General features: G+C 39.2%; 3 protein-coding genes across 3 annotated transcripts; 2 read left to right on the top strand and 1 right to left on the bottom strand.

Annotated features, from left to right (window-relative positions):
• The first annotated feature begins 2,604 nt into the window (after nt 1-2,604).
• SIRAL2 (SIR2 antiphage like 2) lies at nt 2,605-13,100 on the top strand. Its single transcript, XM_009980154.2, has 7 exons — nt 2,605-2,660; nt 3,878-4,130; nt 5,380-5,601; nt 6,221-6,349; nt 7,093-7,378; nt 11,508-11,540; nt 13,000-13,100. Exons 1-7 carry the CDS (start codon nt 2,614-2,616, stop codon nt 13,098-13,100), a joined length of 1,071 nt encoding a protein of 356 aa, XP_009978456.1. The 5' UTR covers nt 2,605-2,613.
• Nucleotides 13,101-17,078: 3,978 nt separating this feature from the next.
• SMC1B (structural maintenance of chromosomes 1B) lies at nt 17,079-54,155 on the bottom strand. The gene is given in 26 exon segments (XM_086610765.1): nt 17,079-17,189; nt 17,443-17,553; nt 20,947-21,016; nt 21,252-21,403; nt 23,931-24,085; nt 24,838-24,994; nt 25,914-26,012; nt 27,433-27,586; nt 28,838-28,983; nt 30,447-30,588; nt 32,266-32,372; nt 35,489-35,605; nt 36,111-36,248; nt 36,871-37,017; nt 38,036-38,215; nt 40,446-40,631; nt 43,510-43,717; nt 44,746-44,828; nt 46,868-47,008; nt 48,631-48,889; nt 49,432-49,670; nt 50,030-50,071; nt 50,073-50,234; nt 51,355-51,463; nt 52,030-52,222; nt 54,047-54,155. Coding segments are annotated over 26 exon segments (3,717 nt in total).
• A 364-nt stretch (nt 54,156-54,519) lies between these two features.
• Nucleotides 54,520-71,289, top strand: RIBC2 (RIB43A domain with coiled-coils 2). The gene is made up of 7 exons (XM_086610673.1): nt 54,520-54,636; nt 57,955-58,036; nt 59,948-60,292; nt 60,938-61,056; nt 68,302-68,529; nt 70,062-70,228; nt 71,208-71,289. The coding sequence occupies exons 1-7, from the start codon at nt 54,520-54,522 to the stop codon at nt 71,287-71,289; spliced, it is 1,140 nt and encodes a 379-aa protein (XP_086466799.1).
• Nucleotides 71,290-72,089: the final 800 nt, after the last annotated feature.

Raw genomic sequence — 72,089 nt, 5'->3', positions numbered from 1 at the left:
ACAGTGCAGCATCTTTGTAGGATACTGTCCATGAAGGAAGGGAACACAGAGAAAATAAATATTACAACAGGAAAAGTTTTTTCCACTTGAAATGACATCTTGGGTGCATTTGCAGAAGAGATCTGTGTGTTTTCCTCAGAAATGCTGATGTCCCTCTGTCACAGAGTGGGTGTTTTTTTGGTTTGGTTCTTTTCTTTAGGTTTCTTTTTTTGATCAAGTGATCTCCAGACTCAGCCCTCTTGCTTCCCAATTGGCTTTCAGCACGTGAACCTGAGAGCTGGCAAGAAGCCTTATGATCCACAGGGTCTGGCAGAATGCTTATTTGAGGGATTAGAGTCTGCAGTCTGCAATCTCCACAACCACAAACTAAGATGTGTTTCAAAGCCAAGCAAAAAATACGTTCTTATAAAAACAAACCCAAGAATTATTGTAATGAAACTTGGGGATTTCTCAGTGGTGATACTGTAGCCAAATTCTCTTGCCAAGATACAGTCCTTTTTGTGCTTTACATTTAAGTTGGCTTGAGAAAGTTGTTGGAGAGAGATCCTAAAAGAAAGTTTTCTATACTTTGGGATTGTTACAGAAGAATGATATTTTGGCTATTACCCCGAAGAAGGAACTTCTTACAAGGAGGAGGAGTTTTATAGCAGCTCACAAATCCAGTGCGGAGACAACAGAGACAGAGTAAAGCCAATAAAGATCCGTACAGTACAGATTTCAGGATGGGAAGAGAGCCAGGATTACCTGCATGAATTCTGTTGCGTTGTCAAATGAATGAGATCAGATTCCTGATTATTTAGGTACTGTTTTTCTGGTTTTATATGTTTGATATATCATGTTTACAATGTGGAGCCCTGGGCAGATTTTTCTGTGGTTTCATGGACTTCAGAGTACTAGACACAATCGTAATGTTGATTACAGTAAAAACCTAGAATAACTCCAGCGTATTGCTTCTGTATTTACAGTTGGCAGCTGAATTTTTTGTGATTTTAACCACACGTTTGAATTAATTGAGCTAATAGTTAGAACTTGCTTTGCCTTGTAAATGTTTTGCAGAGTTTCAATGGACTAGAAGGTGGAACTACAAATTTCATTTGAAGTCTGTGGTTTAAAGAGAGCTGGTTGTTCAGCTCCTCACTCACGATCCCGTTTCTCCTGGGTCCGTTAGCATGAGCAAGGCGTACGAGATGATAACTTACAGGGTTTTGCAGTGCGGATCCTGGCTGCTGCCTTAATGGTTGTTGCTTTCTTTAGGTACCTTGCTGTAGGAATAGGAGTCGCTAATCTGCTTTACAGTTGTAATTAGTCTCCTTCTGGTAAATGATGACCTTGGCTTTTAGAAAGAAGTGTGTTTATTCTATTTGTGTCATGTCTACAGTGTTAGAGCGTTTGGAATGAGTGATGTAGTTTATTTTAGGTAATAAAACCATAGTACTTGTTTTAGGCTGAACTGACTTCTTCAGAACACACAAATGCTTTAAAATCTCTGTGTGTAGCTGCTGTTCTAGAAGTGTCAGGTAGCTCAAAGTGGATTTCTTTCAGATTCTTGTGCAAAATTGGTTTTGTAAGGGAAATTTTTTTCTGAGGAAATGTTAAATTTAATGTTTTATTTTGTATATCGGCTTGATTTTGAGAAAAGATATTTTTCTCTCAAGAATGTAAATGTTTTTAATCTCTTTGCTATTAAGTAGGAAACAGCTGTAGACACACATTACCATTACAGAGGGATGCTGTAGTATTCTGCTCTTTAATGTAAGATTTGTATGATCTCTATGTTTTTTTAAAAGTATTCTTTTTACTTTTTGTTCTTTCTGTGGTTTATATTTTCTAAAAAGTGCAGCTGTCTGTCTCACATGTCAGAATCGGCTGAAATTGTGTGAAAGATGAATGAATTCCTGGCATTTTTTTGTTTCAATTTTTGAAATACAGAGGGCTATCTGTTGGCAAACAGTAACGACGCAAGTGTTAGAAGCTAAAAAAAAAAAAGACGACGACACATTCAGAAACGTCGTGCAACAATTCTAGGACAGTGACTTGAGCTAGACGAGATGTCAGTGCAAGTGACAACATAGATGATACAGAAATAAGTTTTTATTTGAAATACTTGCTGAGAATAAAAACTTTCATGTTACATGATCTGTTAGAGCAGCCAGGTGGCCAGCAGAAGGCCTCTTATGATCATTACGTGTTGCAGAAGTCCAGTTTCTACAAACTTGGTTGAATTAACTGGAAATTAACTTGGTTGAATTATTATGAAAAAAAGTAAATTCAAGGAATGTATTCGTTTACTTGAATTAACATTTTAGTGGGTGCGATAAATTTTATCTTGACTTCAGACACAAGTGTTTTTCCACGGCATGTGTGTTAGCTTCAAAATGTCGATCGACTGAGCTTAAATGGGCCTGTGGCAGGTTTACACACTCATACTTGGTCAGCTTTGCTTCTGTCAGTAAGTCTCTTAACTGGAATGTGACATACAGAGCCTTGGTTTTAAAATACTTGGTAAGAATAAACAGAAAATGCTAACAGTAATACATCTGGTATCAGTTTGGCCTTTTTTAAGGTAGAAGCATTAAGAATTATTTTACTTTTTGCTTTACTTAGGGCTCAGAGATGGATTCATCGGAACGATCAACAATTCGAAGTGAGCAGAAATCCAGGTAACTTGTGTTGCAAAGGCTTTACAAAACTGTCTCTAATGAAAATCTGAAAACACAGTGGAAATGCATTACTGAAAATTGGATACGAGAACAACATCCTGCTTGAAAACTTGAAACGATCCCAGAAGCTGGATTCTCCGCTGGCTGAGTGCTTCGTACTCAGTTAAGCTGTTTGTGAGGAGTAAACGTACTTGCTGAGAGGACACAACTTGTGCTGAATGTAGCAGGAAGGCATGGGGATTATCAGCAACATATTCTTCGTAGGCATTAGCTAGCAGCCTTGTCTACATGTTTATTAATTGCTTTGCCTGAGGCCATTTCAAGTTAAACATTACAGTTTTAGTTAGATAGCTTCAGGTGATTGTGAAATAAGGTGTTAAACATCCATATTGGCAGATTAACAGGAACTAAATATCTGTAAAGGACCTTCTGTGAAAGACAAGGGAATTGTAAGGTTCTGTATTACCGAAATCCTTGTCTGTATACAGTGATCTCACTGTATGGTTTAAATGCATTTTCACTTTTTTGCAAAGTAATCATGGAATCCGCACTTGTTCGACAGTTTCTTGTGCAGTGAATACTGACGTAGAACCAAATACGCCTTTGAGAGTAACCTGTGGTTAGTAACATCTGAACAGTGGGCTAGAGGAGCCCTTGATCTGAACAAGCAGGACTGTTCTTTTGCTCACGTATCCTAAAGTGAGAATAAACAAAAGATACTGCTTTTTTGCAGAAACACAGAAGCTTGTTTCTTTGGTATACTGTGAGTTGTCCCTTTGAAATAGTTCTACTTACTTGCTCACACGTGCATTATGTAAATCACCGGACAGACCTTTTGACTGCTTTTTTCAGAATTTCGTTTGAAATGGTGTTTGGCTAACCCACTGGACTGAAAATTGGTAATTGTCAGTTTGGGTCTCAAAGACATTAGTGATTTGAAGTTGTTGCTTGCTGTTTTTTGGTTTAAATTAATGATGCGCGTTTGTTTGTCTAAAATGACAAAAAGACTTAAAGTACATTGTCAGTCTGGGGAAGGCTGTGAGCTGCTGCCAATACCCTTCTGTGTAGAAATGGAGAAAATGGATCCTTTTGGTTGGTTAGTGTTTTTCACAGCATTAATAGTTCATACGGACTTCTTGGGTCAGTCATGAGATCTTCAGACAAGTTAGAAAAGGCACTGTAAAAAAATGAAGATTTTTTTGTTTTCCCTTTTAAAGAAAATTCTTAAAAAGTCTAATACGAAAGCAGCCTCGGGACCTTCTTCTTGTAATTGGAACTGGAGTAAGTGCTGCAGTGGCACCAGGAATCCCAGCGCTGTGCTCCTGGAGAAGCTGCATTGAGGCTGTCATTGAAGCAGCTGAACAGCTGGAGGTGCTTCATCCGGGAGATGTCGCTGAATTTCGTAAAAAAGTAGTCAAAGATAGAGACCTGCTTGTCGTTGCACATGATCTCATCAGGAAAATGTCACCAGTGAGTATGTTTATAACTCACGTTTGTTTCCAAAATTATTACATACTTCTATTTTGTTATCAACAAAAATTCTTTTCAGCTTTCTAAAACTTGACGTTTTTCTCATAAAAGTCGAAATTTGGATGGTAGTCTTATTGTGCGCTCTATGTTTTGGAGAGGCTAAAAAAATCCTTGTTTTTTAGTGTAAGTATGCTTTTGTTATAATTAATGCAAGCGAGAGTCCTGACTGTTAAATATTCTTCATAGTGTTTCTTGGAACTGAAAGAGGAATTTATAGCTCTGCTGGCTAAAACTAGGTGGTCCTTGACCCTGCTGATAGCCGCAGGTGACACACACTTACTCACCACTGAAGACAGTCTGTACATGCCCAGTTTCTCAGCAGTTCATTTTGAGGTTCCAGAGGTTTTCAGATTGTGTTAACAGGTTTGCCAAGTCCTGTATTTGAAACAATTAGGGTGACATACACTCTGCTAAGCTGTAGGATGTGTTCAGCGTTTTGCAACACGTCATGAGCTTCTCTACAGGCAAAGTGTAAGTAATAACCTCTCTCTTTTGGGAGGAGTCTGCATGTATGGTTAGGCTTTGATGCAGATTTAATGATTAATACATTTTCCTCAACCAGGAAGGGGGGAAAAAAACCCAAACCGCAACACCACCTGCTCCCCCCTTAATTGTATATCCCAGACTCTGAATCCATGGAGTGATAATTTTAGTACACTAACTGATTTGCAAAGCAGTACAAGCATACTGAGAAAGGTGAGGTTTCCATGTAGTTAGGCCAGTAACTATACTGGACTTACAAACAGACATTTGTTCTGTGTGTAATACGATTTATTGACTAGGAAGCCTGTATATTTCATAGGATTGTTACATGTTCCTGTCAGTCTCAGCAGATACTCCGGGCAAATGCAGCCTGTGCCTTTAGGAAAGTGTAGCTTCGTGTTTGTGTAGAAGCGACGAGTGAGGATTTACCTGTAGCAAAATAGTTTTATCATACCTGTACGATGAGCTTTCTTGAGGAAACCAGAGTGATCTTGAGTTATGCTAAGTGGAGGCAAGAGCACCTGAGTAATTTAGATGGGTTTTGATGGGTTCGTACATTCAGACCTTTATGCTTTGTGTACTATGCCAGCCCTCTTTCAAAGAAGTGCTGTAGCATTAAGTAGACAAATGATGTGGGTTTTCTGTTGAAGGCAATTGTAACGGTGCGCGTGGTCCTTACAAAGTGTTAATCTTTCTCTTTCTTCAGCGCACGGGGGATACGAAGCCCAACTTCTTCCAGGATTGCTTAATGGAGGTGTTTGATAATTTAGAACAACACATTCAGAATCCTGTTGTTCTGCAATCAATCCTGAGACTCATGGAGAGAGGCACAATGGTTCTGACGACAAACTATGATAATTTACTTGAAATATTTGGTCAGCAACAGGGTAAACCTATGGAATCTTTAGACTTGAAAGATAAGGATAAGGTATGATCAGAGCAGTAAAATTTTGGGACTTATAAGGCAAGGCAGCTTGTAAGCTTCATTGAAAGATGTTCTCCTGTTTAGAGAGTGTCAAGGCTGAAACTACTAAATTGGTAAAGCATGTCTATAAGCTAATAGCAGATGCAGAGACATTTATTTTACGTGTCTTTTTATTCTGAATGATCTGGTAACAGCTACCAAAGAGAATTTCAGTGACATGTTTATTAACCAATTACCCCCTACTCCCTGGAGAAAACCCCACAAACTTATTTACCTTCTCTGAAGTAATTGTTGCAATCACAAATATGATTTCACCTAGCTGGTAGTTAATTTGCTGTTTGTATCTTTTCTGTCAGCACTGCTGGAACTTGCTTCTTGGTTGAATGCTTGTTTAGACCAAAAATCCAGAGATCTCTTCAGTATCAGCAATCACCTCTTTATTATAATTTAAAGTAAGCTGCATAATTAGTAACTAAAATGATGTCTTGCTGCAGATAAGTGCAAAAGAAGTTATTTCTGCTTTAAGTGGTTTTACAAGTTAAGACAGCTATATGTTTTTGCAGAATCTTGGTCATTGTAGTATATTATGGTATAACAATGTAACTTGCATGATTTGCTTTAGGTTCTTCAGTGGGCAAGAGGCCATGTAAAATATGGAGTTCTTCATATTCACGGCTTATATACAGATCCCTGTGGAATGGTGCTAGATCCCTCGGGATATAAAGATGTTACTCAAGATCCTGAAGTCATGGTTCGTGTGATGATGGTTAAAATTTTTACTGCGTTTTGCAAACCGTTTCATTGTAATCACTGCGTACGCGTTACCTAAGGCTAGGGTTTCGTCAGATCCTGTAGATTAAATAACTGGGGCTCAGAAAAATGGCGGTATTTTTCAGAAAGCCAGATATGTTGCGAGGGCAATGTATGCTCTTGTGTACTGCTGCGTTGTAAATCACAATCAAAACCCTCAGCTGCATGCCATAATTTGAGAGTTCTTTGTATTTCTCTCATGAAAGAACATTAGCCCCAAAATACTAGACGCCAAGATTGGTCACCATCTGACTGCTTGGATCCATGTTTTAGGGGCTTTAGCTGCTACCAGCTCTGCATCCTGGACTTAATGTCATCTCTTCGATATTTTAAGAAGTCAAATGTTTGGTCACAAATATTAATTTTACTTATTTACAGACTGACCTAACGGGAGCCTAATATTGTGTCATCTTAATTCTTTCAATTTAAAATTCTCTTACTGGAAATATTTAGATGCGTGCTTAGTTTCGTATGGTAACTTTGATTTTGAATATAATTTTTTTCATAGAAACGGTGCTTATGAAATGTCGGTTTGCTCTGATCCTAAAACACATGCTTCATTCAGCTCAACAGTGATGTCTGCTCTGCTTCTCCTTTTAAGTCTGACATGTTTGAAAAGTTCTTACCTCGGCCTTCTGGCTGCTGAAGTAAATGTAGCTCTTCTGTGTTCGTATTTCTCAACAGGAAGTTCTTCAAAATCTGTATCGAACAAAGTCTTTTTTGTTTCTGGGCTGCGGAGAGACTCTGCGTGATCAGATATTCCAAGCTCTTTTTCTTTATACTGTAAAGAATAAAGTGGATTTAGAACATTATATGTTGGTGCTTAAAGAAAACGAAGACCACTTTTTTAAGCTCCAGGCAGATATGCTGCTGCACGGAATAAAAGTAGTGTCTTACGGGGACTGCTTTAAACAATTCCCAGAGTACGTACAAGATCTGACTGCTCAAATCTGCAAGCAGAGAAGTCCAGGTAATGTGTCCTCCTTAACAGGAAAATTGTGAGTAGCTCCGTAGCAGGATGCCACGTCTGAACCGCCCGAAGTTGGTCTGAGGCGCTGACCTCGTGCGTAGCTCGCGGTAGGCCTGTGCAGCATCTTTGTTCGTGAATGGCATGCGGAGGTGGAACGTGTGACAAACGGTCACCAAATTTCCTTCTGTAAGGTCTGTGGGTTCTTGCAAATTTAGTCTTGAGTTCTGAATGTCTTTTTGTTAGCATTTGGTTAAGATGTTTACTTTGTGTATTTTTTTTGGCGTCAACTACTCCAGTATATTGAGTATTACGTTATATGAAGTATGAGACGTCAGTAGAAGAGACTAAAAGAATTTGAAGGAATCGACTGGTGGGATAAGCTGGTTGAGCCCCAATACCTGGTTAAGCATAGAATGGGAAGTGAAATCAGTACACCCAATAGCATTTGGCTTAACACAGTTAGAGCGAATGGGGAGAAGACTTGAGCGTGAGGAAAATGTTTTGTGACAATAAAATAGAAGAGGCTGTGGAATAATACCCCATTTGTGACAGCAAACGGCATTCTGTAGAGGGTGTTCAATGCTAAAATGGGAAATTACTCAGTCCCTTTGCTGAGGGCAACAGTCCTGCATCGACAGGGCACTAAATTTTACTAACTGGGTCCACTCATCTGCTTCCCTCCCTCCCTGCTCCCTTCCATCCTGTTGTCTCTCAACATATAAAATTCCTTAGCCGTAACAATGAAGAGCCTTCAGTACAACACCAGGAAAAAACAACAAGTATGTGTTGAAGGAAAGAGATTTCTGTAATGTTTTCCAAACAAGGACAATTCTACTATGGCTTATCGTCGTGGTTTAACCTGGCTGGCTACTAAACACCATGCAGCCACTCACTTGTCCTCCCCCACCCCCAGGGGATGGGGAAAAAAAATCAAAGGGAAAAAGGGAAGGAGGCTTGTGGGTCAAGACAGGAACCATTTAATAACTGAAGTAAAATGATAAAAATAATAAAAAAGATAATAATATATGCTAATATATAAAAATGATGATCATATATACAAACGAGTGATGCGTCGTGTAATTGCTCACCACTCGCTGACCAATGCTTGTCCCATCCCAGCTAGTGATCCTGAAACAGAGAAATCCTGAAACTGCAATCCTGGAAGAGCAAGAGCTCCGAAGTGAGATCCAAAGAGCAAGAGAGAGCTTCCCAGCCAACCCTCATCTACCTACAGGGCATGATGCTGCATGATATGGAATATTCCATTGGCCAATTTGGGCCTCAATCCTAAACCCAAACTCAAATCTTAAGTTAGGAGTTATGAGCCCTTTGTCCTAGCCTTGCTCCCTGCCAGCCTGTTGTGCTCCTGCACGCTGGTAAAACATGGGAAGCTGAAAGGTCCTTGATGTCTTCACAAGAACTATAAATATCAGTGTGTTATCAACATTCTTCTTATAACAAATTCCATACTAAATCCAAAAAACAGCGCTATTCTAGCTACCAAGAAGAAAACTAACTCTATCCCAGCCAAAACCAGGCTACTTATCCAGAGAATTGAGGAAAATAACTAGAGCAAATGACCTTGGGATGCAAAGCGTTTCACGGCTCCTTTATTTATCATGTCAGTGAAACTGTTTTGTCTAAAATTATTCCCAAGTGGTGGATAGCAGGAACCTTCCCCTTGCCCTCCCTAAAAGAAAATGGCAGGTGTATTCCCAAGTTATGTAATGTTTTTTGTAACTGGATGAGTGTTACATTTAGACTGGATTAGATTTTTCTTCCTACGAAGGCTAGCAAAAGTACTTCGCAGGGCATCAACGTTTCAGGGAGTTTGTCTGCAGTGCAGATGCCTAAAAGTACCTTCAGACACTCAGCGAGCCTCAGCCTGGTAGTTTGTTCCTTGACCTACTGCTGTTGATGGATGTGATGGAGATGGACATACTTTTCATAGTCTGAGCAGCATCTGGAGCCTGCTGAGTCTGGAGTATCCAGGTCATTGCAAAGCAGCCACATCCCAGCAGGGTGGGAGATACGTTTATGTAGGCTCTAAATGGAAATGACTGCAAAATCAGACTATAGTGGTCCCCTTTTGGTTCAGTGGAATTACTGGTTGGCACAATGCTTGTAAGAAGAGGGACCTTACTCTGACTTGATAATCTTGTTGATCTCATTTACAAGTCAAGATCCCGGACAAAACTGTTCTCTGATGTGCGTAATGGCTCTTTACGTTACCAAACTGTCAGGTTTCATTTTTTGTATGCTTATTTACAAAACTCTCTTTTACAAAATAGCAGAAGGAGTTTGTTAAAAAGGTTATATGAAAAAAAATGAGAAGTGCAGGCCCTGATCCTGATAGGGGACTTCAGCCACCCGGACATCTGCTGGAAAAGCAGCACAGCGAACAGCAAGTAGCCCAGGAAACTACTGGAGTGCATTGAGGACAACGTTCTAGTGCAGACAATGGAGAGCCTGACCAGAGGAGAGGCACTGCTGCACCTATTGCTCACTATTGGAGAGGTCAAGATTGGAGGTAGCCTGTGCTGCAGCAATCATGCCCTGGTAGAATTTTCCATCTACAGATGAAGTTCCTAAGCCATTACCCATCATATTTGAAAAGTTGTGGCAGACTGGGGAAGTTCCAACCAACTGGAAAAGGGGAAACATACCCCTCATTTCTAAAAAGGAAAAAAAGGAAGACCCAGGGAACTATGGGTCAATCAGTGTCACCTCTGTGCCCAGAAAGATCATGGAGCAGATCCTCCTGGAAATTATGCTGAGGCACATGGAAAACAGGCAATTTGTGACAGCCAGTATGGCTTCATGAAGGGCAAATTGTGCCTGACAAATTTGGTGGCCTTCTACGATGGGATTACAGCGTAGGTGGATAAGGAAAGAGCAACTGACATCATCTACCTGGACCTGTGTAGATTTGACACTGTCCTGCACGACATCCTTGTCTCTAAATTGGAGAGACATGAATTTGATAGGCGGACCACTCGGTGTATAAGGAATCAGCTGGATGGTTGCACTTGGAGAGTTGTGGTCAATGGCTCCATGTCCAAGTGGAAACCAGTGATAAGTGGCATTCCTCAGGTCAGTACTGTGGCCAGCACTGTTTACTGGGGCCATCTTTGTTGGTGACATGGATGGTGGGATCGAGTGCACCCTCAGCAAGTTTGCAGATGACACCAAGCTGTGTGGTGTTGTGGACACACTGGAGGGAAGGGATGCCATCCAGAGGGACCTTGACAGGCTGGAGAGGTGGGCCTGTGAGAACCTCATGAAGTTCAACAAGGCCAAGTGCAAGGTCCTGGACGTGGGCCGGGGCAATCCCAAGCACAAGTACAGGCTGGGCGGAGAATGGATCGAGAGCAGCCCTGAGGAAAAGGACTTGGGGGTGCTGGTGGATGAGAAGCTCAACATGAGCCGGCAATGTGTGCCGGCAGCCCAGAAAGCCGACCGTATCCTGGGCTGCATCCAAAGAAGTGTGGCCAGCAGGTCGAGGGAGGGGATTCTGCCCCTCTGCTCTGCTCTCGTGAGACCCCACCTGGAATACTGTGTTCAGCTTTGGAGTCCCCAACATAAGGAGGACATGGACCTGTTGGAGCAGGTCCAGAGGAGGGTCATGAAGAATGATCCGAGGGCTGGAGCACCTCTCCTATGAAGAAGATGGGCTGAGAGAGTTGTGATTGTTCAGCCTGGAGAAGAGGCAGTTTCATGGAGACCTTCCAGCAGTCTTCCCGTACCTGAAGGGGGCCTACAAGAAAGCTGGAGAGGGACTTTTTACAAGGGCATGTAGTGATAGGACAAAGGGCAATGGCTTTAAACTGAAAGAGAGGAGACTGACATTAGATAAAAGGAAGAAATTCTTCACTCTGAGGGTGGTGAGGTGCTGGAACAGGTTGCCCAGAGAAGCTGTAGATGCCCCTTCCCTGGAGGTGTTCAAGATCAGGTTGGATGAGGCTTTGAGCAACCTGGTGTAGTGGAGGGTGTCCCTGCCTATGGCAGGGGGGTTGGAACTAGGTGATCGTTGAGGTCCCTTCCAACCCTAACCATTCTATGATTTTAAGTACAACCTTGCTTTTTTGGATGCTAACTTGTGCTGTTGCTGTCTTTTACACTTCTTTAGATGCCAATCGAGTGGACAGCACAACACTGTTGGGTAAGTAATGTTCTTACTTTCACAGAAAGTTCCATAATCTGTCAGAGAGATAAAATAAGTCTCTTACTCACACAGTAATTAAATTATTATTGTGCAGTGCTCTGATTTAGCTCTGAAAGGCTGCTTAACAGATTCTCTTTTTATCCTCTTAATTTCTTTCTAAATATCAGCAGATGACTGCTGGCTTTCAGCTGTCAATAAAACGACAAATTATAGAATAGAAAAGCTCCAGAAAATGTATATAAAAAATTACTAATGCTGATCAGAGTATTCTAAGATAATACTAACATCCATGAGGTTTTGGCTTGGATTTCCAAACATATGTTTGGCTATTTTGAATGCCGTCCTGAAGTAGGTATAGAAGAGTGAATCTCAAGCGTGTAGTACTGAAGGTGAATTTTGGGCTAAGTGTTGTTCAGGAATCTTTGTGATACTTCTGTGAATAAGCAGCACAACAATACATTCCAATTTATGGTACAAAACAGCGAAACTTCCTTTTGAAACAACACTTCAACTTAATCTTTAAAGATTACACTTCTAAGATATTTGTGCTGCTGCTGCCAATAATACCAAAATTGTATAAAAATATCATTTTGTCACTGCATAGGAGGGTCTTCGGCATTGCAGGAGATTAAAAACCTCCACTTTTTCACAGTCAAAATGTACACAAGGATCCAAGATTCTTGTGGGCAGGTGTAAAGTCAAAGATTACTTTTGTAATTCCAACTAGATTTTAAGCCTATCTGTCTTTCAGATCAGTTCATAAGTTCTTTTTTCAATAAAGTACAGTTGGGCATCAGCGGAGAGTAACCCAAAACCTGGAGCACAATTTAGTGCGGTTTCACTTAACTTAAAGCTCCTTTACTGCCGTATTAGCACCCTCCTTACAAGCACCTTTAGCATCCCTTTACTTGTGTTTTGGAATACATAGCAAGTTTAAAAAAAAAAAAAAAGGAGAATTATCCCCATAACATAAATTTGTGTAATACCCCCCAAAAACATATGTAGACTTTTAAGTGATGGATGTCCTGATTTTGAAGGTGTTTTCTTTCCATTTGTTTTTCCTGTCCAGCTCTGCTGTTTATACTTTCAACAGTAGCTCCCACCAGGAATTTTGTTCCCCTGAAAAAGGGATCCAGACTTTTTGAAGAAGCTTCTCACCTGTGAACTCCACAGGCATTATCACACAAAATCAAGAACAAGAGGCAGCTGTATAATTAGCTTCTTCCTGTTTTATGTGTTAGTACCAGAGCTCAGCGTTGGGGAGGAGCTCGAGTTCCCTGAACTGGTGCAGACTTTCAGTGGGGTTCGTGTTGAAATTCAGAATCCAGCTAGGAGAATCTCAGTGGACCATTATTGTGTTTACCTTAATATCTGGTGCGTGTAATGCAAAGCATACAAAGCACACGTATGTAGCAATATATTTTTTTTTTTTTTAACCCCTCCTCTTCCTCCACAGGAACTTCATGTGTGGACTGTGCTAAAAGGAAGTTAGGAGAAAATGGCACTGACTCTCCTAAGATAATCAAGCAGTCGGATAACGGTATACCCACTATTTAATGAAAAAACCCAACCCAGAAGCTTTTTAACAGTAGGTGTTTTACATCTGCTGCATAGATAGTTCTGAGCTGAGTATTTCCATGGTTTTAAGTGGAATAAAAATTATGCATCTTAACCTTTTGTTTTCTACAGCTGTAGATGTGTAATGTATGTAAAGCTTGAGAGTCATCCTAGTGACTCTCCAGGCACTTCCATACTACTCCAACTGCATCTGCAGGGTCATTTAGAAGCAGGTGCAGGTTTTCTCTGCCTGTGCTTCAAGCTCTTACCAAGGTGAAGCTGCAGCAGAGGTGATGTTTAAATCTGTCAGAAATTATTTTTGGCATACTTGTGGCTGGCTGTTGGTTGCCTTTAAAATGAAGGGTTTTCCATTCGTTTCTCATCAGCTGAACTGCGGTGAGGCTGCTGGAGGCTGGACTCTGCGGGGATCCGTCGGCACAAGGCTGCTTGCAAGCGTCGGGTTCCTAAGCTGTTAGGAACAGGAATTGTTTCACGTTTATAGAACCCACATCACGATAACCCGCCTATTTTAACACTTTTAGCATTTGTTTCCATTTCTCAGTCTGTTAAGGTATGAGATCACATGGGGAGAAATGGATGTAATGGTAATGTATCAGCAAGGACATACCGTATGTACATGGGGGCTTGCTGACCTATTTGCAGTGTATTTCTTATGGAAATATTTTAAATATTGTTTAAATCGTAAGAAAGCAGATAATGGATAGTCTTAATGCAGCAGAATTAAAACCAGTTACTATCTAATTGTGTATCTCGTGACAATTTCAACTGTGTAAGTTTGACTTCAGTTGCACTACACAAGTGACTAAGGTTAGTCACTGCAGGAACTGTGTTTTTTTTTCCTGAGGGGCTGTTACTTCACCTACCACTGAATTGTCTCAGCAGTAAAATGACACAATTACTGGTCCAGTTGCTAACACTGATAATCTTCTGAAATTTTCTAGTTAGCTGCCTCTCACCTCAATGTCTGCAGGAGAGCGTGTTCAGGACCGTTCTTTGTTCTGATACGTGTGTATCCGGCAGTCCTTGAGGGTTGCTTCAGTCAGGTTTCTCTGCTTGTGTTCCCTGTGGATTTGATCTGTTTCTCCTCCTGAGATCACATCACACTATAACAAGGTTTTACAGGGAGTGGAAGTCATGGGCCTGTCAGATGACTCTTGTCTGAATTGTGGTATGTCACAAAAACCGTTTCTACTTGTTCTCTAGTATGTACGTGTGCAAACTTTTCAGGTTACAAGTGAGGGATGTGCTTCTTTCTAGACTAGTGGCCACTGAGATGGGTGAGTTTTTGTGGAGTGGAAGTCCTCGTCCCTGTTCTGAAGAAGGTAAAGCTCTGAAGACATGTTGCCTGGAAGAGCAATCTTAAACAATGCACGCACACTGAACTTGTCTCTCCTACCTAGAAGAAATCACCCAGTTGTCTTTCATGACTGACAGTCTGGAAATGATACTTGGGTTTTAGTATGCGATACAATTGCTACGGACCTCAAGCATCAGTTCCCAAGGTTTCAGCTGTGTTTTTACAAAGGTGAAAACCAAAAGCAGAACCAGCCTGAATATAGACCACACTCATCCTCTCCCTTTGAGAGGTTGTATTTCTGCATACATCACTTCTGAAAATTCAGTCTTTTAGCATCATGTATAGCATTATCTTTAAGACTCTAAACCCTAAAATTTGCTTCTCTAGTCAGCAGGAATTGGCTGTTTTGAAAAGTGATCAGTCATGCTATTTTGGACGCTGACATATCACAACACTTAAATTGTTGCTTCAAGCTGCAGCAAAATTAATCAGATGAGTTGAGCTATTTATGACCCTGATTACTGCAATCATTTAAGCCCAACCCTAAAGTCATGTAACTCCTTATCTTGTGCCTGAAGTCAGATCCACATGAGAAAATGACAGCCCCTTCCTTTGGTAGGGATCAGCTTACACCTAGCACTGGCGATTCTTCTGCTGCACTGCAACTTGTGCACAGCCTCCCTGACTCAAGTGCCATTTATTTGTATCCTGAAAAGCAGATGAGTAAGGAAGGGGTTATTCTAAATTTCTAATGTACACACTAAGAAGGTGGAAATGCCTGGGTTTGCTTTTGGTGTTTTCCTGCACCCATTAAGGAACGTATTTTAGTCATCCTAGGGATGGGATTGATTTTAGGGATGGGATTGATTTTAGGGATGGGATTACCTTGCAGCTACCTCAGGGTTTAAAACACAGTCAAAAGGGATGGAACCCAAGACTTGACTGTTTCATTTATCCATTAAGTGAAGAGTAACTTGTTTAAGACCCTGATCGAATTATTACCTGAGTACTGTGAAAGAACTAACCATACAAATTGGCATGTTAAATGATGTTTGATTCTGCTGTAGATGGCTCTTTTTCTACTTAACTCATAATTTTTTTTAAAAAATGGGAGTAAGATATTTACTGAAAACAAACTTGTTGACCATTTATTATTCTGTTTTGCTCAAGCTGTGTAATGAAGTTGATAGTGGCATACACTCTTTTAATAAAATATTTAAAGCCAAATATGGTATTCTTGGCTAGTAGTTAAAACACGTAGCTTTCACCTGTTCAATTCTTTTCTTTATTCTTCTATTTCAACCAACCCTTTGTAGCAAACGGTGTAAAAACCACAACCCAAAACTTCTGTATTTACAATACACAGACCAGTGGGGGGTCAGCGACCTTTGAAAATCACTGAAGGCTGCTGTTTTATTCATCCTTCATGCTACTGTAAGTACTTCCACATCTGTCAATGGATTCTGAATTGAGCGACTGATGCTAACCCATGATTTGCACTCAGAGTAAATAATTTTATTTAATGAAGTGTGGCAGCAACATAAGTATTTGGTAAACATCTGTCTACAGTGTAAGTGGACACATTCATGTTGTTGAAATGCTCCCATGGGAGCATTATCTACTGCTCACATGTCATTCCTTATGCAGTAGCCCCACATGTCCGGACATCACCATGGCGACACATTACAAGGTAGATGTGTACAAGCAGCATGGTGGACAAAAGGAAGCTAGTATATGAAAATGAGATACAATTGTCATGAACAGCCATAAACCAAACAAAGCTCCTTTGCATACACACCTCATATGAGGTGGAACATAAGCCAGATAAAGTGATTCAAGCTTTCTCAATGTTCTATAACCAACTTCATTAACTTTGCTTCTTAGATGAAGCAGGCCATCAAAATAAACTTGACTTTACTGGGACAGCTACACAGTAACAATCTCAACTGCAAGCCAATATACTTTTTTCTAAGGCTGTGACCTCTGCCATCTGACTCACAGCTGGTTTATTCTTTCCACTTTTGTGTAGGGTAGAAGACCTCAAAGGTACCATTTTTCCAGGTTACATCACACCTACAGAGACACGTCATGAGCTTTTGTAAAGTTAACTAATATTTTCATGAGGTTACAGTGGAAGACTGAAGTCTTACTGGGCGTCACAAAAGTCACATAAGATAACAGGCAGATTCTAGTATCTTTGTGTTTTAAGAAACAGGAAATAATCCTATCTGTAGGCAAGCAGATGCAGGTGCCACACAAGAGTGAGATTGTAAAGGTCTTGACCAGTGGTAGCATGCATCTATCTGAACAGCGCACTGGAGACATTGCTAAACGTAGTACTTTTCATGAGAAAAGCAAGAGGCTTATTCTTGGTAATAGCATGCTTACGTGAACCTGTAATCTGTCATCTTAAGGCAAAAAAACCTGCAAACACCTGAAGAGAATGGAAACACTTCAACAAGAACCTCCATCTATCTCTTGTTAACAAAACTATCAATGAGTAACAGTTACTTCCTTCAATGTTTTAGAAAACTGCTTTCTTTGAAAGGCAACCATTTCTCTATGAACTTCTAATAGACGCTTTCAAACTCAAGATTTGTAACTGCCAGCTGTAAACACAGTTCTTGCTGTTGGCACCTGGCCCCGGAACCATCCATGCTTTATTCTGACACAGAACTGCGTTTGTGCTTCTCTGTTCTTTCCTGGTCATCAGTGTCTGGATACTCGGTGAGATCCAAAGTCAGTACTCGACTGAACATAATGTCATCCCGCTGAGAAAAGAAAGGATCATACATTTTAAAACATTTCTGTTATTTGGAATAAGCATTTCCTAAGTGACTGTAAGATACAATAATGAGCGTGAGTTATCAAAATGATAACTGCACTTAGTTCTGAACGCAAAGTAGTTCAAATCCAGCAACACAACTACGTATGTGATCCACTGTAGTAACAACATGTAAATCAGTACTTCAACAAAAACCAGCATGTATGATTTTACAAAATTTGGTAGTAATTAATTGTTACCTCTGGACACACTCCAATCAATGCATCTGCTTTGGAATAAAACTCTTCCTTGAGAGAAATAACTATCATTTGAATCTGTTCATGTGCCTGTTCTCTAATGAAACTCGATACCTTTGGAAAGAAACCAAATATTTCAGTAAGTTAGTTCTGGGAGACTTAAACCATGCTATAATTAGGGAATGACAAGGAAAGAACTGAACTACGTTAGCTGCAGCATTCAGTAATGCAGTTAGGAAATAAGCAGGATAAAATGAGAAAACAGTCTTGGGACAGGTACTTCACATGTTCTCAAGACAACCCCTCAGATTTGCTGCTTTTTGAAAATGCATAAGAAAATAATAATTTGTTCCAATAAATAAAGTTACAGAAAGAGGCCATTGCCAAAGAAAAAAATTTTATTTAATGTAACTACAAAGGAAGGTGGAACTTCCTGAATAAGGAAAAAAGTGTGAAAAGGTTGTTACTAGCTGTACACTTAACATCTTAAATGTGTTCGCTGCAGTATAAAGGTATAAATACTAAGTCATAAATTGGTGACTCAGTAAGGCAGTAACCCACAGTATAAATTAAATGCTCAATAGAGGAAAACGAGTACATTTTTAATTACGACTTTTGTCTGCAGTTAGATCTACATGATATGGAAATCATTTTTTTTAAGTGGAAGAACTGCCTTTAGTGAGTTACATAATTCACATTCATTTTTCAGTATATTACAAGTAAATTATTGGCAATCTGCTTTAGTAAATCCTTCAACTGAAAGAAAGGAAAGAAAAAGATGCAGTTCTAAGCATAAAGCCTGCATACCAGTGAGTACCAGCAACATATAATTTTCCATATGTCATTTTTACTCACTTGCAATATTTAATTGTTCTGTCTGAAGGTTTTGGTGCTTTCCAGTAACAACTTCATGTTACAGATAAGGAAAGAGATATAAAAGGCCCTGGGAGCAGGGAAACATTAAGCAAATTATACTTGCAGATCACTGAGCTAGTGCTGAAACTGGTAAGTTCGCTTCATTTGTAGGAAACATCCGGTCATCCTGTTCCGAGTTTGCCAGTGAATATGCCTTTGCTAAGGAACCACGAGCTAGGACGCTAATTGACAAATTGCTTTTGCTCATTCTGCAACTTAAGACGCTTTTCACACATGCTTAAAGAATAACCTGACTCTCCTTATAACAATACCGAGATAGATGAAGTCAATTAAAGGGATTTTCTAAGAAACAACTATTTTGTCACCCTCTTCCTGCATTCTATGGGCAGCTGCTCTCTAAGCATATTGTACATCACAGCCTGTAGGAGAGGTTGCCTGCTATGTGAAGAGAGCTGCCCTTTTAGTAATCCTGCCTCAACCCCTTCCACACTGCATCTTACTACAGGAGCAGCAGGCAGGAAAAGGACTGCAGATGCGTTGGATGAAATATCATACTTTCAGACTGTGAAAATACTGCCAATTCAAGGTTATAAGCCTAGGAACCATTTGGGTAGCAACTGTTTAATATTACTGTCTTTTGAAAACAGTGGGCTACAAAAGTGATTTTTATCTGAAGAAAAGTAAATGAGATTTGAAATATGTTTGAATTGAGAAACCCAGCTGCATTAAAAAAAATAAAAGCTGCTATTCTTAGTTTATAGCATTCTGAAAAACAGTGCTTAACATATCCTTAGGTGTAAAAGCGGACGTATCTTTTGCCAGATGTGTCAGAATGAGCCTACGAACAAAGGCAAACTGTAGCCAAGTTCTTCATTACTGTGTGCCTCAGCAGCTGTGTTAATGTATCATTTGTAGTCTCGATGGGAAACTGATAACATTCCAGAAATCATGGACTTCATGGAATGTGTACGTAATTGACAACTGGTGCATCTACAACTGGAACAGAAACTTATGTGGATAAACTAAAGTCATCCAGGTAATGACCATCACTTTTGTTAGGTGTCATCTGGGACCCCTGCCAAGCTCCAGACAGAATCACAGAGAATCTTATATTCATATCCAAAAGACCACCTGAGAAGTCTGCAGGGACAGGAAGTACTTATCACCTAATACACTGCAGCTTTGATGAAAGGCAAAAATGTGAATTTTAGCATTAAATAGTGTAATAGCAGACAAGACAGACAGCAAAGGAGAACTTGGAGGCAGCCTGGGTAACTCTTAAGTCATCAGCCATGATACATTTGACGCCAGAATCAAGAATAAGATCCAGAAAACACAGTACTGGTATTCAACCAGTTAGGTCACAGTGGTCCTGAATGAAAGACTAAAAACTAGAGAAGTATCTTGTTAAAAAGCTTAGATCACAGAGGTGGTTTGTGATCACTTGATGCGTTGTTTCTAATCATGTCATTGAGAGCCAAACCCTAAAGCCTGCCTAGTTATTTTCATCACAGCCCCATTATGTCTAATCTGGTGTTGCTGAAGCACACTGGACCGAGATAAAACAAACTCGGGGCATATCATCTGCTTGGAAGCAGTGGATGACAGATATCCCTCATGGACTTGTATCCCAAGGAATGCTTAAGGAACTCAGGTTCAGGAAAAACACTTCTGAATGCTACTTGGAATCAGTCATCTCCAAGAAGGAATTCTATCTGGCAGCACAAGTAGCAGGGCTTCACCAGCTCTCTGCTATAGAGGTGCCCTCAAGCAGCTAACTCCATTAGAAAAATCAAATGAAAAAGGAAAAATATAAGTTTGGTGTTTATAAAACTGCGTTTGTTAGGCTCTACCAAGTCTGACATCGCTACTAATGCAAGTAGAAATACAGCTCGGTCTTTCTTTATGTGGACAGGAATGTCTCCATAGAAGAAGATCCAGGCACATGTGGAGATCTTTTTGATTCCTCTCTCACACACCATCAATCTCCTTGTATTGAGTTTCCTCCTCTCAGAGGCTGATGTCTACAGCTGGCCATCTTTACTCTTTGTATTCTACCACAAGTTTTTGTAACAGTGAGTAGTTATTAGCAAAAAGGGAAACAGACATTGAGAGGACAGGAAGCTGTTTTCATCAAGCAAGAATTCACACGACTAAAAAAGCCCTTAACTGGCGTTTATGTAAAATTATTTAGTAGGCCAGTTATACAAAATAAATCCTCCGGTGATGGAATGACTTGATTTTCAACATACAGATACACTTCTTTCTGCTTCTTAGAGGTAAGGGAACTCCAAGGCCTTAAAGATTCCAACCAAACAGTTGACAAGTGACCTTCATGTCAGACTGTACCACACGTGGTCGCGTGGCGCACTTTCATACTCCTGACCTATTTTCTCAACTTCACTGTTGAGGACGGATTAAAAGAGACTCAGATCTATGAATTTAAACCTAGCCCTAGTCTGACGTTCCATACAACCATTATTTCAGTTTTCAACGTAAAATATTTTAAAACAGGTTAAGACAGTGTAATCAATTTCTTCATCCCAACAAACTAATGAAAAGTAGCCATCCTTCTGCAAAAGATATCATTATATTGTCAAGAAAAGGGTAAGGTGAAAGGGACCAACTTACTTTATCAATGTTTGTATTATCCAGGGCAGCATCTATCTCATCTAAAATAAAAAACGGTGCTGGCCGAAAACTGTAGAAGAAAATACAGTATTTTGCATTTAGATGCAAAAGTGTTAATAAACATTCTAATTACTGTTGCGATTCACTTACTCTATCATAAAATTTTGATAATAAGTAATGACAGGTAAAGAATAAAGGACTTTACTAAACATTTGGATACTCTATTAGCAGATTTTTTAAACGTGTTTAACACTGTCCTATCTCCCTGCCACTTACTTGGGATAATACCATAATATTTCTTTTACCTGTGTATAGCAAACACAAGAGCCAGAGCTGCCACAGATTTTTCACCTCCTGACAAACTGTCCATTGGCATAAAGCGTTTTCCCGGAGCAACGCAGTTAAAGCCAATGCCTTCCAGATAAGGTTCCTCAGGATTTTCAGGACTAAGGAATGCCTGGAAATGCATGCATTTCATTATTAATAGTAACATCTATAAAACTATTAAGATGAGTATTTTTTAGGTTTAAATACTGACTGACCTAGTGTTGAAACTGGTAAGTTAGCTTCATTTGTAGGAAACACCTGTTCATCCTATACTGAATTTGCCAGTGAGTATGCCTTTGGTAATGAACCATGAGCTAGGAGACTAATTAACAAAACCACTTTGGAAGTGGCTCCACATATTTGTCATTTACAAATTTTCAACTATTAAACAACCTTGATTTTATCACCTTTTATATAACTGCTTTTATTTATTTTTTTTTTTTTTAAACTGGTAAAATTTTAGACTTCAAAAGCAGTTTTCTTTTTTGTTTGGAAGTGAATGAATATACTTACAAAATTACACTTTTTTTTGTGCAAGACTAGTTTTACAGAATCTAACTTTTGAGCTGGAGAAAGATTTTAATGTAGGTAGGCCTTCTCTATATCTTGTACCCTGGCTCCCAGGTCCAAAAATTAAAAGTATTATTTTAAAGGAATGGCCATTTTACCAAACCATTACAAATTATGGTGGGTAAGCTGATTGCTACATGATTTATTTTTCCCCATTAAATAGAAGAGACAATAAATAATGGAGTCTCTTCTCCCCTGCACAAGTGGATACAGATAAAAGAAAAGTTTCCATAGTTGACTGTCATTTCAAATGGCTCCTCTCAGATCATAGATACCGTGGAAGAAAACCAAAAACCACTACATACACTTTGATTTAGAATAATTTCTGTGGTAAATAGTCCTGGAAGTAAGACATAGTGCTTGCAGCATCTTTTTTTTTTTGTTGGAGGTATATGTATTTTCCTCTTTTTCTCTGCTGAAAAAATGCCCGTCATTGTTATTACAACGTTCTTCAGGCTGCGACATGTCAAATATCTTGCAATGGAACTTCCAGTTCTATGCCATTGCATACATCTGCCCAAAAGGAAGTTTTGAGATGTATGGACACTGTTAGCAAAAATCATCCTGTAGCTTACTAGGGTACGTGTACTGCCTACCCATCAAGATACGAAAGGAACGACATGTCTCTCTCCACAGCAGAAGAATGGAAGAGAACTGGTGGTGAGCCCAGCAGTGAGTCTGTCTACATACAATTAGGCAGTTGCTTTTGAAGTACTTCTAACACACAATGTGCTGATGAAATAAATTTTACTGAGCAATATATTCAGTGCTTGAATGTTCCGAGTCCAGAATCTCTCAAGTTAGACTAACTCAGTCTGGCAAAGCTTCTATTTTACGGACTGGATAGTAAAGCATTTATTAATAATGTTATTGATATAATAATAAGAAATAGTAATTTTAGTATTAATAAGTGTTCATGTTAAAAATTGTTAAGGTCGCTTGAAAAGCATCTGTTCAAGCTGCAGCCTAAGACACCTCCGCTGATGGCAAAACTCAGAGCTACCACTTTCCTTCGCTAACCAGAGCAAATCGCCACACACGGAGCAAGCGTTTCTCTTCCAAAGCAATTAGACCAAGTTCCTTCAGCTACTATGTTAGTATCTAGCTGGCAGTTTCAGTTTCCCAGCTAATGACAGGATAACCTCTTGGCCATGGCTCAAATCAAGGCACAGCTTCACAGACCTCAGAAAGAAAGTACCCAACTACTTATTCTTGGCAATGCATCTGGAAAATACTGGTTGTTTCAGAGTGATGCCTAATGTTTAGTCTAGGGGAGAAGGTAGGTGTCCAGCAATCATGAAGAAACAACTGCTTTATTATCCTTGTCCAACCTAGAAGCAGAAAGGATGTATTTAAAGATATTTAAGGTGTTCACTGAATATTTGACTCTGAGATAAAACGCAAAATCTGAAGTTTAAGACAGACAAGAGTTCAAGCCTGAGCCCTTTAAACATTCAAACGTCTACAGAATTTGATGTAACCAAAGCATTTTGGAGTTTCCTCTCTACTTCCAGCATTAATACGAGAACACCAGCAAAGACGAATAGTTGTGACAATTTTTCTACAGGTTTCTTAAAAGTTGCCAACATACTAAGTCTGTCTTCTTAAAATACTCATTTAAGTGGGGTATAAGAAGCTTCAGAACCTCATGGAAAATGGCACTGAAATAGCAATTTATGATTTTTAGACTTATCTATACTAATGATTGTTTTAAATTATTATTCTTATCACTAGACCTGTAAACCAATGTTATTTTTAAATAAAGTACTTCAATATATTTCACATTTGCGTCATGATAATTTACAAGTCTGCTAAATACAAAGAGTAAAACTAACCCAAACTGAGTAGTTCCCAATTTTGTTAACACTTTAGATCACATCTCTCTTTTCTCATGTCAAGCACACTACTGCATATTACCTACTCCTCCTCTGACTCTTAAAATTCCGAAGTCTTCTATTATTTGTGTAATTTTCTTCCTCGGGACTGAAACTGTCTTTGGAAACTAGAAGTGTTACTAAGTTCTCTTATTTTAGATACAAAAGCATCAAGTAGGCCTCTTAAGCCAAGCACCCGAGAGCATGACACACCTGAGCGCTACTGTTTCTGCAAATCTTCTTGTAGATCTGATCAATAGCTATGGAGGCGTGCTCAAAGCACCGGCTGAAAAGCTCGTATCTCCTTTTTTTCACCTGTTCAAATTCTTGCTTGCATATTCGGGCCTCCTTTCTGCTGGTCTCAAAAGCTATGAAAAAAATTACTGAAATTAGTCCATCATAAGCCTCTAAGCAAAGACATGGAACAAACACATACTGTGTACCATGACAAGCATCCGGGAAAATATTTATTGCAGAAAAAGGTTCTAACGTGCATACAAGGAGCTTACCAATCTTATGAGTTTCCCTTCCAGATTTCAAATGGAGGCCCCAAAAACTGAGAAGTTGGGATGTATTCAATCTGCTCTATAACACATTCATCTGGAACAATGAACAAAATTCTTCTCCTAATTCCTTCTGTAAGCTGGGCAGCCTTAAGCAGCACCAGCGTTTACCTGTTGTAGCTCCAGAGCTCCTTGGTTTTCTTAATATGTTAATGTCCACAATGCTCTTTGAGGATACCAATAACTTTGCAGTAATGCTCATGTCTGAGTTCTGGACAACATATATATGTACCTTCAATTATTTAAGAATAATAATAATAAAATTCTTTAAAATTTAGGGCAGTAATTTTTAGAAAATAAGTAAAAATAGTTTATGATGTCATTTGGCCAACAAAGTATCTTTCCAATCATTCAAACTGCGTCTACTGCGGAGTAAAGTAGGTGTTTTGTTTACATAGAATTAAAAAGACAAGTGAGGATAAACACTTGAGCACCAAAAATACCTTAATATCTGAAAGAAGCAAAGCCAGCAAGACCAACCCCAGAGACAGGAATTTCAATCAGGGTGAAAACTCTCACATTCACAAAAGAGATTAATATTAGAGACTCAATGTTACCATCTGTTGATTCTTGGAACTTGTCCCGAGCTATCTGTAATTTCTCTACTGCTCTCAGGTTTGGAGCAGCTGTCTTTATTAAAGTATTCTCTTTAGATTTTATTTCCTGCTGCATCTGGTTCTGATGATCCTCTATATCTTTATGAGACTCTAGGTCCTAAAGAAAACAATAAAAAATACTAAGGCAATAAAATTTGCTTCTAGGCCAAGACATTTCAACATATACAGCAAGCACTCATGGTTTCTGGAAGAAGTACCCCACTCATCTCATAGCTTCAGCTGGAAACACAACAAAACAAAAAACTCCACCCAGAGTCTTAGTTCTCAGAATAAATTTACTAGGTCCTAAGCACTGTTCTGCAAGACCTTTAAAAACAGACAACAAATTCCCTTCAGCCGAGAAGTCTGGTTAAAATACACCATAGGTGGAGGAATAGCTGACTTCACTACTTGATTTGTCAAGAAAACCTTTGAAGACAGGTTCTTGATGCATTTTTTGAGACAAGCTCCACTGATGACAGATTCATCCCTTGCTATGTACCTAGTCTTTGACATTTAAACTCTTTTAAAAACTTATGTTAAAAAGGAAAAAAATAAAATTACAAAAAACTGCTGAGGAAAGGTGACCTAAGAGTGTTACAGAAAGCAGCATGGTAAGTCTCGGTCTCTGAAAACACCACAGAAAAAAGATGGTACAACCTCCCTGGCAGCCAGTCACTGGCTTCTGGAGTTCCGAGTCATAACCTATAGTGCTGGAACTTGAAGGCGGAAGGTAGAAAAGGAAGGAAAAGTCATGAGTTGCAATTACTATCTCTCCATTCGATTTTTATGGTTTAAGTAAGCTTTAAATTCAATTTAGTTATATGGAAAATTGACCTATCCAGGAATCCCATACATCAGTGCTTTCTATGACTGCAAAACCAAACCACACACATGTATACACTGAAGCTTAATAGTGTTTTTTTTATTAAGTTTCATTTAAAGACTGGCATGAAGAATAAATAATTTCAACAAATAAAAGATTTTAAATAGAAATAAATAACTCGATCTCTAATAATTTCGAGCAAAAAGATTACCTTCAGGTCTTCTGCTAGGCCGCTGTAGTCTATCTGAATTGCCTCTTCCCTTTCATAAATACTTGATGTAGTCTGAGTGCCTTCTGTTTCAGATCCTAGCTATAAATATGAAGGACATTCCAGTTCAGAAATATGATATAGTTAACATTTAAACTGTTAAAACAACGCATTAAAAGGATATAAAACGAGGAGACGGTTGTAATATGATATGAGGTAAACTTATTCCATTGCTCTTTTCCCAGCCAAAATGGAGTTAACAGCTCGCTAAGATCTTAAGAGTCTAATTAAAAAATTCACCTATTATATGAAGATGAAAACATCAGCTAACTTCATTTTGAAGCTAAGAGAGCAGCAGTGATCTATTTGTAATATATTTAGAACAATGTGCATACTGCATATCTCCCGACTGGAAAGGATTTATGTTCCCATGATAATTCATTTCCCTTCCAAGGAAAGGCTCTGAAGTTGTAAGTTGAGGCATTTCTTCCACTCAGTTGGCCTCAGAAAAAACGAGTAGCTTCAGTTCTGTATGACATAAGCAATGTATCTTCTTGACATTGTCAGCCCGTATTTCAAACAGCTCCTTTCCCTTGAACGAAACACGTGCTACGTATCATTATCAGTCCCTTTCCTATCAAGATTCTCTCTCAGAACCAAATGTTACTGGTCTTCTCAGTGATATTAATCAGGAATCGAAGCTGTTATTCCTACTGCCCACCTCCTTGGTTTCCTTTCCTTACTCATGAACAGCGAGAGCTGAGCTGCCTACATACTCCTGATGATTAGCAGTTCGTGTTCTTTCCCTTCAAAGCCTGCCTACCTCACTGCCTTCGTTTTGTCTTCTGACCCACTTATTCACACCTATCCCTCCAACAAAAAATACTTTTCTAAGAAGCAGGTTCAACAAGACTTCTTCCAAATTCACACACTTCATACAGGTTCTTCAAAACCCATAGCTCTTTTCTTTTTGTAACAGTGGAGAAAGTTTAACTTCTCCTCACAAAAGACATGCTGGAAAAAGAGAGAAGACTCAGGAAAAAAAAGAGGGTCAATTCTCTGATAGCAGGAGTATTTTGCTTTTAGCCTATCCCCGATTTCTACAACTGCTGAAGACAAAGGATGATTTTAGACAGCATTTATATTATGATTAACCAAGTATTATCTCAACCCATGTACATGCCATATTTATTTACAGTTCTGAATTGACCCCTGTGTGTCCTCTTACACATGTATATCTAGAACACTCCTTCATACCAATTTTCTTGTATCACAGTGAGCTTACATATTTCACAGGAATACAAGTATAAGCAAAAATACTTGCAAACAACATTTCTGTCTACAAAAATAAACAAAAATCCTTCTCTTGAATGGATGAGGCCTGATTCCACAAAAAAATGTATTTACTTTAACATTATTACATACAACAAACAGTCCTGTAAGGAAAAAATAAATATATTTTAATTCAAGACTGAATAACTGCTCCTCTGTGATATCTATCTTCTGTAAACATTTTACGTACCTCTATTTCACTGATGTCATCCAGTGATCCAGACAGGAGCTTTATTTTCAAGTCCTGCACCTTGCATTCAAGAAGCATATTATGTCGTCTTAATCTTTTCCCTTCCAGAGTGGTTTCTATCGCTGTTGCTTCCTTTTGTAATTTCGTAGCTTCCCTACATACACCAAAGACACAAAACTGCTGAGGAGCAGCATGATCACTGCCAATCACATCCACAGCCGTACAGCATGAAAAACAGTGACCAAGCACCACCAGGGCTTTCCACCCCTCCTCTGTTAACCTCCACCAAACATAAAGGAAAATGATACTTAGCTTCTTCCATCCCCATCACTCTCCTAAATTACTTAAGAGGGAGCTGGGAACCACACACTATTCTAGCTCTCAAGCTAACACTCTCCTATTCTGTACTAGCTCTTAACTCTATCACAAAGTAAGTGCTAGTAGCAAACACATAGATTCAACATATTGCAAGTTCACACTAACATATTCAAATATCCTTTCCTAACGACACGCAAACTCTGTTCTGTTCAGCTCTGCTGAGCGTGTACAGAGATCTGATCCTTCAAAATTTAATCAAGTATCTTATATCATCACTCTACTTGAAACATACCTTGATTCTTTGCAACAAATTCCTTTGATAGCATGAAGTTGCTAAATAAGGCAGAGACATAACATTCTTACATTGTTAACACTACACACTACAAAATGAGTTACTAGGCATACAATCTACGACCTTTATATAAAGTTCCAAAAGGTTACCTAGCTATACTGTGCCAATATGTTGGCAGTTTTCTAAATATAAAGAAGACTCGTGATTAGAAAACATAAAACACATTAATAAATCAGCATAAGAAAACTGAAGTATAAACTGCCTCCAAAGCATTTGATTTAAAAGACCAGTAAGGACAAAACAGTGACCTAAAATTAGTATTAGTTTAAGGTATCTGTCACTTGAAAGGCCTGAAAAAATAAGAACATTGAAATAACAAAAAAAACCCAATTCTCATTAACTGAACCAACTGTACAACTCAAACAGAAATATGAAACTGCCAGTCAACTTAACATGCCCCCCCCCATCAGGCTGTTAGCTTATACGTACTTATCAGAAGTCACTACATATTTATCAGAAATCACAACAAGACCTAACACTAGGTAGAATAAGATGTTGTTCTATATGGTTTATGGGCTGGCTCTTATGAAATAATATGGTTCACATTACTTTTGGGAACCACATACTGAATTAGAAATGCATTTTAACTAATGCATACTGTAAATGCAAATTATTGTATCTCTAATGAATCTTTCACAAGAAAACAGAACAAAAGAAATTCAAATGTCTGATCACTAAAACTCTTTAAAATATTACCACATTAATAATTTTCCCAGCAGTACAATTAACAATTACCTATTAAGAGTTAACAATGTCCTTCTGAACTCTTCAACTTCATTTTGGGCTTTTATAACCTCAGATTTATGAGCATTTAATCTATTCTTAAGACGTTGCTGCTCCTCCACAATTTCATTCACTTTTTTAAGAAGCTTTTCCTCATCCTGCATAGAAATATTTACATTTTAACCTTTCACCAAAAAGCTTGATGTGCAACCTTTATTATACATAAAGAGTTGAAGTTTAAATTTGTTACGATGCATTCCAATGTGTTACGGCACAAAATCTGAAAGGCACTGGGAAAACAGCCTGTCTTACACATAGGAAAGTTCAGTTGTTTTGTATGCATGGGCAGAGCCACCTCCAGATTTGTGACTGTACTGGACTAAACTATAAAGTCTTCAAACAAGGCAGGGATTTTAGGACATCTAAGATACGTGGGCTACTCTCTTTTCCTCAATTAGTCCTTCAGCCCTGCAAGAAGGATCCCATTCGCTGTACATTGACAACATATTTAGCAACACTTGAGGTAACCTGAAATCCTTTACAAAGAATTGTTCATTAAAGATAAATCCTGAGGTAATCCACATAGAACAAAGAATCTGTGGAGGTGCTCTAGAAGAGTCTTCCCCTATATAATCCATATCACTGCTAAATTGCTAGAAATGAAGTGCCAGAATATAGTAAACCTAACGCTACATGCATGAAGATGCGATCTGTCTGACACTGATATTACAGCAACTTAATCAAGACTTACCGCTGTTGCAGTATCAGAACAACGTACCTTCAGAATTTAATACACACAATTCTTCTCCAGGACAAAAATATCTAAGTTCGCTCAAAGTCATGTTTGAAGAGAAGAACAATTACGCACACAGCCATGAAGTCAGACATGGTTTTGTGCGTGACTAAGGGTTTATTGTTCTCCCTCACTAACAGAAATACATGGTGTTCTAATGTTAAAATACAGGGTTCAAATAACGCATATGAGGGTTTTTTGCCCACTTTTAGGCAATTTACATCTCACTTTTTTTTATTCAAAGCACTATTACACATCTTCTCTCCTTCACTTTCCAGTGCACCACAAGCACAGTTTATTTAACATGCAACATTAACACAACAAAAAATTACTTACGAATAAAGAATACTATGAAGGAGAAATCCATACATATTACTTCAACTAAAAATCTAAATTAGTTTCCACACAATTATTTTAAGCCTATTAGGGGCTGTGGAGAGCCCTAAAGAAAAGCACCAGAGTAATTTACTATTACTCAAAGTCTTCTGAAGCATCTCATCTACGTGCTGCTAGCCTTATCTGTAGTCATATGCTGCCTTTTCATATAAACTACGCACAATATAACACTGTACATACAGTAATCCCAATTTTTTTTTTAGTAAGCTTGTTTTTAATAAGTACCCTAAAGTAATAGGTTATTCCAAGGTTAAAATGACAATATGGAACTGCATTTAACACAGTCAACACTGACTCAAGCCCTAGAATTACTCAACAGCATCAACTACATTTATTCAGAATTTTAATTCAACGCATTCTTTCCCCTCAGCCCTATATAATAAACATACATATAGACACACACACACACATATGTGTGCATTTTACAGTTACCTTCCGTAGACCGACAATCTCAGCTTCATCTTTTTGAACGGTCTCCCTCAACTTGCTGACTTTGTTTGTTGATTTTTGTAGATGATCACGATTATATTCCAACTGAACATTTAGTCGTGTCTTCTGATTTTCAAACTCCAGCCTAGTCAAAGCAGAGTATTTCAAACCAACACTTATGAAACAGGCTAGCAGCCGCGATTTTAAGTTATTACATTTTCACTTTGACTATTTAGATAGTGTTTTTACACCTTCTACTTGAACACAAAAATTTGCATACACTTGGATCATCAATTCCACTAGACGCATCCCATGGATATACTGAAGTTACAAAAAAATCAGTGATAATAGTTCAAAAAAATACAATAAAAAGATACTTTCCATATTTAATGTGGCCATACTGTAACACTAAAAGTATCTCAGTAGGACAGTATACCTGTAAATGATGCAGACAGAGCTGGGCAAAAGCTATACTGATGCTGTGTACTTATCCAATGCCAGTGCCTCCCGCTCGGCCTCTGTAAGCCTCCTAGTCAGCTGGCATGTCTGTCTGTTTGAGTATTGTAAGGAACCTATCTCAGCTGGGAGATGGCAATTAAGCAGCACGAGAGCAGAGCTTCTGAAGCCATACTCAGCCTTGCTCATCATCTCTCAACTGAGAGAACAGTGTAATGGCAGAAAATTCTTTCCATGCTGCTGTAACAAAGGACTGAAACAAAACTAAATGGCTGTTTACAGAAAGATCTCCTCTCAGCTGTGTCTGCCTCTGAGCTGTGAGCTTCCTAAATGATTTACTACTAGTGCTGCATCTGTTGCACAGGAAAAAAGGGTTGGCACAACACTGGCTCCAGGCTCTTTAAACGTGGGCAAGGCAGCACCACAGCACAGGCTTACAGGACTAATGAGGGCAAGTTAGGGCACAAGCAAGGCCAAGGCGGTATGTGCAGTGTAGCATAAGGCCATGCAAAAAGCTAAGCTGCTCTTTTCATTGTTCTATTACTAACTTCTTACACTTGTCCAGACTTCAGTTCTTGCAAACATAAATAAATGATCAAATCACTTCAGTCAGCAGGTGCTCTAACTGCAAGTGAATGCACTGCCATACTACCTCACTGCGGCCAAAAACACACGTTTGGACCAGTTTCTGAAAACCAGTCAGACAGTCTCTTAGCAGCTGAAGAGAAAGCTGAAAAGAAAATGGAGTTCAGTGCTAGCCATTACACTAGTCATGTAGAAAAGGCCTATTTTCTATAAATAATGTCAGGAAATGCGCAAACTATCATCTGCCTGAAAACGCTTGTAGTACAAGGAGATAGTTCATTTTAACATTCTCATTCTTTAAGATACAAATTTATGGCCCTGTGAGATGTAGCTGTTTGAGGGGAATACCAGCTGAGGTTGCCTGTGACAAAATTAAAATCCTGTCTTCCTTAATAGTATGCTCCCATACCAAATCGTTGCATCTTATAAACAGTTCTAAGATTTTTGATACATGAATGAGTCTTCATGTCATCTTCAATTTGTGACAAAGCCATTTTTCAATGTGGATTTTTAGAAAACTATTCCTTTGCTTTACTTTTCCACACTAGTGCTACCAAAATAGGAAATTTTACTTTCAAATTGGTAGCAAAATGTCACTGACTATAACTGTCCAATAAACTCAAACCACAGCAGTGCAACTGCTAACTAATCTTTGCAGTGATAATATAACCTTTTGCAGTTTTCTAGGTTTTTGTGGTATTTCCTGCAATGGAGTTACTCATTTACCAGTGTGCCCAATCAAATACAAACCACTTTTTTACATCTCAATTACAAATACCACCTTCTCTTATCAATCTCCTCTTGTTGTCTCACATGTTCTTGTTCATACACACGGATATTTTCTATACCAATTTCTTCACAGAACTCCTTGAAAACAGCATCTTCAGCCTTTGAATAAAAAAAAATGGAGCAAGAAATGCATATGCTATTTTGGCACTCACAGAAGTAAAACATTTAGACAATCACTTCATGCTACAGGTTGAGCATTCAAGGTACTTTAAGAAACAGTAAATTTAACTACTGAGAAATAATCTGTACTTGACATCTTCAAATAACACCCAGTAGAAATGCCAGATACAAGTCATATGATCTGCAAAAGGTAACTCTGATCTAAGCTCTTGACAGCACCTGGTCATTCCAAAGACAATTAAAGTCATCGCAGTGTAATGAACTTCCCTGGTTTTATCTGTGGTTCCCAGTCATCTGAAGAAGAGAAGGCTGAACAGTATACAGGACACTAAGAAAATACATCAGGTTTCTTGGTGTAGCTCAGTCCTTCATTTTAATCTTTTCAAGTGATCCATAAATATTAATTACTATGTTCCATTTATAACAAAGCCACAGCACAGAATCTCTCATTTCCCAATTATACAGTATATACTAACAAAAGCTTCAGTCAAAACCAGTCCTAAAATTTTAATGAAAAAATTGAAACAGGCAAATAGTCGGTATAGTGTATATGGCAGGACTGAACAAAGGAACAGCAACAGCCTGAAGCATTTAAAAGGAAACTCAATGGACTGAACAAAAATTTTGAGAGAACTTTACAGGTCAAAACCCAGTACTGTTTATACTGGTTTGGTATGCATGCTTGTTCAACCAGATCAATCAAATACTGCATCAAATCAAATTATACTCTTCAAGTAACACTATTCTTCACAAACTGATGACCAGCCTCTGTTTGTTTCTTTTTTTGCAGAACAAGCAGAAGAAAAGTTCCCTGGATCCAGAATTTTTATGGCTTGAACATCAATGACTTTCTCGGTGTCTGCAGATGACAGACATCTGCACTCCTTCATGCCTGTATAACAAGCAAGACAGAGAACATGCAGCAGTTCTGGCTTCTTTTTACATGCAGAATTCCAGTCCTAGACTAATCCAAGACAGACTGATGAGAATGGGTCAGAGGCCAGGAACCAAGTTACATATGTATTGTACTCCTCAAGTAACTCCAGACCGTGGTGAGGAATCTCTCTAAGAATCTCTATTTACACAAGCATCTAAGTGCAGGGCTGTGAAACGTCCAGAAAAAACACTGCAGCACCACTTTTCCATAGTTGGTACCAGATGCTTTTGTTTGGCAAGAGTAGGAACAAGGCAGCTTCCAGCGAGAAGTGGAGACGAGGCACTTATTTCTCAGAGAGGCCAGAGTTATCGTCTACTCTACTAGAACACAGTATGAAACTCCTCTTGGTACCAGATTAGGCTTTACTACTTTTCACTTCACTCAATACCTTCAGTCTTTTCACGATAACCATGCTTTTGAATGTCAGCTGTCCGTACGAGCTGTTCTGGGACCATCTGAAGAGATGACAGGGGAGACGAGGTCTAAGATGGCAGAACAGCCTACAGAAAAAAAAGCTGGGAAATCTAACTGTTGCATCACACATCATAGCGAACTTTTCCTGCTGCTGATAAAAAGCAGGAAGGAGCAGGTTCTACTGAAAAAAACCTGTTTAGTACCATAACAGATAACGCATTTAGAAAGGTGGGAATAGCACAAAGGTCCCTAAGCTCTGCATCAGCTACCCCTCAAAAAAGAGAGAGCAAAGACCACTCAGTTATATCATAAGCTAGCTCCATGTTTCATGAATTCGACTCCAAATGAATATAGATATATTACAGTCTTAAAAAAACAGAACAAAACACAAGCCGAAACAAACCCCAAAACCACAACATCCAAAAAAACCCAACACACTCATTCCTCCCAAAAAACAATCACCCAAACAAACAAAACTCCAAAACAGTGGAACGAGGAATTTGCTGACAATCATCAACACCTCAACCATTCTCCCAGGGTAATCAGAGTGCACAGAAAATAAAGCAGAGATATTGGCTACTTCCTAGAAAGGACTCTTCACACTATGCTGCTCTTTATCTGCTTTTCTACTATATAGTGGTGTAACAGGTCATCACCTAGACATGACACCTGTAGAGTTCAGAACAAAGCACTCCAGCAGTGCTGAGAACTGTTCTCAGCTCTAGAAATCTGATAACAGAGCCACCTTCCTATTGGCATGAGCATGCCTGATCGATTTTGCCTGTGTGTTGCAAAAGTGGTGGATCTTTCTCTTCTCCAGATGAAAACACATTGATAGAGCACTTCCATGTAGACTCTGAATAGGTCCTGCTATGACTGCACTGAGAATGATTTTTCAGAAGGACAGCCACCCATGCAGAGACTGTTTACCTAGCGGGTGCACTGATTACTGAGAGACCTTCAAGTCTTGTGGGTGCAGAGTTTACCGGACATACATGCTGTCACAGATCCACATCAGCCAGGAAGACTTCATGCCAAAAGAAAGTTACAGTCTAGTGATGTGATGACACTGCATAATTATCTCTCCACAAGAAGGAAAGATCCTGTAGCTACATCTTCTTGCAAAGAACTTGAGACATTAGAGTCTGAGAATGAATAACCTGAGACTTATCCAGTTTTACCCTCAGGCCATGAATGACCTAGAGAGTATGCTTCCGGGATTTGATCAGCAGTGAAAGTGTGCACTGAGGGCTCTAAAGCTGTGAACTTCAATGACTGGCCCTGCTCAATACTACAAAGAGTAAATCATATTTATTAGCAGAGAAGAAAAAGATAGGGGAATACCGAGCCATCTTCTTCAAACTCAAAAATCTTCTCCCCTATATCAAATGGAATTACAGAGTATATATATTAAGTAAAGCTTCATCTAATGTGCAAGAAGTAGATGGATTTGGCTGGCTGGGCTTGTGTTTGGCACATAAAAGTCACAGATTTTTTGATTTTAAGGAAATTGATTTGCAAAGCTATGATACAAACATACTAACATCAAAGTGCATTTCTGTTCACAGTTACCTTGATAAGAAAGGTAGAGAAGGTGGCAAGATTGCTGCAGTAACTTACAACCCTTGTCGACAAAGTAGTCTACAAAGTTAAAAGTCGTCCAAGTTCTAAAAGTCAACAGGAACAGAAAGAAGTTTCTGTACAACAGCATAAGCTGTTATATACAACTTGACAGAAGCATTACCTCATTAATTTTTTTCTGAAATTCTTCCATTTTTTCTTTTCTTTCTGCTACTCCTTCATTCAGCATATCGTGCTGAGACTCAATATTTACCAGTTCACTTTCCAGTTTTGATTTTTCCTAGATAGAAACAAAGGAAAAAGATGGTAATTTTTCTCAATAGGATAGTCAACTTTCTAGAAGTTAAGAGACAGTTCTGTTCCAAATTAACTGTATTTTTCTGATGAGAAACATTATTTTCTTCTCAAATTCCACTTAGCCACTATTATTTCTGATTTGCATACAATGATTACTGTTTTAATGAGAAGCAAAGCAAACTACACTATAAGTATCATTTAAAATGCACTTTGACTTACAGATTTCTGAAGGGTTACTAAATGATAAACCAAGCTTACCAGAAATTCAAATTTAAAACCTAAAACAGGGAAAGCCTCATGTGAATTACTTTATAATATTAGTTTTTTATATTTTATTAATTCCTCAGTCATAACTGCTGTATGTAAAACAAACTGAATTAAAAAACTACGTAAGGAAGTAGCATTTACTTCACTGCTAATTAAAGCTTGGGCAAAAAAAACCCACAACAATTATTAAACATGCACATTACAAAGGCTTAGTACTACACCGTGTAGAGATTAGCGAGATGTTTCTTTTTAATGAGCTCTAATTCACTCTGTGAATATTTAAGTCGTGTCTGAATTCCATGGCATTGAGCATGCAATTGCTTCAAGTCAGCCTCCTTACGTTTGATCTTCATTAAGTCCTAGAAAAATATTACAATGGAAGAAAAAGCATTTTAAACAAAAGCTGACTTATTTGCAAAATTACTCATTTTTCAGATTTACGCACTACATAAAGCTAGCCTCACTAACATAGGACTCATCCCAAGTAAATGCTTATGGCATTGGTCATATTCAATAGTCATTTTGTAACAAATTTATTTCTCAAACGAAAGCACATGCTTGCAAATTCCTAAATTCCTACTCAATCCCTTCTCCGAAATAACTAGAGGTATGACAAATTGTTTTACACTGGCACGTTTTGGTTCGTGCAGATATCTTCATGCTGACAGAATGTATGACCTTTTTCACTAAAAGTCTTCATGTACTCTGAACAACAGCTCTTTTTCCTTGAAGGAACTTGTATCAACAGTGTTGTCCTGGTTCTCCACCTCTGTGATAATGTGAGCCAACCCACCAGCTAAGGACAAAGACCCACAGCTGACTAATTAGAAGAGGATAAACAGCTGCTACATCCTGTCTACATCTTCTAGAAGTTTTGAAAATCAACTTTTTAGAAAATCGTCTTTCCATAGCTGAATTAAATTATATAAAACTTCTACTTCTTTATGCCTTTTGCAGTTGAGTGCTTTATAAGAGACTTGCCTTTAACTCATTAATCAAGCTATCTCTTCTTTCTTTCATTTTATTCATTTCCTTATCATCCCAGCACCTAGCTTTCAACCTTAAATCACTTGATCCTCCAGAAATCACTCCAGATTTCAAAAATAAAGTTCCATCAAGAGCCACTGTCTGTAAGGAAAAAAAACAAACAAGTTAAAAACAAATAAATCTGAACACAAAGCAGCCAAAATATCCTATGAACTTAGTGCACCAAGATATCATAGTTAAACAAGCAACAACCACATTTTAGTTGGACTCCCATTTTTTTTTTCCTGTTCCAAATCTGCTAAAATGAGACAAGAGCCATAAAAAAGTCTGTTCTTTCTTGGCGCTATTCACATCTTGTTATTATTGCAACTGATCAGAAAGGGAAGTGAAATTGTGTCATTTCCTTCTATTTAGGAAATTACTACAAGGCATTTACATATACACTGGCAACTTAGACAGTAACGTCTGGCTCAGTAGAGCCAACCAAGCAACGTGATAATGGAGTGAAGGAAAACGGTTCATTTGTAAACAGAAATTGTAAATTTTTAGTAAAGAATGTTTTTTTGTGACTTAACTGGATTCCAAGTAAACATGATTTCACACTCACCTTCAACTTAAAGCTGTTTTAATCAAGATTTTTAAAAGGTTTACTCAGTGCACAGACAGGCTCTACGGACTGTGACAGCAACAGAGATATGGACAAGAAGAAAGAACTGCAGGAAGAGACAGAGAAGCTTCCAGTCCTCAACACAGTCTACATCTACAACTACGAGATTCTGTCAGATATATTGAAGAATTTTTGAAAGCATTTATTCACAGAAAAGCTAGCAAGATCAAGTTTGTATTTTTAAATCGGACAGCTTTACAAACAGGATTATCCCTCCTTCCTCTTCCTCCTCTTCATGAGGACGACCATACCAAGAAACATATTTGGACACTATTGTCTAATTTGCCTCCTTTCCCAGGAAATCACTTTAACATATTACCACAGAGAGGAAAATCTAACCATGTGAAATATCTGGGTGTTGATTTGTGTGGGAATAGACTAGACAGCATTTATCTGCAATACTTCATGGGATGTTTATAGACGAATTATTTAAATGGCATCAAATACAAAACTGCAATGAAAAAACATACGCAACAAAACTCAGTTTCTTACTTTCAGCCTCACTGGTCCATCAAACGCTATTTGTTTCGCTTCTTTAACTGTTTCACAGATCAGGCCATTCCCACTCACAAACTGAATCACTTTTTTTAGTGGAGCAAACGGAGTTTGAACAACATCCACCATCATTTTAGCTCCTTTTATCTCTCTCAACTTTTCGTTGATTGGTTTAACCTGTAACACAAACAAGCAGTGTTTAGAATCCATGTTGTAACAGCAAAGCACATCCAAATCTGAGTGGCCTGGAAATAGGACATACAAATCTAGAGAATAGGGATCTCGGTCACTATGAGACTAGGAACAGATTGTTTTCACATTCTTTGTATGCTACAGTCCTTAAATCTGTATAACTCATTTCACTGTGCATGGAATACAAGCACACTGATGCATGTAGCATGGGGAATAAACAAGAACAAAGATCTGCATGCAGTTGCAGGGCTACAATCTTCTTGGGATCATGGAGACAGGGTGGGATCGCTCCCACAACTGGAGTGCCGCAATGCAAAGACAGAGGCTCCTTAGGAAGGACAGGCTGGGAAGATGAGGAGATGGAGCTGCCCTGTGTGTGAGAAAACAGCTAGAATGCATGGAGCTTTGCCTTCAGACAGATGAGCCAACTGAGAGCTCATGGATAAGGACTGAAGAAAGAACAGGTAGAGGTAACATTGTAGTGAGGTCTGCTACAGGCTGCCTGACCAGGAAGAACAAGTAGATGAGGTTTTCTACAGACAGCTACAAGCAGCAACACACTCATTGGCCCTGGTCCTCACAGGGGACTTGAGCCATCCAAATATCTGCTACAGGGGCAACACAGCAGCGCAGAAGCAATCCAGGTGGTTCCTGGAAAACAATGATGACGACTTCCTCACCCAAGTGACAGAGAATTCAATGAGGAAAGGTGCTCTGTTAGACCTCATACTCACAAACAAGGAGAGGCTTGCTGGGGATGGGAAGGTCAAAGGCAGCCCCCTGGCTGCAACAAGCATGAGATAGGAGAGTTCAGGATCTTGAGAGGAGGGTGCAGGGCAAAAGGTAAGCTCACAACTGTAGTCTTCAGGAGAACAGACTTTGGCCTTTTCAAACATCTGCTTGGTAGAGTCCCATGGGATAAGGCCCCAGAGTGAAGAATGGCTCAAGAATGCTGATTATTATTCGAATACCACCTCCTCCAGCCAGAGCTATCATCCCAATGAGCAGCAAGTCAGACAAAAACGCCAAGAGGCCTGCATGGATAAATAAGGAGCTCTTGGCAAAACTCGAACATGAAAAGGAAGTATACAGAAGATGGAAGCATGATGGAAGCATGCAAATACGGGGTTAGGTAAGCCAAAGCCCAACTGGAATTGAATCTGGCAAGAGATATCTAAGAAACGGCTCCTGTAACTACACAGGTGCTAAAAGGAAGACTAGGGAAAATGTGAGCCTGCTGCTGAATGAGGCTGGGGACCTGGTGACACAGGATATGGGAGAGACTTGGGTAATGAATTCCTTCTTAAGTCTTTACTAGCTTCCCAGGTTCCAGAGACCAGAGGGGAAAGTCTGGAACAAGGGAGATGAACCCTTGATGGAAGGGGATCAGGGAAGGGAATGCTTAAGCACACTGGACAGAAATCCATGAGCCCTGATGTGATGCAGCCACCAGTCCAGAAGGAGCTGGCTGATGTCATTGTAAGGCCACGCTCAATAATCTTTGAACAAGTGTCAAGAACTCTTGTGTTCAAAAAGGAGCAAGAAACTACAGCCCTGATCTCTGGGAAAGCGATGGAGCAACTTATTCTAGAAACCATTTCCAGGCATACGAACAACAAGAAAGTCTCAGAAGAGTAGGCAGCACGGGTTCACCAAGGCGGTCATGTTTGACCAGCCTGACAGCCTTCTACAATGAAATGACTGAACCGGTAGATGAGGGGAGAGCAGTGGCTACTGTCTAGACAGACTTCAATAAATCTTTCAACACTGTCTCCCATAAGATCCTCATAGAGAAGCTGACGAAATAAGGGCTGGATGAACAGACAGTGAGGTGGACTGAAAACAGACAGGCCCACAGGGTGGTGATTGGTGGCACAAAGTCTAGTTGGAGGCCAGTAACTAGCCATGTCAATACTAAGACCAATCCTGTTTAACATCTTCATTAACTATCTGGATGTTGGGGCAGAGTGTACCCTCAGCAAGTTTGCTGATGACATAAAATGAGGAGGAATGGCCGATATGCCAGACAGTCATGCTACCATCCAGAGGGACCTCAACAGGCTGGAGAAATGGGCCAACAGCAACTCATGAAGTTCACCTCGAAAGTGTTTTGCCTTGACACTTAAGCCTATTTTAGTTAAGCTTAGATGAGCCAATATCAAGATTCATAAGTGTATTAACTTGCTGATGATAGGGAAAAGAAAAACGTACTTACATCAAGGTAATCCAAAGCAAGAAAAGTTTCAGGTTCAGCTCGTTCTTGTTTTAGGAACCGAATGCAATCTCTTGCCGTTTTTTCAGTGGCAACAACAATGGCAGTCATGTATTTGCTGAATACCTTGGTAACAGCAAGCTGATATTTTTTATGAATAGGATGACACAAGTCGAGCAGTCTTCCAAACTGAAGATAAAAAAACGTGGGGAAATATCAATATGTTACTTTAGACCGCAAATAATATTTCTGCATACAAGATACTGAAGTAACAAGAAGAATGTGTTATGTATCTACAGAGATAGATACTGAGCTGCAGTCTCTTACGATAGCTGTACATCAGAAAAAATAGAAATTGTAGTAGTCAATCCAAATAGCAATGTATGCCTCCAAAATCTGAAAGGATTTCATTTTTTCCCCTCAAGTTACAGTTACATATCTCCATGTTTTACTTACAACCTCTGGCATACACTTCTAGAAGTATGACAGAGTGACAATAGCAAAGTTAGCATCATTTTTGGAGAGAAACAAAGTACCTAACACACAACAAGATCTTTGAATGACAATAAGGCCTTAAATAAAAGAGAAATGTTATCTGGCAAATGGTAGCAAGAGACACAGTATTCCAGTTTCAACCCAAAAAGGAAGTATCGGCTTACTTTAGTAGCATGAAAAGAATAAAACCTGCTTTTCTTGTACTGCATATTTCAAATAATCAAGCCTGTTTTTCCATGCATTGAAATAGCACCTTCATAGATAAAACTACCTAGTCCTTTGCTGTACATGCTTCATAAAGATCTTTTGTTCCATTTCTGTAATTGTGCCTACAGTTGACCTTTCCCTGAATGATTAAAGCTACTAATGCACGTTCTGAATATTATAACCTGTAAATTTATGCAAGAACAATTTTCTGCTTGCTGACATACAGCTGCTGGTGTCCTCTTGCATATCTACAGTTTTATCCTCATGAAATTTAAACAACCGAGAACACGAAAACAACTTGCAAGAGTTGTATGTGACAGGTCATCCACAGTATTGTCTCATGAATGATATAATTAAGGTAATTTCCAGTAGATCAAATCACAGCCTACTATGACATCTTTTCCTACCCTTTGCTTGACAAATGTTCTCCCTTTTCTGAAAGGCAGTAGAAGCAAGAGTCACACTCAACACCAGAAAGGTCTTTATTTAGTTTCCCAGCTTTCTCACACAGTGTAATCTACTTGGATGTTTCTATCTGCAGCTCAGACATGTAATGGTTCAGATACGCAAAACTATAAAAAGGATCTACATACTTTCAGACACAGGCATTTAAGTCCAGATGGAATGTCAGATTTCTGTGAAAACAAATATTGACAACCCAACCGAATCCGTAACAATAGCAATCTTGTGCAATAAAACCACTAATGTAGGAATGCCGTTTTGAAAATCAAATTGTAAAAACTGTAGTCAGCTGTAAAACTCGCTTTGTTGATCAGACAAATCCCCACGACACTCATACAGCAGCAATCACATTGCTGCATGGCTATTCCAGTACCTGGAATGTTCACCAACCACCACAAGCATGTTTTAACAAAAGAACAGAAGCTTTAAAACAGATGTAAGAACTAAACAGCAGTACGCCATTTTTTGCCTATGAAATCCAGAAGACCAACACTAAGATTTCCTCCAGTTCTGCTAGAGTACTTATTGGACTATCAGAAGATGAAATGTCTCAGGATGGAAGGGTCACGACACTTTAACTTGGATTGTGTTCAGTAATCTGGAATTAGTACTCAAGAGCATAAGGCACAGCTCAGAAGCAACCCTGTTGCCTCATACACTGGTGTTGGGAAAACTATTGCAGGAACAAGGGTAACAACTGAAGCAGATATCATTAAGATTTTCTGTAATGAGATAGTTTGACTCATCTAGTTTTTATTTGTTAGAACCCATCCCCCCTGTAAGCACTCTTAAATTTGCGGCTGCTGAAGGAAAACAACAGATAACATACTGAACATGAGCTCTCCCCTAAGCCAGCAAAGTATCACCAGTCTGATCCAGCTCTTTTCAATTAGGCATACAATGCAAAGACTGAGCACAGAGATATACGAATACTCTTTTTGATTTTTTGGAACACCTTGTTAACACGGATGAAAAAGTTCTGAAGAACAGTTGAAAAGCAAGTTTCTTAATCTCTTGAGGAAACAACAGGATCAGACACTTGCAAGATTCTGAGGAGATTCTGCAGAAGACGAAGAAGCAAAGAACAACTGAAAACATTTTATTTTTTATGTTCTTATGGCACCACTTGGAAGCAGACATATTTCACCTTCTAAGCATTTTTTTTTTTTTTAAAAAAAGATTTCCAGCTTGCACATCTCAACTGACTGCATATCAAAAAGGATTGATTATACTGAGACATACTCAGAGACTAACTATTCAATTGATCAGATTTATTAAAAAGTTCTTATTTGGAATGGCTTCTAATGTTGGAGTAAATATTTTCAAGTGTCAATAAAAAGATGTAAACATGCCTCATAAAACAATCAATGTCTGCTGACAATTCAGAATCAACACATAAAATACTCTTCAGTCATGCCATTAAGTAATTTAAACAAAATATGGTAACTGATAAGCAGACGGACCACTTGGTAACACAAATCGAATGCATCTATGAAAAACTGGCCTTTGGAAGAAGTATTCTTTCTGGAATAAATGGTCTAACAGCTAAACTTCCCGTTCATTTGTTCAAAATAAGTACATCAAAAATATGTTTGAGGACAGAAGAAAACAAAATCTAAAAGAAAAAGTAAATAAATTCAACACCACAAAAACCACAAGAGATAACCGCAAGTTATTCTTTGATGTAAGCAGTAATCTGTATATTTCTGGAAACCGAAAACCAATGACAGTATATGGTACTATTCTTTCAGTAATATTATTTCACCAAGTACACTCAAGCAAGCCTAAAGTTTAAAATAATATTCAAGACAGATCAATTTACTCTAGCTGCTTACTCAGTCTACAGTAGAACTCTTAAATCTTAATTCTAAAATAGGGCATTTGAATAAGGCCATTCGATTACCACAGAATCTGGATACAGCCTTTTGAGACTCTCCAGGATCTCTGCTCTCATTTGCTGACGCCTTCCTTCATGGTAATCGATTTTGGCATTCTGTAGTTCACCAACTATTTTGTTCAATTCTTCATTCACTTCAGCCATTCGTACCGTTGAACTTTCTATTTCCTCAGTTAGTGCTTCCACTTGCTGTTTTTTCTCTGCTAATGACTCACTTTAGACAGAAGCAAAAATAGGAAAGCAATTTACTATTTCATTTATCCAAGCTTTTAGCTTATAAAATTAAAGTAATTCTATGGTCACAGGCTATGAAAAATCATTAAATATTTCAAGTATCTACAAGAAGCTGCTACTTACACAAGTTGCTTTCCATAGTATAAGCTATTTTTAAGGTTTCAAAATTGAGTTCAAGTGAGAGTTTTTTGCCTGTGTAACAAGCAATCATACTGTTTTATCCTCCATCAAGAAAAGGTCTGATATTATAAAACTAAGGACTATGAATTTTCATGCAAAATTATGACTCTAAAATTTTACACACTTACCAAAGTCACTAAGGCTCTACCACACTCTACTGTAAAATTATTTTAATTAAGTAGTTGTATCCCACCAGATCACAACGGATTTGCTGCTCCCTGTCCATGGCAGAACTTCGACAGCTCCAAAACAAACAGCATTAAGCCAAAGCACACATTGCAGATGCACAGGAAAAGACAGGCAGGGAAAAAGTCTCTGGAGATCACAGACTGACCTCTTGCACAAAGCACAGGCTAATGTCAAAGTCAGTTCAAGCTGCTCAACAAAGGGTTTATATACCTTATTTCACAAAGAGCAAAAAAATCAGGTAGGAGACAAGATCCATGAAGCAAGAACTGAACTGTGCTCCTGATATCCAACGTAAGTATTAACCGCTTCCTAGAGAGGCACAACTACAGAACCGCCCTGTTCTCTGACCCAGCATTTGTACACTAACAGACCCATACCCTACCTGTAGTGACATAATTTGCACACCTACAAGAAATTAGAAGCAATTATAAAATTAGTTTCAAACAAAATATGGATGACTCATCATATTTCCTACTTTATTTTGACAGCTAAAGTAACGTAAATATTAATTAGAATTATTAAGAATTCTAGTTCTTATTAAAATTTGAAAGAATAGGAAAGAATTAGAAACCTGCTACGTTAATTTGAAAATGTATAATACACAAGAAATCCAATTAGCTTTTTATTTTTTAAACATACGTGCATATCTTGGCATATTCTTCCAACTTCTCTATTCGTTTTTTATGATCTTCTATCTGTTCCACAGTTTGTTTAATGTTTTCCTATGCAATCACAAATAGAACGTATTGAAAACAAACCAGAGGAAAACGACAGTTTTATAGCACGATATAAAGCTCTTAATTCAGAACAAGTACTGAGACTCTCTCTTCTGCTTTGCTGGTATTTCATGCTGAGGTAATAGCATCTCTTTTTCAATAGTAGATGCCAAATTGTACCATGAACAACAAAGGAAAATGATTTTATCAGGGCTATCACTGGATTTTCATGTTAAGCTACAGTTCAGAGAAAGCCTCTTCATGACAAAGAAACATGATACTATCAAATAAAACAACTTTCAATATAGTGTTAGTAAATTATAGGTGTTAAAACAATTGCTTTTCTTGGCCCAACTTTAATAGCAGCTTTTTCCTAAGAAGGACAGATAAAGAAGTTGACACAGAGGTTCCAACCCAATACAAAAGCATTGTAGTAAAAAACAAAACAGGTATTTTCAGTTACTCAAATTGAACAAAGATACATTAACTAAAGGAAATGAAAGAAAAAGAAGATATTGTTACCTACACATTTTAAGCCTTAATTTACCTTCTGAAATCCTTGTGACCCTTTGAATAGCTTTAGGGATGGAGAGTCCACAATCTCTTTGTGCACCTGCTTCAATGTTTGACTATCCTCAAGATGAAACAGTTTACCTAACAGCTATTCAGAATCTCCCACATTTTAAGTTGCACCTGTTGTCGCCTGTTCTATCACTGTGCACCTCTAGAAAGAGCATGGCTCTACCATATTCGTGCTCTCACATGAGGTAATTGCAGACAGCAATCAGGTCTCCCCTAGGCTGCACAGATCCAGTTCTCTCAGCCTCTCCTCGTAAGCCAGGTGCTCCAGCCCCAGCCAGCTCAGTGGCTCTTTGCCGGACTCACTTCAAGATGCCAGTATCTTTCTTGAACTGGGGAGCCCAGAACTGGACAGACATGCTAGACGTGGTCACACATATGCTGAATTGTGAGGAGTGACCACCAAACGACAGTACAGGTAAGCAATGCCAACTCTGAATGGTCAGACATGCATTTTAAGCACTCTCAAGTACCTCTGTTTCCTTCTCACCAGTATAATGGGATTTACAGTGTTTTAAAAGCACAAGTAATAGAATTTATTTCACTTCTAGATGTACAAGTGTTAACTTAGATATCACGGCAAGGATGACCATACATCCTCATAGATATCCAGTAAAATACAGGCTTTTCCATACAAGCAAGTTTCTATGTACAAGAATGAGGTGTCAGGAAATGCAGAACTGGTAAAGTCCCATCTGATGGATTTTTAAGTTTTCTGAACTTAACGAGTCTCCTCCAAACATTCACTTCATAACTAAACAGTGAAAAAATGCATGTTGCCTCTCTAACTTCTTAGTAGGTGACAGAACCGCAAGGTTAGCATAGTTTGGGAAAAAAAAGTAAAAAAAAAAAAATCAAAACAACTAATAGGGCAAGGTTTCCAGCAAAAGACAGATCGTCAGCTGAGCGTCTGTCCTTTCCACTTCTATCAGAAGCAACATGCGAAGTTGAACAATGTGTTGCGAAATAATTTTTTCCAAAAGAGAACATCAGGCATGGCGACCAAGTCATAGTGAAAAATGTAGATATTCGAAACGAACCTGTAAAAGGTGCGAGTATCATACAGATGTACAACAGCGGTAGGACATCTCAGAAAGAAAAACTACACTTATAAAACCAGAAACTGACTACAGTTAAGCTTTGTTCTGAATAACTGTAAGATATTACAGTTTTATTACAGTAACTGTAAGATATATATATCTTACAGTAACTGTAAGATATTACAGTATTATTATTCAAAACCAAATTCTCACTGTGGACCCACGCAACCATTCTCTGAACAAATTTAGAAGCCATTTCACTAACTTGTTCCAATATGAAAACTGAACTAACACTTGCAATGAATCTCCTTTGCTGAGGATTTGCTTATGTCAAAGCATTTAACACATTTATATAGACATTATACCAGAGAGAGGAGTAGAGAAATATTTTCTCCTTAAAACATAACTCTAGCTTGATACAAATACCTCAATTTCTTTTTTCTTCCTTCGATTAAGTTTCAGCCTTTCTTGATCTGCTTTTTCCTCCCAACGAAGTTTTTCTAGCTGTTGAGTCAGAGTAGCTACTTTCTTTCTTGCTATTTCCTTTAGCTCTTTATAGCGCTCCAACTGGACGAGTAACAGAAAAAAAGAAATTTCACTCCACTGAAACTGGGAAGACTCATGTTACAGCCTCAATTAATAATTGCTACTTTACCATAATTAAGCTTATGAAAACTACCCAGTTCTCCAGAAGACCTTTCCAGCTACTAATTGCATTATCGGAAGTTACACTTTATCAGAGAAGGATTCAACCCAAAGCTTACACTTAATAGTGCTAGCCTACTGTCTTGTTTTACACTTCTAATGACTTATTTTTCAGGAAAGTTTATAAAGTTTACAGTAGTTCACAGTTAATCTTAACACTAAGTGTTTACACAGCACAAAATTAGTGCAAGTTCTGGTATACAACTACAACATTCTCATGTTATCAATTTTTTAAAATGTGATCATGTAAAACAAACTTTTACACAATCTGCAAAGTTATGACTAACTGACCAAATGCTGTTAAAGTGCAGAGTAGGAAGTGAGGCATTGGAACAGGTTTCCCAGAGGAGTTGTGGATGTCCCATCCCTGGAAGTGTTCAAGGCCAGGTTGGCTGAGGCATTGAGCAGCCTGGTGTAGTGGAAGGTTTCCCTGCCCAGGGCAGGGAGGTTGGAACTAGATGACCTTTGAGGTCCCTTCCAAGCCGAACCATTCTATGATTCTGTAAGATTCACAAACTAAAAGAACAACTCTGCAGGTTCTCTATTAATTAATCAGAAACTCTTTTAAGGAAGAGACAGAGGAGAGAAGCTAGCATCTAGTTTTAAAAGCGTTTCCAGCCATATGGTTGCAATGATCACTGTAAATTCACATTTGAAGAAGGTAAGTTATGCAGTCCCTTCCTTCTCAAACAACTTAAAATAGCTCACAAGTGAGTGACCTCAGTTTTAGATTCTGACCTACAGTAGGACGTATGTGTACTACCAAGTCTTGTTTGTATTTTTATTGATTCTTGTTTTTTCCTAATTGAAGACATTTCTGTGCCTCAGATGACAAGCCATTTCTTAAAAATTATCCTCTTACTCTGCGACTCGACTGGATGTTTTCTATCCTACTGTCACATAATGTACCATGTGGACTTCCACGACAAAAGGAGGGGGGGGCGCGGAAAACAAACCAGAGAGGATAACCTGACCATGGGTAATTACATGTAGTTGTAATCCTAATCCACAGATAACAGTCCCTGTTTACAACCCTTCTGAAATATCCATCGTTCTCAACTTTTCACCGGAAGTTCATTGCTTCCTCTAATAAAGTACCTTCCCACATTGCTTAGAAGATGCACTTCACACCCTACAAGAGATGCTTACCATTTCCCATCTCACAATGGTGAGTTTCTAAATCTCAATGCAACTTAGATTTATTTCCCAGAAGCATTCCACATTTGGAACTTCTGTGAGATCTGACTTTCATGCCTCCTCCTTAAAGGAGACAGCCCACTCCCCCAAGAGCCTTCATCATCATTTCTCTTCATCTGCTGAAAAAGTCTCTAAGCAAAAATTACAATTTTGTTTTTGTTTGAGCTCAAAAGCCAAGAGATCATTAGGAACTACAGGTTATCGATGAAACAATGGTTTCTCTGCCATCAGTGGGGATTTTCAGACTTCACTAGTAAACAGTACTTTTGGGCCCCCTCCCAATTCACCTGACTTTCTTCCAGCTCAATATGTGCTGCTCTCTGCAGTATCTCCTCTTCAGTTTTCTTCTCAAACGCTCTCCATGCCTTCTCAATATCATTCAATTCTATCTCAAGTTCTTTTATGTTCTGCTTTTCCTTATCACAGGATTTCTCCTTGTCCCTTAGAGATTTTTTAGACATTTCTACTTTCTTGATTTGGTAGGAGGTGTTTTCCTTTGCTTTTATATAGAGAGGTCTCTGCTGAATCAGTGATGCTTCCAGAGACCTAAAAAAAAACAAAAAAAAAACACCACAACAAAACACAACACAAACCACCACACAAACCAAACCACAACAAGCAAAATAAACCAATACAAAACAACTAACCAACCCACTCCAATCAACCACAAAACACATCCAAAACAACAAAACCACACCAAAAGAAAGAACAACCACCCCCCCCACCCACATACGCAAACAAATAATCAGTTGTCAAACCAACTGACAACTGCAAGGTTACATACCCACAGGTGATTTTTTTTTTTTTTTTAATATTCACTGAAAATAGAAATTTAAATAGTGAACCATAACCTTCTAAAAAATTTAGTAGCAAACAAGAATTTATATAATGAAATTAATAACAACCTGGGCATGGTGGTGGAAGTGAAATCAATGCCTTGATAGTACTTTAGCAGACTGCTACAAACTGACTTTATGGCATTGGAATATCACCCAACTGCTTCAACAGGAAATGCACACCTGCCAAACAATTCCCAGTGTAGACTATGCTTTAACTCAACTATCAGAGAGTCTGATTGGAAAACCTACTTCATATCTCTTTCCATATGCTGTTGGTCTCTGTTTAGTGCACCAAGCACTTTTTTCTTAGCTCTAAAAGCATCTTCTGCTCTAGAAAGAGCGTCTTTCTTGATACTAGTCTCCATATTCTTTTCATCCAAACTTTTTTTCACAAAGTCAATGTTTTTTTCATTGTGATAAAGCCGGAAAAGCTGCAACTGTATCCTTTCTTCATCCAGTTCATTGATAAGCATCTGGTAATGCTCTGCCTACCAACAATAAAATTCTATTTAGGTTTATAAACAAGATTTTTAATCAGTAGCAGTTTAATTTCAAATCCAAAGTGATGTAAGATGATGTACCAGTAGCTGTAATTCCAGTAATGTGCACTAAAACTTAAAACTCAAAAATGTAAGTCAACACTTAACTATCCTGGCAAATATACACTTTCATTTATTTATATTTTATTATATGTATTGCTCTATCCTTTTACGTTATCCTAAATTATTATATACGATACCATATTGAAAAGCATACATTTATTTTTTTAAGAAAACCTGTATTTAAGTTGATAAAAGATGCAAAATCAGAGATCTTAACACGCAAAAAAGGAAAAACTTTAACTTACCTCCTCTTTCTCTATCTTTGCTTGTTTGCGTTCCGCTGCAACAGTTTTTTTTCTTGTTATAATTAAATTGTGCATCCTGTTCTGCTTCGTGCATTTTTTTCTTTTTTTGTTCATAGTCTTCAGCATATTCCCATGAATTACTAATTCGTTCAAAAAGTTGAGTTCTCTCCTTTGGCTTCTTCATTGCAATTGATTCTACTGTTCCCTAAAACAAAATTGCAAAACAATCCACCCAAAAACAACCACAGCATTGCAGATCATTATGTTGTCTATTGATGAATTTCTTCTCTATGAGAATATAGTACAGATTTATTTCCTGATATATATAAAGTTTAACAGAATTGGATGGAAATACTTGTAGGTTCAAACCCAAAGAAAAGTTTGGTACCAAAACAAGTAGCACCTAGACACCTCACCTAATTAAATGACATCACATTTTAGAATGTCAGATAGTCTATGAAAAACACCTTCGAACTAAATCTACCTGCACAAATCAGTGAGCAGTATCAGAATAAAAAAATTAAAAATCTTGTTAGCTTCTTTAAATGAACTTAAACTCATTTTCAATGAAAAATCAACTAACATACCCCCCTCTTTCAGCAAAACAGCTGAAATCAATGCACCAGAAGATTACATAACTCCTGAAGTTAATGACGCACAGGTTTTGTTCATGCATCAGCTGCTCAAATCTTCACTGATCTGAAGGAATTGCCATTTTCAGTAAAGTGTAGGAAATAAGTTTTGTGATTTCATTCTACTTGTAGAGTGGGCAAATGCCCTCATCATAGAGACTATTATCACAATAAGAATCCATACATAGGGCTTCTATAAAAGGGAATAAAAAGTTCTTCGTTGAGAATTTTTCTCAGCAACTGTAAGGAAGACAATCCTGTGCAATACACTCATCATAAGTATGTGACATTACTGACCTATATCATTAAATATTTGTGAACTAATAACCCAGTAGGGTTTTCAAACCCGCAATTTAAAAAAAAAAATCTTATAAATTTTCATTCATCTTGACTAACAGGAGTGGTTTAAGACAAAATTATCTTTTCCTATTTATAACAGTCCTAGAATTTAATACACTAAACATTTAGACGGACCTACATTTTCTTATGTACTCTGAACACCACCAAGTACTCGATTTCTTCCAGATTAGCTTCCTTCTTACCAGTGCACTCATGTACACACAAACCCCATTATTTCTATCGGTTTGAAATTAGCTAAGGGCGCCCTCTTTTCTGTCAAATAGATAACTGTTTATTCCTATGAAACAATCTGAGAAGCTTTTATGTTCTTTATGAAGTGCCTTAAATGCTCACCTGAAAAATAAGACAATTCCTAGCTTTGACAAGTATGCCTATTTTTTCAAGCTCAGATATGTAAGTAGATCGGCTGACAGATTTATCATTGAAAAGATATTCAGAGCAACTATCTGAAGGAGGAAAGAAAGAAAAAATTACTATAATAATGCCTAAAACACAAAATCAATAGAAAAAGAATAAAATCAGTGGAACAATTTAACTGAGCGATTTCCTCAAAGAATAGTTTTCAGTTATTCCTTTAGATGTTCCAATAATTTCTTTTTCCTGTATGAAAATTCTAGCTGCATACTTCCAAAAGATATTCATCAAAAGATATTATATCAAAAGGTAGATTCTTAAGTGCTCATGCCTACAGTAAGGTGTCAGACCCCATTATCTAGAGCCTACACCATCTACATATTCCAAGTGAAAAATCTACAGATTGAAGTATGAAGCAAAAAACGTGTATTAACAACTTGTTTCATTTTTAACTTTGCCTCAGTACGTTTTTTCAATTGTAACACTTGGCTATCAAAATGCCACTGAAGGACTACAGGAAGTATTGCAATACTCATGGGCTTAATGCACCCAAATATGAGAGAATATTAGGCACTGAAATTCAAAGTTGAATATTCTTGGTCTCCATTTTTCATATATGAGCCAACAGAAACTACATGCAATAGAATCTACTACATACCACGGATAACTCTTGCAAATGTTTTTTCTTCCTCATCATCTTCACAATATACTATCTTCACACTAGCTGTAGAAGAAACTGGTTTTCCAACATGTGCTCCATGAATAAGTTCTCTAACACTTTTAACTCTCAAATTAGATGTCTTTTCACACATCACAAAACTAACAGCATCCATTATGTTAGATTTTCCTTAAAAAAAACAAATTGCTTTGACATGGCAGAAATGAAAACAGGCATCTGATTAATAATTAGCTAAAAAACATATACATAAATGCAAGAGTATTAATTCTATTTCTAATTTTGTATTTCATTGAAGAGAAAAATATTGCACATAATACAGAAATAAATTTCTAAGATGTAACACACTGGCAATAGATGACAACCTTGACTGTAATAAAAATCATCACAAAACCAATTTGTTACTTATTTTGCCTTGTTGAACAAATTTTTCTTATACAGGCATCTCTAGAGGTCATTACTTAAACTCAACGAGCAATATCATAATTCTTGGTAGTTTCCTTTATATAACACAGTCACTGAGGTTTGCTACATAAGCACTCTATCACAGAACTAGAATTTTTCCACTAGAACTCCAGTGTTCTAAAAAACACAAGTCCTTTCCCAGACCCATTCACCACAGCAAAGTTCTCTGATTGTACTCCTTAGAAAAGGAATTCTCTTCATTGAATTCTCTTTTTGCTTTTCCCTTTGAGCATTGAGCACTTGTGCTCAATCATAATTGAGCACTTCTGTTGATAGCTTAATTATTTTCTGCATTCAACCTTGCTACTTTAGCAATATTTTGACTTGTTCTCCAAAATATCAGTAAAGCAAGAATACTAGGGGGAAAATATGTAAATAAAAAAAAACTCAATTCAGAGATTACACAATATTAACAATTTTTCTCCCAGTATTAATCTATAAAATATATTCAGATTTAACTGGAAGAGTACTTGGAAAAAGTATCCATAATTTTGAGACTTTTCAATAGAGAACAGTGGGGATAGGATGATAAAGAATACGATAATAATGCTAAATAATAGTCATTTACATTCACAGATCTCACTTCAATTAGATAAGGGAAGAAACAACAGGATCTAAAAATCTAAATCATTAACAGAATGGGGAAACTAAGACCGAATTCTAAGCTCGTCCTCGTGGCTCTTAGTTAGGACAGTCCTCACCTCCTACCATAGAGTTCTCTGGCAAATAAAAGATAAAATACCATTTATTGAATGAAACTTTCAGAAGAAGTGAATCAAATTTTAAAAAGTTCCAGCACCCACAGCATAACAATGTGGAGTCACATCTACAAACAAAGGCTCTTGGAGGCTAAACTACAAAGCAGTTACCATCCTGCAAAGCTACTATCTCTTTCCCAGAAGCATTTACTCACATGACAAAGACCAGACTCAAATCAAGAAGCAGCTTTCCATTACTACAGTTTACAACACAGTGTATTAAAGTAAAACCATCTTTATGTGACCTCAGTAAACTGAGCTACTAACTGGAATGGCAGAGGCAAGGTGTGCTGTTTGCAAGCCACTCATTCTACAACAGCTGGAAATAACAGAGAAGACAACTAGAAATGGAAATTATTTCAACCACCCACTTCTGTCCTGTCATGTTGGGAAAATCTTTGTTTTCAGTTGGAAGAAGCAACAGCAGACAAAGAGCCTCCAACACCTTGCTTGTGCAGCCACCTCCTCAGGTGCATGCGTGACTTTAAGCAGGCCTATAAGAGTCTTTACTTCCTCTCCACAAAGCCCTGCAACCCTACTCAACAGCCAGCTACCACCGTTCTCACCCACGCAGTGCAGCTGTAGCAGCCCAATTCCTCAGCCTGCACCTGGATCACTCCACTCACACAGCTACCGTTTCCTCCTCCTCAGGCCTGTGGTGTTCACAGAAAAGACCAGGCAAAGACTCCACAAATGAAACTTCAATCCTGGCAGCTACAGTGCAGAAGCAGCACCACCAGCTGATCCCCCCTCCGCTGCCCCAGCCTGCTACCTGATCCATTGGGCCCGATGATGCAGTTGAACTTCATGAAGGGGCCGATAACCTGCTGCCCCCGCCATGACTTGAAGTCCTTCATCACCAGCAGCTTCAGGTAACCCATCCCTGCAGCAGTGGGCAAGGAGCTGAGGCCCTCAGCCCATGAACCTCACGCCGCCTCACAAGATTTAAATAATCGAGGAGTAGATTTTACTAGTTTGTCCTCCGAGGGAGATGAACCCCCCCTCCGCGTGCGCTCGACCCACCGCCGCCCACGGCCTCTCCCCTCAGGAGGCGACGGGCGGCGCCGCCAACAGCGCGCCCCCAGCACGCGCCGGCCTCGCGCTCGCAGCCACGCGGCCACCACCACGTCGGGCGGCGGCGGCGCACGCGCGCGGAGGGGGCGGGGCTCCCGTTCCCATCGCGACCCCGTGTGTTGTCCCGGTCCCGGCGGCTCGTCTTTCGCGGCCGTCTGCCCTTTCGGCGGCATGAGCAGGCTGGGGCCGCAGCGAGACCTGTGGGAGGCTGCCGCCCTGGAGCGGCGGCGGCAGCGGGAGCTGCAGCGGCAGAGCCGCATCTTCAACGCGCGACTCCGGACCATAGGGGTGAGGGCGCGGCCGCGCCCGGGCCGCGGCGCAGAGGGGAGGGACGGCGCCGTCCCGTTGCTCCCATGTGTTCTGAGGAGACCGGTCTAAAGCGGGGGCGACCCTCGGGGCGGGCGAGAGGAGAGGGGAGCCGGAGCGGCTGGGGCGGGCGGGCGGGAAGCAGCCGCTCCGACGGCCGCGGGCAGCGCGCGCCCCCTCAGCGCCTCACAAGTGTCGGGGGGGGGGGGGGGGGGGGGAGGCGGGGAGGGGGGAAACGGGGAGAAAACGTCCTGTTGCGTCTTCTGGAGGGCTGAGACGCTTTCTAAAAGTTGCTGGCGAAAGTGAGTCGATACTCTGAGCATCGCCAAGAGTTATCTTCGGCAGCTGTCGCGATAGGGGGGTAGGAGGTGTGAGAGAGGCAGAGAGGGACTTGTGTTTCACTGCTGTAGGGTTCAAGGGCAAGATTTCCTTTCTCCTTGACAGAAAGAAGAATCAAGCCCTGTGTTTCAATGTCTGTGTAGGAGTTAAGTGAATGTAGTATGATTTACTTAGGGGTAAGCCAGAAACTTGTGAAGTCGGCTCACACAATGTGGCGTAAACAAATACGTGGTTTTTACCTCTGCTGTGCTGATACTTCCGTCACCTGTTTGATTCTCACTAGAAGTTAGGATCGATGCTGTGAGAGATTTATTGCTGAAAGAGATCCTGCAGGTAGTCCCTACTTTGCATCAGGCAAAATAAGACAGATCCATCAGGCTGTGTTTGTATATATGGAATTAATTGATGTGTCTGATTTTTCTTGGAGTGGGTGTCAGAATGCGAGCACCCTTCAGCCTGTGAAGATCTGTGGGGATGATAGCTTCAGTCTGGTGGGTTTTCTCTAGAGTCATCTATGCAGTTTGAACCCTGAATGTCAGGAAATTATGTTGTACTTTATACCTATTTTTAATAGTTCATTTAATCTTCCTGTAATGTGTCCAAAGGCCGATGTTAAGATTGTGTGTGCATGGAGGGAAGAATGCTGTGAGGTGAAGAAAGTTTAAAGTTTACTTGTGAAGTGTTTTGTGTGCTCTATGCTGGTGCATGTATGATGTGTAAGTGCTTTAGCATTAACTAGCACAGAACCAAGTTTAAAAACGGCGAAAATAAGTCCAAATGTTGACTTCATCGGTCTGGTAGAGTCGCAACAGATGTCAATTTGGTCCATCTTGTCTCAGGTACGGAAATGTGTCTTAAGTTAGTGTAAGGGTATCTTCACCTTATCTCTGAGAGTGCCTTGGATTTATTCTTGTCCCTCTTACGTTGTAGTTGCACAGCAAGGTAGCAGTTCCCACGTAACGAACAGGACAGGTTGTCCACCTGATACAGCATCCTGACACATACAGTAGCCAACAAGATACTTAAATGGAAAGAGCTAATAACCTTTTTTTTTTTTAACAGATGTAGGCTAATAACCCTTTTTTAACAAATGTGGGATGAGTGTAGTAAGATAGTTCAACTTTCTTCATCAGGAAACATAATTTCTCTGTAAGATGGCTTTTCTAGAGCCTTAAAAATGAAATGTGAACCATAAATTCTCAGCTAATGAAATAGCTGAGAAGGAAACAGCATATCTTGGTATACTTTACTGAGCAATACTGAAGTACACCATCTGAAGATCTTTCCTAATGGCTTTCACAGAAATAACTTATCAGACAGGTTTTGATAGATCTGTTTACATGAGACAAAATGAAGGAGAGCCCATTGGAGGAATTTTGTAAATATTTTTATTAACATCATTCAATGTACCTTATTAATTGGCTGAACAATGACTGCTGACAGAGGAGGCTATTCTTGCGCTTTGAAGTTAGGCCAAGTCCAAAGCATGAAGAGTCAACAAATCTATACAGTGATATATTATATTGGTATTTCTCATGTGGGTTTAGATTCTTTGCTTTTTCTCTCACCAGTTTGGCCAATGAAAAATTACTTTCCAGTTATATATGTTCTCTTATGCATAAATACAAGTAGATTAGAAATTAGCTGCTTCAAACCATTCATAGTAAGGATTTTGTTACTTTAATGCTTAAAAGTTAAACCTGTAGCTTTATGTGACTAGGAAGGGTTGTTCTTCTCAAGTGGAACTGTTCTAATGGGAGAGAGCTGATGGTGTTAACTGAATTAGCGCCCACAAGTCAGTACGTTGACCTACCTGTGTTATTGCCAGAAACTAATAGTGAAGTTGCATCAAATTTCTCGACGGTGTTTCCTATCGTTACGCTGAAAGCTTGGTTTCCCAAATGAGACCTCTAAATGAGTTGATATGTAATGCCCATGACATTGTTGGGTTTGGACAGTGATACCCTGTAGAATTATTTATGGTTTCACCCTTGCTTGCAGATTTACCTCTTTGTCTGATTGGTATAGTCAGTAGTCCTTTACAGCATTAACAACATGTATTTTTAGCTATGATCTGTTTAGGTCTTTGTGTCTTGATCTGAATAGTTTTTAGGCAAAGACTATCAAAATAGTTTACGAGATTCTTGAATTGTAATGGGTTTTTGATAAATCTTTTAAAGACATTAAGTGACTTAACCAGTAAAAAAAGAAAAGAAGAAAAAAATGAAGTCCAGGTTTCTGCTTATTAATTTGCCACCTTCTGTCAACAAATATGGGACCCAATTCTTTTGCCTAAAATGTAGGTGGCTGTCTACCATTTGATGATAATGCCTTAGGGTGTTATGACTTACTCAGCTACCATTCTCCAGGGATCTGTTAGCTCATTGTAGATGTCTGCGTGTATCTGACATGGCACCCAGGATTTCATTTTGGCAACTACATGAATCCTACTCTCTATCAGATATGACTGGAAAATGTCATTCTGTTCCCCGTTATTTCTTCAGTGTACTTTTAGTGAACCATCTATATTTTTCTCAAATCTGAACTATTACAACTTCTGTCATCTTGACAGTCAAAATTCTTACTCACTTTATAAATGAAAGCAGAAAACCAAGAAAGACTAAGAAAATGCCAGCTATAATGGGGAAAACATATTCTGTTTAATGCAGCTTAAAATATTTATATTTATAGCTCTATATATCATGTAAATGTGGTCTTTTGTTCTGATTTGGTGGAAGAATATACTTATCATTATTAAAATGAAGCAAACAAACAAGAATTCTGCTGTTTCTGGGTTTTCTTTTCATGTTACCTACATTAAATAGTGATGTGTATATACTCTGTTGGTAGTGGGTTTGTATCTGTCGCGTACAACTGTGAATCAGTGTAGCTTGACAATGCCTGGTTTTAATCATTCAAACAGAGTATCTCTTAAAGATCTGCATTTTTTCATTTTAAAAGGTTGATAAAGATGCACTGGATGCCCAGGTCAAGGAAAGGAAAATTCAAGAAGCAGCTGAAAAAGCACGAAATGAAGAATTTGGTATGTTTGTAGATGCTCTGATATTTCTATGATGAGTTAAATATGATTTACCATCTGTTCCCTGCTTTCTTTTTCCCTTCAAGTATTTCAAACTGCCATATTTCTTTCCAGATGGAGCCTGTCTCCTTCAATCTTGCTATATATATCTATTTATATAAATCTATCAATTAAGATATAGATAAGCTCAATTATAGGCTTTTCTCTAAATTGAGACATGCAAACTGAATACTCTTAATGTGTAGTCCTATTTCTATTCATACGTTTGCATTGAACAGTATGTGTTTTCCTCAGTATCTCAAGACAGGCTGAGAAAGTTGGGGCTGTTCAGCCTGGAGAAGAGAAGGCTCCACAGAGCCACGGTCTTCCACTACTGAAAGGGGGCCTACAGGAAAGCTGGAGAGGGACTTTTTACAAGGGTGTGTAGTGACAGGACAAGGGGCAATGGCTTTAAACTGAAAGAGGGGAGATGTAGATTAGATCCAAAGAAGAAATTTTTTACCATGAGGGTGGTGAAACACTGGAACAAGTTGCCCAGAGAAGTTGTGGCTACCCCATCCCTGGAAGTGTTCAAGGCCAGGTTGGATGAGGCTTTGAGCAACCTGGTGTAGTGGAAGGTGTCGTTGCCCACGGCAGGGGGGTTGGAACTAGATGATCTTTAAGGTTCCTTCCAACCGAAACCATTCTATGAATCTGTGATTCTATTTATATTGACATGATTAAACTGGTGTACTTTTTCCTAATAGGCCAGAATTTTCAGTGTTTTCTTTTAATAAGTGTTGACAAGTAGCATTGTTTAGAGGGCCGAAGATGTGGAAATATTTTGAAAAAAAATTACTTATTACTGTTCTTTTCAGAATAGCAGTGGCAAATTTGTTTGATTACTTTCTTATAAAATAAGCCCATGTTCTGCCTGGCCATTCTTCAATGGAATATATAGATTTTATAGAATCCTCTATAGATTTTTATTGCTAGGAGCATGAGTCATGTACAATAGGGTTGTAAGGAGGAGCCGCTGCTGAGTCAGAACACATAGCTGCACAAATATTTCAGCTGTGTCCCCTGACCTCAAAACCCTTTGTGGCTCTCTGTGTTTGGAATGCAGTATCATGTGAAAGAGTCCCATGGACTGAGCTCTCGGTGGGTTTCAGGAAGAGCTTGAACAGAGCTGCCAACTTCCATGCTGCGCTTCTACAGCTGCTTGTGATTTTCCTGGCAGAATACCTGTCAGACTCTGACTCCTAGGAAACTGCCAGAAGAACATGTAGTCTAGCAGCAGAGGACTTTGTCTTTTCTTGTGAATTATATTTAAATGGCTAGAATGGCTTCTTTTGGGTGGGTTGGTGTTTTTGTTTGTTTGTTTGCTTTTTTGGTTTTCTTTAAATTGATTAAAAGATTTTGATTAAATGGGCAAGAGCTATTAAGCTCTTCAAAAACTGTTAGTGCCTGCCAATTCTTTTATTGCTACGGTTAGAAAAATCATTGGAACTATGAAACAACTATCTATATGCCTTTAATTGGGAGCCTGGTTTTTATTTGTTTCTTAATAAGCAACTTAAGGTCTTTCAGTTGTACCTGTAAACTAAAAGTGTGAAGAATGAGTATACAGTACATTTCTTGTGTTACTACGAGTTTTAATCAAATGAAACCTCATAGTTCTATTGTCTTTGTTTCACATGCATATATTTCATTGTAACATTAATAAGAGAATTGATTCCTAAAAACGGGGAAGTATTTTATTTATATACTAACATTAGAGTGTTTGCTGGGCTGATACTCATAGATCAAATACTCTTTCCTAAAGTACAGAAGTTTGAAGACTTATATTCTATTTATTTCTCTTCAAAATTTAATTTTCCGTCATACATGTGCACTTCTAAGAATTGTGTTTTCCTTGTGTTCATTATTCTCTAGCTAATGAAATGAAGCGAAATGACAAGATCCTGTGTCTGTTAGAAGAACGGCAGAAAAACGATATCAGAAACATAGAGAAGGCCATCAGTGAATTTCAAAAGAACTTTCAGAAGCCAGAAACAAGACGTGAATTTGACCTCTCTGATCCGCAAGCTCTAAAGAAGGATAGACCTGCTCGACTTTCAGATAATGATCCTCGATGTACTGTATCTGGCATGCAGAAGTTTATGGGTGAAGACTTAAACTACGATCAGAGGGTGAAATTTCAAAAGGAGCAGTTAAGAGAGTGGTTTCTTCAGCAACAGAGAGACTGGAACAATGCGTTAGCTGATAAAAAATTGGCAGGTAACAAGATAGTAAGGTTTTAATCTGCGTTTTCTGAAATTCTGGTCTATCTGAAAAAACTATGGTATAGCCTATTGTGCCAAAGTCTGACAAAGCAGTATTTTGATATGGTCAATATGTAGCTTTTAGAAATACTGCAGCAGGTTTTACTTTACAAGCTCTAATATATTCAATATCTCACTTAAGTAATCTATAATAACATGTAATTATTGTAATATTATGTAGGTTTCATTTCTGTTTTACACCTCAAATGAAGTATCAGAGCATTCTGAAAAAACATGTTTTGCATGCTAGATGGTATATTTACTTCATCAGACCAAATTATCCGATCTTTACTGTTCTAGAGCAGACAAAATAATACTGATTTTTCTTTAGCTTGTCATGAAACATTTTTTTCTGCAGTAATTAACATACTTTTTAATTTTAACTCTTAACTGTTAAGACAAGATGGGTTACATAATAAACTGATTTCATGAGTCACCTGAAATTCCAAAATGGAAACTTTCAGTGGCAGGATTTGGAAATGGTTATGTAATTCAGCTTACTGTGTCTGTAGCTCCTCTGTCTCTCTCTTTTATAGTGTCTTACTCATACAGCACATCATATCTATGAATATTGACTAAATTTCATTTTAATCTAATTTAGATGAACTTTATGACAAGGATAGGCTTGAACTTGACCAAAAGACTATGGAGCAACAACGAAAAGAAGAAGAAACCAGGCGTGCTGTTTGTACAGCTACTAAAGATTTCAACAGAACCCAGGTAAATTCACGTTAGGTTGGTTGGTTTGTTTTTAAAAAAGGGGGAGACATAGAAGAAAGATCAAATAAGCAAAAGTACAATGAATAATGATGTTTCCACAAAGTTTCTTAGCAGCTAACTTCCAAGGTTGTTTCAGTAATTAGAAGATAGAATTTATTCACCTTGTTCTCTGTAAGGATCTAGCTATAATCTATCTAGTTACTCTCTGTCAAAATTTTCCCTCCTCGTTCTCAGCTCACTGACTAGAGGGCAGCCACAACCCCCCAGTCTCTCAAGGACTTTTAGTCTGTAAACTGGGGTACAGCAAACGCCTCCCATGCTTCCTTCTGGTTTTGTGTCAGTCCTTGGATAATGTTAGCTGTATCTGCCTGCTTTTCTTTTTGCTTGTGTGGAAACATTACTACCAGTAGCTTTTTGTTTTTATTGCTTATGTGAATTCCCAGGAACCACTGTTTTTGGCACTTTGGCTGCTTCCTTGGTATTTGTGTATATGTCTCTTGGTTGTTTGCCAGGCATGCTTTGGAACCTATTGAAACATGATAGGAACCTTTCTCTGTCTGTCTTAGTATCATTATCTGTCATGCTCCAGTTCTTTATCTCACTGCACAGATATTTTTTTTTTTTTCCCATTCAGCTTATATCTACAGCTGATAGGACTACATGGCCGCTAATAGTTTTGTTAGACTATATTTGGTGTGACTTAGCTCAAAATGAGCCACATTAAAATTGCCTACATCAAGTATGGTATCTTTTGGTTGAAGTATATGTGCGTGCAAGTCTTTGTGTAAGTGTTGCTTGAGCCTTTCAGGGCACATTTGGCATATAATTTTGATTATAGATAGCTCAAGGTAATGGAAAACGCTTTTACTGCTTGAAGTCGTGGCTACTGATCAGTATGTTGTATGACTAGCCACAAAAGTACCTTAAGTGGCTCATGCACTTAGGGTAGCAGTAGTATCCCAAAGAATTGTTGTCATAACAGTTGATTCCATGTGAAAATTCCTGAATTTGTTACAAGGTTTGGGGATGGAGTGGGAGATTGGTGTGTGCTGTGGCATTTAATGTTTGTGCATACACGTTCTACATGACTGGTGTGCATATTAAATATATTAAAAAAAGTCTTGCTCTTTGTGTTTTCTAACGTAAGAGCATGATAATGGAGGTTGGGGCAACAGGTTCCTCTTAGTTCTTATTGCATCTTGCTGTGTCGTATAGATTGGAGTTACAGCTTGCAGCTCTTTTTCTTTCTTGCTGAGGTAGATAGTTAAGTTGACTTGGCTGCAGTGATCATGAAATGGTGGAATTCAAGATTCTTAGGGAAGCAAGGAGGGTGCACAGCAAGCTCACTGCTCTGGATTTCAGGAGTGCAGACTTGGCCTCTTCAGGGATCTCCTTGGTAGAATACAATGGGATGAAGCCCTGAAGGGAAGAGGGGCACAAGAAAGCTGGTTAATATTCAAGGATCACCTCCTCCAAGCTCAGGAGCAGTGCATCCCAACAAAGAGAAAGTCAGGTAGGAACACCAGGAGGCCTGCAGGGATGAACAAGGAGATCCTGGACCAACTTGGGCACAAAAAGAAGGCCTACAGAAGGTGGAAACAAGCACAGGTAGCCTGGGAAGAATACAGAGCGATTGTCCAAGCAACCAGAGATCAGGTTAGGAAAGCTAAAGCCCTGATAGAGGTAAATCTGGCCAGGGACATCAAGGGCAACAAGAAAAACTGCTGTAGATATGTCAGTGATAAAAAGAGATATAGGGAAAATGTAGGCCCTCTCCGGAAGGAAGCGGGGGACCTGGTTACCTGGGATATGGAGAAGGCTGAGGTTCTCAGTGACTTCTTTGCCTCAGTCTTTACTGGCAAGAGCTCCAGCTGCACAGCCCAAGCCACAGAAGGCAAAGGCAGGGACTGGGAGAATGAAGAACCGCCCACTGTAGGAGAAGATCAGGTTTGAGACCATCTTAAGAACCTGAAGGTGGACAAGTCCATGGGACCTGATGAGGTGCATCCGCGGGTCCTGAGGGAACTGGCAGATGAAGTTGCTAAGCCACTATCCATCATATTTCAGAAGTCGTGGCAATCTGGTGACGTTCCCACTGACTGGAAAAGGGGAAACATAGCCCCCATCTTTAAAAAGGGGAAAAAAGAAACCCCAGGGAACTACAGGCCAGTCAGTCTCACCTCTGTGCCCGGCAAGATCATGGAGCAGATCCTCCTGGTGACTATGTGAAGGCACATAGAAAATAAGGAGGTGATTGGTGACAGCCAACATAGCTTCACTAAGGGCAAATCCTGCCTGACTAATCTGGTGGCCTTCTATGATGAGGTTACAGCATTGATGGATAGGGGAAGAGCAACTGACATCATCTACCTGAACTTATCCAAGACATTTGATTTGGATATAAGGAAGAAATTTTTCACTCAGAGAGTGGTGAGGCAGTAGAACAGGTTGCCCAGAGAAGTTGTAGATGCCCCATCCCTGCAAGTGTTCAAGGCCAGGTTGGATGAGACGTTGGGCAACCTGGTGTAGTGGAGGGTTTCCCTGCCCATGGCAGGGGGGTTAGAACTAGATGATCTTTGAGGTCCCTTCCAACCCTAACTATTCTATGATTCTATGACTTTCTTTTTTTTTTTTTTATTTTAAGGCCATGGTACTGTTTTCAGTTTTTCATGTTTTTTTGCTGAATAGTTGAGAAAACCTCTTTTTTTTCCCCAGAAATTATGTGCTGGCACAGTTGCTGCTTTTCCTTATTAAACATGCAAGCGAGAGGTTTCCGGTGGCCAGGCCTTTCAGTGATGTCTTTAAGAGAAAGCTATGTTACAGAGACATGTTCGATACATCTTTTTCCCAAGAGAGAAAACTGGAGCATTCAGCCTGAGAATAAACTTCACAGAAGAAATCTCTGTATCTGACGCCAAATGTACTGAACAGGAGTCTCCAGCAGTTTCAACATTCTGAGTAGCCAGTTTGAAGACCTTAATGTCTTGAGGGTGCAGTCTCACACTGCGTCTTGCTCTGCACACATCTGCTCTACTTGTCAGTGACTGAAAAATCCAGGAACTCCTTTTTCCTGTTCCCTAAGTTTAGTTCAATTTTTTTCTGCTGTGTTTGTTGTAGTTGAACTAATGATCATGAAGCTTCAGGATTGTCGTCGTTTTTGGACTGAGGGTTGAGACAAGAACCAAGAGGGAGCACCCACCAACCATGGTCCCAGGCAAAACATGACTCAGGCTTTCTTCTTAGAACAAGACAATTTATTAACAGTTACTAAACAGGAGACACAAGGGAACGAAACCGGTTACTTGAGAGGAGAAAAGAGAAAACAAGGCCAGATCTTAAAACAACACCTCCCCACCCTGTTTCCTTTCGTTCCTGGCTCAACCTCCCCCCCGGTGGCGCAGGGGGACAGGGAATGGGGAGTGCAGGTCAGTTCATCCATGTTGTTAACTGCCGCTCCTTTCTTAAAGGAGGAGGAGTCTTTACACCATTTTTCCCTTGCTTCGGTGGATCCCCTACTCATGAAGAAAAAAAGTCCCCAAACTTTTCCAACGTGAGTCCTGCCCGCAGGATTGCAATCCTTCCCCATGGATTGTACCAGTTCGGGCTTTACCAGTCTCGGCCTTTTAGGGAGCTGCTGCCACTCGCGTCGGCGTGGGTCATCCCACGGATTCCAAATGCCTCCACGACCTCGTCGTGCATTCCATGCCCCATTATTAACAGTACCTGGTCGTGCATCCCCTGCTCCACGACCTCTCCTGGGCTCAGGCATCTCCTTCCCGATGTGGGTTTCTCCACGGGCCACGAGTGGGTCTCTGCTCCGCCGAGTACACCCTGGCTGCAGGGGGGCCGCCTGCCATCTCACACCGATTTGCAAGGGAAGCCTCAGCTCCAGTACACCTCCTCCTGCTCCATCCTGGCTGACCCGGTCGTTGTGGTTGTCTTCTCTTAGATCTTAATCCTCTCTAGGGGAGCTCGGCCCGGCGGGCACCCCGGGAGCGGGGCACTTCCCGAGTCCCCCATGCGGCTCCCCTGGCGCCATCTTGAGCACATGGCGCCGGCCCGGGCCCGGGCAGCCGCCCGGCCGGGAGCCGGGAGCGAGGGCAGCGCCCTCCTGCTCTCTCTCCTCGCTCCTGAGCAAAAAAGCTCTTTCCTGCCCCTTTGTCCCAACTTAAATAGGGCAATTCGCAGAGGCGCCAATTTGGCTCAACCTCCCCCGGGGGGGGATGGGACTCAGATCTGGTGGCACAGGGAGCAAATCCCCTCCCCTGCCACCAGAACACCCCCCCCATCAAACTATCACAAGGATGTGTTAGATCATTTCTCAAATCTAAAGGAAAATGAACTCTGGTCTAGAATGAGTCACTGCTAGATCTGACTTGGAGGAGTGAATGCACAGTCTGAGGTGGCAGTACAGGAAGGGAGAACGCAAACGCACCTTTTCTAAGGAAACCCTCAGTTATTGTAATTTGGATAAAGTATAATATGGGAATGCATCTTCAGAGAGGAAGACATTTCCTAGAATTTGGCTTTGGATCGATCATTATCTCCATGGCCACCATCTGTAGTCCTTATGGTTGCCAGTATATTTAAGGGATGAAAAGAAAAAAATATTTTTTAAAAAACAAACAAACAAGCAAACCCAACATAAAAACTAGCAAGGTATGTACTCCAGGAGAAGCACGTATTGGTCAGTCTTCTAGTCAATTAGTAAAGAATCCCAGGAGATGACTGAAGGTAGGGTATCTCAGTTCTTCACAGCCTGCTTCGTTACAGGATTTGATGTTGCTGCCCCTGTGACAGTGGTTCAGCTTCCTCCATTTACCATAATGCCATTGCCAATGACTTTATTTCTGACAAGCTTATCACTAATGGTTCTTTTATTTGTTTGGAATTAATTGGCAGGACAGTGAATTAATGGTATGTTTGGTACTCTTATTTCCCAGTGGTGAAGGATCATAGAATGGTTAGGGGTGGAAGGGACCTCAAAGATCATCTAGTTCCAACCCCCCTGCCATGGGCAGAGAAATCCTCCACTACACCAGGTTTCCCAAAGCCTCATCCAACCTGGCCTTGAACACTTCCAGGGATGGGGCAGCCACAATTTCTCTGGGCAACCTGTTCCAGTGACTCCCCACCCACAGAGTGAAGAATTTCTTCCTTATATCCAGTCTAAATCTCCCCTCTTACATTTTAAATCCATTGCCCCTTGTCCTATCACTACACGCCCTTGTAAAAAGTCCCTCTCCAGCTTTCCTGTAGGCCCCCTTTAGGTACTGGAAGGCTGCTATAAGATCAGCCTGGAGCCTTCTCTTCTCCAGGCTGAACAGCCCCAACTCTCTCAGCCTGTGTTCATACTAGAGTTGCTCCAGCCCTCGGATCATCTTCGTGGCCCTCCTCTGGACCCGCTCCAGCAGCTCCATGTCCTTCTTGTGTTGGGGACTCCAGAGCTGAACACAGTATTCCAGGTGGGGTCTCACGAGAGCAGAGTAGAGGGACAGAATCACCTCCCTCGACCTGCTGGCCACACTTCTTTCGATGCAGCCCAGGACACGGTTGGCTTTCTGGGCTGCCAGCGCACATTGCCGGCTCATGTTGAGGTTCTCATTGACCAGCATCCCCAAGTCCTTTTCCTCTGGGCTGCTCTCAATCCATTAGCATCTATTTGTGCATCTGTGGTTTTTCCATGCTACACCAATGAATTATGTTTTATTGGGAATTTGACTTGATAGGTTAAATCTGATGCATTTTCTGAGTTTAAAGTCTTTCTTTCGCAGTGTCATTAATCATTGCACAGTAGTGCTACCTGCATGGCTATGCATAGAGCTGGGCATTTCCTCCTGTAAGATTCCCAGGCAGCTCAGAAATTTTAGGCTCTCCCTCTTACTAAGGTTAGGATTACAAGGTCTAAGTGCCTTTTTTGGATCTGTTGCTAAATCACAATGGAGTGACATTAATAAAGTGGTGTAAATAAAAATAGCACATATTAGGCTTCAAGGTCAGTAATTATGTGAGATCCAGCCAAAATGACTTTCTGTTGAATGTGATTTACTCTGCAGCATTTTCAGAACTAAAAATAATTGCTCAATTCATAATATTAATAAGCTAAAAGTACGTACCCAGATATTCTGGTTCAGTGTCTCAAAAACATCAGATGACTGAAAATCTTTGGCGTTTTAGTTTTCTTTTTTTCTTGGAAATTGTCATGTTATGTAGTTATTATTGACTTTTCTGGAGGAAAAAAAACTTCAGGGAAACACATTTTGGATTAGTAAAATTGCTTTAAAGTTCTGGTAAAATGTGAAAAAACCTGACTACAGTGAGATGAAAAAGTGGCCTTTAGTTTCCCACAAGGCTACGTATGTGAGAGACATGTCTGGCAACCTGTGCTCTTTGTGCCCTGGCAAGAAGGAGATTACCCATCCTCTGTCCAGGTGGAAGCTTAGCACTGCACGTTGTTCCAGGTGGTTTAGTTTGTGTGTCACAGAAGAATGAGGCAGGATCAGAAATGGATGGGGCATAGCATCGTCATTCAACTTTGAATTGGTTTACTTAGTCGAATTCTTCTTCGGAAAGTAATTAAAGTAAAATCATCATATTTGCTTTCTGAAGTTTCGTAAGGGGAAAATTTATTCTGAATAGAAGACGATGACCTTGTAGTGGACGCTAGGAACAATGATCTCCATAGGAAATGCATATTACCGTTTCTAATGCTACGGATATATTCACATAATACAATTCCAGTTTGCATTCTGTATCAGCAAGGGGAACAGATTCAAGGCTGCATCTTCAGGCTTAACATGGGCATCTCCTGTTTGTTCGTTTTGCTCTCCATGCTCTCCACACAGAGTCAATGAGTAATATATTATCGAGGCTAGTGGTTCAAGACTGTAAATTTTTACTGTCAATTTCTTACATATTGTGTCTGGCCTCTAAATATCAACAGGTATTTGCTTGTGGATAAATGTGAAATTATTTTTTATTTAATTTTGGCTTTTCTTATAAAACAAAATTATTTTTTCCCCAAATTACTTACTGTATGTGATATTACAATATTAAAGAAATATATACTATTAGATTTTTCAATCTTAGCCAGTAGGACCATGATCATAGTATTCATATGTGATGCTGTTAACAACTGCATGCAAGTTGGAAAGAAATCTATCATGATGTGCTAACTTTGTTGCATCCCTTAGTTAATCTTTTCTTTTGGAAAAACTATCAGTTCTCTCCTTTCACTGAATTTAGGCTACTGAACTAGCTGAGAGAAAGAAGTTGGAAAAGTATCAAAAAATGAAAGATGACATGGATGAAATTTCCAGCCTCCTGCAAGGAGACTTACTTTCTGAAAATCCTGAACAAGCAGTCAGTTCCTTTGGTAGACATCGTGTGATTCCAGATCGATGGAAGGGAATGAATCAGGATCAGCTGATGGCAATCCGTTACTCTCAACAGCAACAAGTTCTGGAGAAAATGGTATTTAAGCTTACATGCATATTCTGTATTCCTAGTTGTAATAATATTATAGACAGTGGTTGTAGAAGAAAATATTATTGTTTGCCTGCATGTGCCATTATAGGACTGTGGTTTCCATTGATCTGAATTTTGCCCAAACTATCAATCAAACTGAACACAGCATTGCTCAAGCAGCTGGGAAATGTCATGGAGCAGCAGGAGCAGGCTGGAGCCCTGGGGTTGGCCCTGGGCTCCACAGCAACCTTCCTCCCAGTCCATGGGGCCTGGGGGATCTTGGAGCATAGTCCATGGTGGCCCAACTGAGCAGCAAAGTTCTGCACAGCCTGGACGCCAGGCTTCATGGTGCCATTTAGGACTTGAGACTGCATGACCTGCCTGCACGGGATGAGCAGGAGTTGACTGCTCCACAGAGGAGGAAGAGCCAGGAGCTGAGGCTGGGAGCAGGGCAGGCTGAAGCAGCGCTCTCACGCTCAAGGGTACTCGAGCAAGACAAATAGAGGAGGTACAGTGATCCTGCTCATGCATATTTCATAGTCTTAAGAGTTCATGAATGCAACATAATTTCCGTTCTACCATCCCACACAATTATGAGCCATGCTCTGAGATGGAATTACAGTAGAAAAACTAAGTAGTGCTAATAATTGCTGCTTTAAAGGTAGATGGAAGCAGGCAGTCAAAATGAAGACATCTGCCCTTCCTATGGAGTCACAAGTGTGCAGGCCTAGGTATTGTGAAGTAGGAAGCTACTTACCTCGTTCAGTGCTGAGGCTGGATTCGTAACAGCTAATGAATAGCTGTTCAATTTTATTTTTTAATCCCTACAATACCGTGTGCTACACTGCGTCTTAGTTACTGAAGATAGAATTGTCATTTTCCTGGCTCTCCTGTGACCCTAAAGTGAACCCATTCAAGCAGTTTAAGCTGACAGAAAATGAGCCCCACCAAATTAAGTGAGGTTTTTGCAGGCCTGGTTTCTTGAATCAATTAAATGTGATGTCAGACGAGAAGTGAGGAAGTGATTGTATAACAGGGGCAGAGGAAAAAACAGTTTGAGTCTACTTATCTGGTTTTGGTGGCTCAGTTATTACACTGAGTTACCCATACTATAAGCCATACTGATGACTACAAATTTCTGACCTCAAGAAGGTAAAACCCTTGCTAACAAGAACCTAAAAAAAAAAAAAAATCCATCTTGCTGGTCTGGGTTTTTAGAGAGCTAATAGACAGAAATAGTAATCTACTGATTAACTTACTACTGCCATGCCGCAGATCTTAATTTTCTCACCTTGTGCAGAGGTAGGAGTCTGTCTTGCTCCCTGGAAAAAGGTAGCTTTCTCGTCTGTGGGATCTTAATTCTGGCTAATGCATGGGCTCCTACCTAGTTTAGAAGTGCTTTTTCTCCTCATTTCAAATGCTACCCCTAGTGTTTAGTAGAGGCAAGCAAGTTTGTTTGGATGAATTTATGAATCAGGCTTTATGTAGACTGTTTCATCTTTGAAAAAAGAGAAAAGCATTTTTTTTAACTTTTGTAGAGACTGAAAGAGGAAGAGCGCCGAAGAGATGCTGAATGGGACAGGCAAAGTATACAGGCTGCAAGGGCGCAGTTGATTTTAGAGCGGCATCAACAACGACAGAACCGGGAATGCCGCCAAGCTTTAGATAACGTAAACGCAGAGCTATCTCAGGAGCAGAAATCAAGGTAAGTACCAAAAGAGTTTCCTTCTTTTCAAATAAAACTCTTCACCATTAGCACAATAGCTTGGCTTTCAAAGAGCTTTTTTCTTGTATTGTTTGTTACTTTTTTTAATACACTTCTTACAAGTTTATACTTTAAAAAAAAAAACTATAATTCAGTTTAAGTGTGTTTTTCATTGTTATTTAAACAATCTTCAAAGAGTAGGTTATAATTGTTACTGGCTTGCATGTATGGAGTAGCAGCTGGAGTTCTTAAAATCATTCCACTGACAACAGACGGTTTATATAGATAGCGAAATAGAGAATAAATACAATTAACTACGCAGAAAATTATAATATCAGATGTAAAACAGTACATGTTTCTTTAATTTACCTTAGTTTTCTGAAACAAAAAAAGATGAGTATCTACTGACTTCAGTAGAACTGCCAGTTTCTGATAGCTCAAGGTTAAGCTAATGGCACAAATGGAGCTTTTCTGTGATGTATGACAAAACTAGATGATTCTTTAGCTAACCATTGGGCCTGTCTTGGTGGACAGGTGTTGTATCTGCTCTAATGGGAAAGGACAAATTTAATATGTGAAGGAAAAAAATAATCAGACTGAGTGATTTAATATTCTAGTCTTCCAGTCTTTTTTCTTTTTTTTTTTCCATCATGCATGTATACATATATTTTGCAAAAGAATTTCTAGTACCTCAAGCTTTCCTATAATGAAAGCAAAAATTCAGAATTTTGTTCATTTAGTTTGTCATTGTGAGATTTTTGGAAGGTTATTTTAGGGTGAAAAAATTTGCTATGTTGAAATGTGGCATACCTTTTAGAGAAAAAGATCTAGTTACATTTAATTCAATTTCTAATAATTCTGAATTTTATGAGTGTTTATGAATATGTATGCATGACATCTTCATTAGGTTTCTCAGATTACTTCTGTATTATAATGAGAAAACATTTACTAACTGCATTTTTTTTTTATTTATTTCTAGGAACATTTATCTTAAAGAAGAAGCATATTCAAATTCTCCAACAGACCAGTATTATGCACAGTTTAATACAACCAGCCGATGACATTCTGGATACATGAACCTGAAATATGCAGAAGTATGTAGACATATTAAAATTTTCCATCGAGCAATCCCATGGTTTATTATTTTTATCTGTTCCCTACTCTGATCAGACAGTGCACTCGAACTAAAAGACAGTATGCTAGGCCACATCTGTGCTAAGAAGATGAAAACATTGTAATAATTTTTAAGCTTGATTGCTTTTCTAAAAAGTACTAGTAGATTGAGTAGAAGGTTGTTTCACTATTGTGTCTCAGGCATAACTGTAGTATTTACATTATCCATGCCTTCAGAAATCAGTTTCTGGAAAGGAATCACAATTTAAAATATAATGCTGCTAAATGCAACTTGGTCAGATGGGAATGCTGCCTGATACAGACCACAGGTGATGCAGATTCCATAGGACAGAAGAAAGGTGACCTAGGCAGAAAGTTTTGTTTTGTTTTTTGGGGGAATTTCTTTGTTGTTTGTTGGTGTGGGTTTTTTTTAAAGCAAAAAAAAAAAAAAGCAGGACACAAATGCAAGCAAAGAGGAAGAAATGGACAAGTTAGTTCAGAAGTATTGCTTTTATTTCTGGAATAGTTGGAAAATAAGAGAAGATGTGGATATTTACCAAGGTGATTATAGCAATGATGCATGAAACAGGAATGAATATGTGTTATAGTAAGAGGGAAAAGTATGGGGGAAAGTATTCCTACATACACCATCACTCATTTGAAATAATGGAGAAAATTTAAGAGCAGTGTGCTTCTGAAGGAGAGAGTAGGGAGAATTTACAGATGTGATGGAATGGGCCGGGGGGCG

The sequence above is a fragment of the Tauraco erythrolophus genome, chromosome 4 (assembly GCF_009769465.1).
Source record: "Tauraco erythrolophus isolate bTauEry1 chromosome 4, bTauEry1.pri, whole genome shotgun sequence".
Taxonomy (NCBI): Eukaryota; Metazoa; Chordata; class Aves; order Musophagiformes; family Musophagidae; genus Tauraco; species Tauraco erythrolophus.
This window is presented reverse-complemented; position numbering and strand designations above follow the sequence as displayed.

What these genes read in the sequence shown, in the direction of transcription:
- RIBC2 (XM_086610673.1), top strand. Translation starts at nt 54,520, where the DNA reads ATGAGCAGGCTGGGGCCGCAGCGAGACCTGTGGGAGGCTGCCGCCCTG. An exon ending in AGCTGATAAAAAATTGGCAG is followed by an intron (nt 60,293 to 60,937) that starts GTAACAAGATAG and finishes AATCTAATTTAG; the next exon opens with ATGAACTTTATGACAAGGAT. An exon ending in TCTCAGGAGCAGAAATCAAG is followed by an intron (nt 70,229 to 71,207) that starts GTAAGTACCAAA and finishes ATTTATTTCTAG; the next exon opens with GAACATTTATCTTAAAGAAG.
- SIRAL2 (XM_009980154.2), top strand. Translation starts at nt 2,614, where the DNA reads ATGGATTCATCGGAACGATCAACAATTCGAAGTGAGCAGAAATCCAG. An exon ending in CGAAGTGAGCAGAAATCCAG is followed by an intron (nt 2,661 to 3,877) that starts GTAACTTGTGTT and finishes TCCCTTTTAAAG; the next exon opens with AAAATTCTTAAAAAGTCTAA. An exon ending in ACTTGAAAGATAAGGATAAG is followed by an intron (nt 5,602 to 6,220) that starts GTATGATCAGAG and finishes GATTTGCTTTAG; the next exon opens with GTTCTTCAGTGGGCAAGAGG.